At 36.5% G+C, this 72,089-nt stretch overlaps 4 protein-coding genes and 2 long non-coding RNA genes across 12 annotated transcripts; 1 reads left to right on the top strand and 5 right to left on the bottom strand.

Moving 5' to 3' along the window:
• Positions 1-576: 576 nt before the first annotated feature.
• Positions 577-3,837, bottom strand: LOC144959716 (uncharacterized). Its single transcript, XR_013642670.1, has 2 exons — positions 3,797-3,837; positions 577-2,469 (listed from the first exon to the last, which is right to left on the bottom strand). It is a non-coding gene; the product is annotated as an uncharacterized LOC144959716 (long non-coding RNA).
• On the bottom strand, positions 3,834-15,501 carry LOC144959717 (uncharacterized). Its single transcript, XR_013642671.1, has 3 exons — positions 12,903-15,501; positions 4,400-4,512; positions 3,834-3,872 (listed from the first exon to the last, which is right to left on the bottom strand). It is a non-coding gene; the product is annotated as an uncharacterized LOC144959717 (long non-coding RNA).
• LOC144959714 (uncharacterized) lies at positions 6,028-10,235 on the bottom strand. The gene is made up of 2 exons (XM_078892394.1): positions 9,780-10,235; positions 6,028-9,176 (listed from the first exon to the last, which is right to left on the bottom strand). Exon 2 carries the CDS (start codon positions 9,156-9,158, stop codon positions 7,044-7,046), a length of 2,115 nt encoding a protein of 704 aa, XP_078748520.1. The 5' UTR covers positions 9,159-9,176; positions 9,780-10,235; the 3' UTR covers positions 6,028-7,043.
• A 2,613-nt stretch (positions 15,502-18,114) lies between the features above and the next one.
• On the bottom strand, positions 18,115-30,880 carry LOC144959975 (uncharacterized). Of its 6 annotated transcripts, none has more exons than XM_078892856.1 (5): positions 27,752-30,880; positions 22,374-27,150; positions 21,371-21,846; positions 20,120-20,310; positions 18,115-19,789 (listed from the first exon to the last, which is right to left on the bottom strand). In XM_078892856.1, the coding sequence occupies exon 2, from the start codon at positions 27,130-27,132 to the stop codon at positions 25,018-25,020; it is 2,115 nt and encodes a 704-aa protein (XP_078748982.1). In that variant the 5' UTR covers positions 27,133-27,150; positions 27,752-30,880; the 3' UTR covers positions 18,115-19,789; positions 20,120-20,310; positions 21,371-21,846; positions 22,374-25,017. The 6 variants fall into 6 exon arrangements, with proteins under 6 accessions (XP_078748982.1, XP_078748987.1, XP_078748986.1 ...); XM_078892861.1 differs by lacking the exon at positions 27,752-30,880 and having other exon boundaries at positions 18,115-18,782; positions 19,722-19,784; positions 22,374-27,576; XM_078892860.1 differs by lacking the exon at positions 27,752-30,880 and having other exon boundaries at positions 18,115-18,782; positions 19,722-19,789; positions 22,374-27,576.
• Positions 30,881-35,784: 4,904 nt separating this feature from the next.
• Positions 35,785-53,271, bottom strand: LOC144960170 (cystathionine beta-synthase-like). 2 transcript variants are annotated; one of them, XM_078893187.1, is made up of 9 exons: positions 52,913-53,271; positions 49,038-49,167; positions 45,377-48,712; positions 43,833-44,060; positions 42,558-42,664; positions 41,223-41,357; positions 40,207-40,286; positions 37,459-37,632; positions 35,785-37,123 (listed from the first exon to the last, which is right to left on the bottom strand). In XM_078893187.1, the coding sequence occupies exons 4-8, from the start codon at positions 44,006-44,008 to the stop codon at positions 37,624-37,626; spliced, it is 507 nt and encodes a 168-aa protein (XP_078749313.1). In that variant the 5' UTR covers positions 44,009-44,060; positions 45,377-48,712; positions 49,038-49,167; positions 52,913-53,271; the 3' UTR covers positions 35,785-37,123; positions 37,459-37,623. The 2 variants fall into 2 exon arrangements, with proteins under 2 accessions (XP_078749313.1, XP_078749312.1); XM_078893186.1 differs by having other exon boundaries at positions 35,785-37,128.
• A 12,242-nt stretch (positions 53,272-65,513) lies between these two features.
• Positions 65,514-66,050, top strand: LOC144959555 (uncharacterized). The gene has a single exon (XM_078892171.1). The coding sequence runs from the start codon at positions 65,514-65,516 to the stop codon at positions 66,048-66,050; it is 537 nt and encodes a 178-aa protein (XP_078748297.1).
• The last annotated feature ends 6,039 nt before the right edge of the window (positions 66,051-72,089 follow it).

Here is a 72,089-nt window from a genome sequence, read left to right on the forward strand (position 1 = left end):
TGGGAAACAGATGTAGATTCCAAGAGCACACCATCAAAGTACTTAGTTTAAGATCACCTAAAAGTCTCATCCAGACACAAGCACAGGTCCCGACTAAGAGGAATACACTCAAATGTTAACAAATCAAATATAATATGTAAATAAAACATAATACAGTACATAACAGAGAGATGATTTACAATGAAAAAAATATCATCTCCCAAAACTAACTATACATTCGACTGCTTCCCTCTCAGCCAGGGGATCCGGCCAGGACCAGGACAAAACCAAGTAATCTCATTCCAAGACAAAGACAGAAAGCATGTTGGAAAACAGATATAAGGGGATAGAAGACACAGTATGAACCCCCCTGCCCACATTGGGAGGTCAGGAACCCCGCCCAGGTGGTAGGGACTGGGTGAGTAATAGCGCTGGTGGTAGGGACTCAGTGAGTAAAAGCGCTGGTAGGAATTCAGTGGTGTCACTGATTTTATGACATTAGAATATAAAGAAATTTACAACTACAATCAGACTAATGATTTTACAAAAGGTCCCCACAAAAAACTATATCTTTAAATTATTAAACAAGTCTGTTGATTAAATTAAATTATAATTTTATTTTAAAAGATCAAGAAAATGTCAAAATAAAAATGAAAGTTTTGACAACCAACATGTACCTATTCCGTAACATATAAAGACACACAAACAAATCTTGTCTTCTTGCTCCTCTGTAATCTTGACACAGCATTGCTCTGATATTTCGTGAAGATGTGTAGCATGAACACTACTTCACTCTATACCGATCACGACCCAACAAGTATTGAGAACAACCATGCTTCTCAAATTTGTTTTACATACAGGACTTTGCACTATCCTTTTGAATCTGGATAGAGACTTGACCGACTCAATTGTTAACGGGCACCTTTTTACTGTCACACTCTTTTATTGGGATGTGATATTACGACTTATAATGTCCCTTTTTATTTCGTCACTGACCGACCACCTTTGAAATTTTGATATTCTACAACACAGTGTTTGGTCTCCTGTGTTATATTTGTTTTATTCTGTACCGACCTGTATAACACAGTTTCTGCCTTCTCTGTGTTATATTTTTATTGGGACATATAGTAACAGATTTGCCTTCTCTGTACTATGAATTGGTCACCCGTTCACGGACTGACACAGTACAGTAGCCTGCACTATGCCTTGCTATCTTCCGGCCCCAAACGTACTTCACACAATCAACCCTGCATTATGTGAAGGATAGCTAGTGACGTTTGGCGACTGAGAGACGTTGTCATCACAAGATAGCATAGCAACAGGTTTGAAAAATACCAACTTGTGGTTGCCTAAAGCTAATATCCCATTGAGACTTAAGCTCGTTCTACAGTAACGTGACAGCCCCCACCCACGTTAAAAATTTACTTTTTTGGTGGTTTATTACATGAAAATAAATTTTACAAATGGACAATGAGTAAAGGTATTAAGGGAATTCTGTATGAAATTTCCTGTGTAGAGTCACATTTGAAAAATTTCGCAGTCTAACTGTCTCTGTCGTGTCAAGGGCATCTTTATGGTCGCATGTCTCTGTTATCTGGAGTCCCTGTCTGGTCAGTCTGTGTGTCCATAACGTCTTTGGTCTCTCTGTCTGGTCAGTTTGTGTGTCCATAACGTCTGTGGTCTCTGTCTGGTCAGTCGGTGTGTCCATAACTTCTGTGGTCTCTGTCTGGGCAGAGTGTGTATTTATAATGTCTGTGGTCTCTGGTCAGTACGTGCATTTACAATGTCTGGTGTCTCTGAAAAGTCAGAAAGAGGGTTAGAATGGGGATTTGTCTGTATTAAGTCAGTCATGTCAACAATGTCAAAGTCTTTATCTTCAGAGACAAGAGTCAAAAATTGTTCCAACTGGGAGATTCTTTGCAGAAACTGATGTTCTACCATAACTTGAAATAAGCTATTGATCATGTTTGTCACTGAAGATACAATTCGATACAGTCCTTCCTGTGTATTTGTCACACGTCATACTGGTACAATGTCAGTTTCAGGTTGGTCATGGATTTCCAGTCTTTCGCCCGCCATGACCCTCATCATCTATGCACATAATATTCACAAGTGGATACAAATATCGATTTACTTTGTATGTTGCATCGATAACAAACACATCACAAAAACACTCAAATCACGCTTCATTCTTCCCGTTACTTAAAACAAATACTCAAAACCACCATCCTCATTCACACTGAACTTTGTTACACCTCCTTCCTCCTCTATCTCTCTCAGTAATTCCTGTACCGTCTCACCGTCCGTCCTGTCAATATCAGTCTTGAACAATCTCCGCTGCAAATCTTCGACATCTTTAGGCAATACATTTTATCCTTGGCTTGATTGAATGTATTGCCTAAGTTGGGTTGTGGACACCTTTGTTTTAGCCATAGCCTTCACTGTCTCATTCACGAGGGGCAGGCGATTCTCCGGATAAAGTGAGGATGGCTAAATGTAAAAAGAAAAAAGATTAAAAGTACAAAATTGTATGCAATAGCATTCAATTCAGACCTGCCAGCTAACAAAACAATAAAAAGCATTTTATTTTTTATTGACAATTTAAAGACAAAAATCTGCATATAAACCCATAATGCACGAGTTGTGTTTGTCACTCTAAAATACTTGAATGAACTAAAATGCAACAGGCGCTCATCAAATTCAAGGGTTAAATGAATGACTGCAGAATTCCCAACAAACGTCGCTTCATTGTCTTTCTAACATTTTCATGGCATACAAAAACGCAATAGAGTGGTCACCATTTATAATTAGTCCTCAGAAATCAAGCACTTATAACTGCATCGTACTCATAGTCAAAGTCAAATTTTATTTTGAAAAGTCTATGGACAACCATCAAATCTTAAAATTCCTTATCTGGAACAAAAAAAAAAAACAAAGACAAAAAAAAAAAAAGACCCAAAAAAATACCACCACCTAGATCTGCTTATATTGTCTTACAGGACTTAATAGCGCTTACAACACTATAAAAAGGATGATGATATGGTGACTGATTCAATAAATAGGGAACAGTAGATTTCACGAGCACCTCAAAGATGTACCAATTTTGACATTACCTCAAAGTCTCACCGAGACACAAGCAAAGGATCCTGCTAAAACATTTACATAATGCAATAATATTCAAAACCTATAACAGTACATAACAGAGAGATGATTTACAGTATAAAAAATCATCTCAAGAAGAAAGGTACTGTATTTGACTGTCTGCCTCCCAACTAAAGACCCCCGCAAGGACCAGGAAAAAAATGAGCAATCTTAATCCATAACAAAGACAGGGAGCAACATGGAAAGGGAAAACAAATATAAGGGATAGAAAAATGTGAACTCTCTGCCAGAACCCTTCCAAGAAATTTTTTTTTTAATAAAAAAAAATACAAATTCTGGAACAGTCAATTTTGTCACAAGCTGGTCATCATCTCTCCATCTCAGTGCGCCACCTTGAATGTATCGTAATAAAATATGAGTTGGAATGGCTGTTGTTCTTTAAACATTTGGTCCTGGTGTCAACAGTGCATTTACCTAACTAATCTATTACTATATATTACACTCAATAGTGGGAGGGGGGAGGGACAATTAAGGTACTGAAAATATAAAGTAACAAGAAAAGAAAAAATAATACATATTTATAAAAAAAATTGAGTCTAATTGCGACTAAAATAGAATTTGCAATTAATTGCTGTCAAGTGTAAAATTTTCGGCAGCGAAAAACTGCAGGGACAAAATGTCGATGGAAAATAAGTATAAAATGAATGAGTCTTACCAATTTATCGCATGGGTGATTTTCATGGTTGTGATTAGCCCTGTAACCCTCAGAAGCCAGTATTAATTTCAGAGTCCTGCATGGGAAGAAAAACTTTTTATTACAAAATAATAAAATTATCCACAACATAGTATGATAAAATATTAATAGCGTTGTCACTTGCATACCTCAATTGTGAAGGATTTCAACATGCAGATTATAGAGCAATTGAAAATAAATCTTAATAAGACATTCAATAATAATACTAATCCAGCGCAATCAGATTTTTTGAACAAATCAAGTCTTTCACTTTTTAAAACTGTTCTGGTAATAGTTGAACTATTGTCTTGCTGTATTACATCGTGCAGCCCGCCCACTGAAGACTGTAAATGAGCTGCAGATAGGCACACATTGCCTCTTCCTCTGGATGTTTTAAAATTCAGAATCAGTTTGATTGCTTTATTAAAATTGTCTTGGCAATCAAGATAGAAAAGCTGATGGTGATAATTTACTTCCGAGTTATGCTGAAATATTATAACCTTGTGCATATAATATTTTCATTTTTTTTTAAATATGTAAAAGTAAAAAAACACCTCCTGCCCCCGTCCAAAAACAACCTCCTACCTCTGGTTAGGGCGAACTCCTTTGCTTGAAGTCAATTGCTTTTTGCCCTGCTTGCATTCATAGACACAAAAGTCATAAATTAGCCAACTTTCCTCAGGGTGATATGATGGAAGCTGAAAAACACGGAATAATATAAAAGATCATAACATAAACACCTAAATATTAAGTTAAAAATTGCAATATTTTCTCCAACTGAGACAAAGGTGTTACAGTTCAGTACGTTAGAAGAATAAGAAAGTAAGTCGAGAGTTTTCTCGAAGAACTTAAATTTGTGACGTGGTACTCAAATCAGGGACTAGGTCAAAAGCTGAATGGCACAAATGGAAAGCCAAAGGCATGTTGTTTTCAATATTTAAAGTCAATAAAAATTCAAATTCTGTGCATTCTAATATTAGGCAAACAACTACAGACCACACTAAATTGAATTGTATTAAGTAAAAGGATCTTGTCACATTCAATCAAGCTGTCATTTGAGAAAAATTACTTCATTATAAATTGAAGTTCAGATCGCATGTTTGAAGCCGTATTAGGAAAATTCATGTATCTGTGTATAAGCCAAGTTTCATCAAAATCACAGTGGCAACGAGTGTCTAATATTTGCCACCAGATACACTCGTAAAATTTGAGTGTAGGCCTATTTAGCAAAATCATATATTAGGAATGGTTTATACTACATCATAAAGTAGCGCATGCCCGTCATCATCCTGCATCTTTTTTATATATATAAATATTAAAAAAAGAATTGAGCTTTCATAAGCCGCAATATCCACCAAACATGCTCAAAGCACTTTACAAAGGATCCATGACTAGCAGCAACACGTAACAAGTAGAACGTTAGGCGATGTTTTTCTTCTGACAGACAACGCTCTTAGCGGATAAGAAATCATACACATGAGTACAGTGAGAGAATGTGAGTCCTTGATGAGGCTCGACCCCAGGACCTTCCAATCCGGAAGTGAGTGCCACACAGCCGCATATATCTTGGCTGTTCTTGAGAATTTGCCAAACACCTACAAACTAATTAGTAAAAAGAGGGGAGATGGGCAGAAATAGACAGACAGATACACACTCAGAGAGAGAGAGAGAATAATATCAGTTGCCTGTGGTGTCAGTCCGTTTAGGAGTGAGGTGGCGGAAGAAGTAGTCTAGCATTAGTACTTGGGTAGTAGTAGTAAGTAGTAAATAGGGGAGGTCTTCTGCACGTTCCTTGAGCTAAGGAAAGTATTCCTTCAACTAACCTTAAAATAAAAAATAAAACATTGTACATTTCCAACACTTGGACCTGCACTATGACCTATAACTAAAACTAACAGACAAAAAAAAAAACCCGCTAAGACTCCTCTCCAGTACCTTTCAATATTTCAAATTGAATTATAATGGCTGCGGAAAACTAAAACAATGGTCATATAAGGAAATTTACAAATCAATCAAGTTGTTCTACAGGTTTTAAAATGAAAATATGAAGTAACAAGATATCACTCTAATATAGTGACACCTAACTAACACTAGACATCACACCAGCAGCAATGCTGAGCGGAGTAATTTTACTTTTGGGCCATTCCATGGTAACTGATGGGACATTCAGAGCATATTTTCAATGAAATAAGATACCACAGAACTAAGGGAAACAGATTTATTCACACTTTTATTGCTTAAATGTATTGAATGGCAATGAAAGATTGTAACAAAAGTGGTAAATAAAAAAAAAATTAATTATGGCTCATTTTATGATCTCTTAACCCTTCGGTAACTGATGGGACAGAAAAAATACCACCATTTTTATACGTATATTACAACTTAAAAATTCTCTGAAACTAATTTACTCCAATTGTTGTTTTTGCTTTGTATGTATTTTAAAATAGTGTCTTAACATACAGTACAAGAATAAGAAGTATGAAGCAGCAACTTTTACGTTTATAGCCGATAATAAGTGACACTTTGAGTAACTGATGGGACACTATGTTGGTAACTGATGGGACACGAAAGTGACCAAGATAGAAATAAAAATAAATCACAATCTTATTTTCAAGCAAAGAATGTTTGTACTCTCAAGCCTCATTAAACAAATTAAAAAGATCATTTCAGGCCAATTAACAGCATAATTGGTTTGTAAATTTAATGCCTTATAGCAAAAATAAAGTGAACAAAGATATCCATCTGGCGACGCAAAGTAGTAGTAAACTTGTGGGAAACTAAAATGAAATTTAAGTGTCCACTAACAATCCAAGTAACACCATGATCAATTCAGTTGATTATTAAAAGTAAAAGAAAAATGATAATAATCATCTTCTACAAATTAAACTTGACATTGCAACAGGTGGGAAAACAATTGTTACTATTAAATTTAAAATCAAAAGACGTACTGACTACACTGGCACTTGTTTCATTCATTCAGTGTCATGTTCTGTGACTGACTAGATTATCATGAGCTTTGCCCATTTGTAAATGAATTATTTAATAATATTAAAAAGGATACGTAATTAAATGATGAAAACTGACGGCTTAGAAAATTTGAAAGATAGTGCTTTTTAACACCCATGAAACCAGAACAAGAAAATAAAATTCATCCACTGAATAAAACAATTCTTTGTCACATGATGACAACTTTCAACAGAACAGCTAAATAAAAAAAAGGGAATCAGATTTATAAATCTTTTCGGGAAGCAAAGGCTGCACTGATGGTGTTGAGGTCTGGAATTGTAAATTGCAAGCAGCCTTCTAAGTTCACAGGTCCATAGAAAATCGCTTGTCTGTGGACTGCATCTGTATCATCTCTTTCAGGCCATGAAAAGTAGCTGATGCCACCAACCGTTGTTTTGTGCAGGAACTTCATGTTCCAAATGTCTGGCTTGTTGGAATTTAAAACTCTTCCTATGTAGAATCTGTCGACATAGTCAACAGCATAGTACTGTTCAGCACTGATGATAACATCAGAAGTTGTGTGGTTGCACAGTGTTCCCTGAGAGGAAGATGGGTCTGCAGTTGGGGTACTTAGAGTGGTTGACTTAGCAGATGTTGGTCTGAATATTTGAAATGATTTTTGATCAACGCAGAGATTGGTAAACGGACTGATGGATGCAGCAGAGATTGTTGTTTTTGATGTTGGTTTGAAGAAGTGGAAAGATCTTGTTTCCGGTATAGTTTTGGGCTGGTTGAACCGCCAAAATGTCTCGAGTTCCGTTTGCGTTTCGGCAACCTGATTCTTTGATACGTATATCACATTGATATTGGTACAAGTCGTCTTTGCCTCGTCCGCAAACTGCTCTGCTGAGTTGATTACTGCTGTTCCTCTTAATATCCGTCTCCATACGGCTCGCTTCACAGTGCCCCCAATCCCATCGATTGGTCCTTTCCCGTGGGATGTTGCAAAAAAGCTCCAGTCCATGGTTTTCAATTTTGGGTGCAGCATAGTCGGTTGTGTCATTAATGACAAATTCGCACAATTTTTAAATTGACCACCACATCCATCTGAAAAGACATGTAATTCTTCAACAGTTCTTCCAGCATTTTCCAGTTCTTTCAAGATAATTCTGTTATATGTGGCCACTGCAAACTTGTCATGCTCCAAACAATCACTTACTAGGGCAAATGAAGCATAGTCCTGCTTGCTAAAGTAAACGATAGCAGTGAAGATAGTGACGCCTGCTGAATTCCAGTGAGCAGTCATTATTTCATTTTGTTGTTTCAATGAAAAATTTTCTGCGAAGTCTTCTTGTAGAATAGCAGTGGTCGTTGAAGTCAAGCAGTTCTTTAAAGTTTTCATTTGATGAAGTTGGCACTTTGCTAGAAAGCTATGTATGCGCATTGTCTGTAGCTGTCTACGAAGCTCTTGTTCGAGGTCATCCAAAGCCATCTCAATCAGTTCTTTCTTCGAGTTTTTTCCCCACTGGTAGAATGCAAAATTTGGATGTGTTAGCGGAAACAAGAGCATGATTTTTTCTCTGATGATAGCAGTCACATCATGGCACTTGTCACACGTTCCTAGTGAACAGGAAGTTGTTGGGTCCTGGCAAAGAGAGGAACTTATCAGTTCTTCAGGTTTTGGAACTTCATTGTTGTAGCTTCTCAATCCGTTTAGAAGTAGCTCAAGATTCTCATGATATATACAGCAGCATACATGGTGGTCTTTCTCGGTTATAGTTACGACATGTTGTGGTCTCAATTGTGCAAATTTACTTTTACCCACTTTGATGTCTGGTCTTTCCTTTTTGAACTGCTGGAACGCTTCCATAATGTTCATAAGCATAACACGTTTCTGGATCTGCTGTTTATTTCCTTCACTATCTTTAACTGTAACAAAATCCTTTTTGCCTGGACTTTGGCGGGAAATTTCATCATTTTCATAAAAGCTCGTGATCATCTTTGTTAAGTTCTCAGACTCAAACAAGTTTCTCCTGGATGTTTTTGATTTCTCCACAAGAATACCATGTTGTACTGCCAATTTTTTTAATACTGCAATTTTACGCCTAGGACTTTGAGGTAGAGAATTCACTACTTTTCTTATAGCTTTTCCCTCTGACTGGACACTAGAAAAAAGAGGATTGTGCTTAGGGGAAACACTAGAAACTTTGGCTTTTCTTCGTGCCTCTCTCTTTCTACGCGTGTTACTGAGTCTCTCTGCTTTGCGCTTCTCCTCACTCATGCTTGCCCGATATTTCTTCGCTTGCTCTTTATTTTTCTCCTTCACTTCTTTTTTCTTCTCTTCCCCCATTCTTTCTCTGTACTCTCTCATTTTTGTGCGGGGTGACTTTGGAGGCATTTTGTCTTTGATACAGATCTGGGCAAGAGATAAAGATAGAAAAAAAATGTCAGAATAAGCTTCAACAGGATGATAGGAACTTTCTCAGCACCTCCCCACAAAAGTCTTTCTCAGACACCTCCCCACAAAAGTCATTTCTCTCTCCTTGGGATTTTAATTGAGTTAAATTCATTTTGAGTCTTCAAAATCATTACACAAGGATTGAACAAAGCTATTATGCAATTCAAACATTAATATTTAAAGTCTATGTAAAAAAAAAAGTAATGCTTTACTCCTCTCTGAGCCAGTAACTGATGGGACAGAAGACTGACACAGCTCTGTCCCATCAGTTACTGTCCGTCAGTTACCATTGTAACGCGAAAAAATGATAAATATGGAAATTAACTTTATGGTCATTCTAACATGCCCTATGCATTGACAGAAAATCTAAAGGCTCAAGCCATTTAAAAAAAAAATTATGGCAGCTAAGAAAACTTTATGTCCTAAATGGTAACTGATGGGACACGAAAATTGAGTCCTCATGAGTGACGATTTCTAGTGTAATATGACAATTTTAAAATATTAAACAATAGTTTCAAGTAGTAAAACATGTTTTTAAATATAAGAAACAAATTCAAGTACCTGTGATGCCAAACGGTGCAGTATTGGGCTTCAGAAGATTACCACTTTTAGCAAATATCTGGCTTGTAAACATGTGCTGTTTTTCAAGATGGCCGCCGAGTCACATGACCAAAAAGGGAGGTTACTTTTATAACAAAAATAAAGTTTAATTAGTCCTCTAAAGTTTACACCAACTTTTATTTGAGTTATACCCCTTTGAAAAATTAGTTCCCAGGTAACATTTTACATGGAATGGCCCTCTTTTCACTAGCAACCAAGTTGCCACATTGGATTTTCTTTCTTTACTTTTTTTTTTAGTGTTCTGCTAATGTGCAATCTACATTTAAAATAAAAAGTGGCATCTTTCATTTCTTCTAATTCTTAACAGACACGATTATGTCCACTTCACATCTCAACAACAGGGACAATTTTTTTCACTTCTTGAGGCAGTTTTTTTCTTACTTCTTTTAAATTTCATTTTTTTAAAGCTTCTTTATTATTTGATTTATTTATTTTCTTTATATAATTTCATTGTCAATATCATTTTCATCCGTCATCAGCATACTTTTACAGTACTTTTACCATGTTATTCTTACGCTCTTACAGTTACAGTACAGCAGAGCGATACCTAACACAGACCTTTAAAGTGCTACTAAATTTGAAAAATTAAAATAAAACGTTTGACAAAAGATCCACAGTTCAAAAGCTAAAACAATTATAAAGTGAAACTACCTCGAGGCTCGAGGAACATCGGGGGTAAGGTCTCCCGCCCATACTGGGCACTGGGGGACTGGAAGTCTAGAGAGCTGCGCCGGTGGAACCCGTAATTTAGTTTCTTAAACGGTTCCGATCATTCAGGAGAGGAGTAGTACCTATCTAGTTGTAGTTATTAGTAGAAGAAGAAGAAGAAGAAGGAGCATGTTCAGGTTCAAGTTCAACCCTCTTCTTTAACTTCTTAGTAGGCACTTGCAAGAATTTTTCAAAATAGTGGCTATGGGTATTAATTTAGCGTAGAAAAATAAAGGGGAGTGAAACATTAACTAGAGTGAAAAATTATCGCTCTGTCTCAACTGGTTAAAAAGTTATGACCGTTTATGTGGTGGAAAATCTCTAATTAATAGGAAAAAATGTGACAAAAGCACAGCATCCCAATGGATAATCACGTATAATTCAGAAACAGCTTCAGATACAACTTTCAAATTTTTACATGTGGTAAATCAACATCTCTGTAATACATTGCAAACAGAAAATGAATTATTTTGAGAAAGAAAAGTATAGTTTAGAGCTGAGACAGCTGAAATCAAGGAAAAATTAGGCAGTTTAGTGAGCAGCAGCAGTGGCAGTCAAATTTTGACCCAACTCGCCCATAGGAAAGTTGTGACTGGAAATTGCCGTTCGCGTTTTAGGGGGTTCAATTAAAGATGCATAACTTCGTTATAAAGAGGAATATCGCAGATATTTTGGTATCATTATTTTCGTCTTTCAATTTCCTTTTAAATGGTGCCAATTAAGGAAAAATCCCATTAATATTTCCAGAAGTTATATGAAGTTAAAATTTGGCAATTTTCAAATGCATTTATTTTTTTATTTACCGCGTGTGTTTTTAAAATTTAAACGCTTGTTTTTAGAATAACATCTAAACTTTATTCATGCCAAATTTCAGGGCTCTATATCGATGCGCAGACACCTTTTAACTCTGCGCCGAAATGCCTTGTTTACATTATCTTCTCATCATGGCTGCCGGGCGATATCGATATCCATATCGATATTTTAAATTTAGTTATGTATTATGTTAAATTTAGTCCATAATATTTTCAGTACTATTATTTCCTATGTTTTTATTTTGAATACATACTTTCCAACTTTATTTATAGGCATTTTAAAGTTTTTGTTTTAAAAGTTTGTATATTTCTTCTCTTTGTGAAATTCGATATTAATAATATCGATATTTTAAAAATACCAATTGCTTTAATTTAATTTTATTTTACTCTGCCATCAAGTCATCAAGTTTCTTTCCCATATGTTTAGATATGTTTATCATGTGTATCCATATTTTAAAGGCCTTAGCCTTAATAATTATTATGGTAAGAAGTTCTGTCAGTTTTGACACCCCCATACATTGAGAGAGAAGGGGGGAGGGGGATAAAATTATATTAATTGTCAGTTCAAATGATGTAATAGCAATAAACCCAAAGTGGTTCAGCAGAATTTTTTAAAGTATTAAAAGCCAGAACTTTCCTTCTAATTATAATAGGGAATCTGTTTCAATTTATTTGAACTTTTTCAATCTACCATTTTATTTGATTTATATGCAATTAAATTGCCATAGATACACAACATGTTTATATCTTTTCATTTAAATACTCTCAAACCCTTTTTTATTCTCTAAAAGGGTAATTATTTGCAATTGTTTCAGTGAGATATTGGGATAAATCCAAAAGTGATAGAGCAAATTCTTTCTTACGTCTAGCCGAGTTTTTGATTATGTAACATTTGCGTCATATTATGTAATAATGTGTTAATTTGAAATGTTTATCTTCCTCTTTATTAATGTAAATGCATTGTCCTCGATAAGACGAACATTTTGGTATACAATATATGATAAGAACTCCATATTGACTGTTTTAACCATTTTTTATTAACATCACGCGTTTTCGGTCACAAGTTTGCAATGGTAATTTTGGGGTAAAAATCGGTCTGAAATTTCAGACTTTGAACTGCCGTAACTACATTTCTAATCAAGATAGAAACAAAATTCAAACTGTTTTGTAATCTGTGTTGCCAGCTCTTTCATATGACATTGGTTTCAAGTGTGTGAGGTACATTTAGAATTTCTATTAAACTCCCTAGAAAAATAAATCACGACATGCAAATGAATGGCCGATTGGAATTTTGGAAAAGTCAATAATAAAATATTTATTCACATGAAGATAGACCAAATACACCACTGAATCGGCGTCATTTAGTTGTTTACTTTGAACTTTTCAAAATGAAAATAGACGTCATGCAAGCAAAGATATGAACTGACAAATGTTTGAGGTGGTGTACTCTTCTTAGTTGATAGAGTTAGAGTTAGAGTGAGAATGACGAGAAATGAGTTGCCACTTAATTAAGGAAAAAAATTGTCGTATCTAGTTTACTTACCTTCTTTGTTGACTTTTTAATAAAAAGTACATTATTCTCATTTTCGAATGTTTTCAAATTGGAGAAAAGATGAGAATGTCTCGTTTACCGAGAGGGCCATTTTTTTTTTTGCTTCACACTTCTCAAAGACAGACCGCGAAAAGTGGAGGCTGGGGTCGGCTGGTCCTTGAAAGCTCACAAATGCAACTTAAAACGCATAAGAGTGCTGGGAGTAGCTACAAATAGGTAAAGGAGCGGTGGTTTGCAACTTTAAACACATAAGAGTTCTGGGAGTACAAATAGTGAAAAGCGGTAGTTTTCGCTATTTGTAGTGGTAGTACAAATAACCACTTCGTTTTTATAAATATGTATTATTTTTTCTTTTCTTGTTACTTTATATTTTCAGTACCTTAATTGTCCCTCCCCCCTCCCACTATTGAGTGTAATATATAGTAATAGATTAGTTAGGTAAATGCACTGTTGACACCAGGACCAAATGTTTAAAGAACAACAGCCATTCCAACTCATATTTTATTACGATACATTCAAGGTGGCGCACTGAGATGGAGAGATGATGACCAGCTTGTGACAAAATTGACTGTTCCAGAATTTGTATTTTTTTTTATTAAAAAAAAAATTTCTTGGAAGGGTTCTGGGCAGAGAGTTCACATTTTTCTATCCCTTATATTTGTTTTCCCTTTCCATGTTGCTCCCTGTCTTTGTTATGGATTAAGATTGCTCATTTTTTTCCTGGTCCTTGCGGGGGTCTTTAGTTGGGAGGCAGACAGTCAAATACAGTACCTTTCTTCTTGAGATGATTTTTTATACTGTAAATCATCTCTCTGTTATGTACTGTTATAGGTTTTGAATATTATTGCATTATGTAAATGTTTTAGCAGGATCCTTTGCTTGTGTCTCGGTGAGACTTTGAGGTAATGTCAAAATTGGTACATCTTTGAGGTGCTCGTGAAATCTACTGTTCCCTATTTATTGAATCAGTCACCATATCATCATCCTTTTTATAGTGTTGTAAGCGCTATTAAGTCCTGTAAGACAATATAAGCAGATCTAGGTGGTGGTATTTTTTTGGGTCTTTTTTTTTTTTTGTCTTTGTTTTTTTTTTTTGTTCCAGATAAGGAATTTTAAGATTTGATGGTTGTCCATAGACTTTTCAAAATAAAATTTGACTTTGACTATGAGTACGATGCAGTTATAAGTGCTTGATTTCTGAGGACTAATTATAAATGGTGACCACTCTATTGCGTTTTTGTATGCCATGAAAATGTTAGAAAGACAATGAAGCGACGTTTGTTGGGAATTCTGCAGTCATTCATTTAACCCTTGAATTTGATGAGCGCCTGTTGCATTTTAGTTCATTCAAGTATTTTAGAGTGACAAACACAACTCGTGCATTATGGGTTTATATGCAGATTTTTGTCTTTAAATTGTCAATAAAAAATAAAATGCTTTTTATTGTTTTGTTAGCTGGCAGGTCTGAATTGAATGCTATTGCATACAATTTTGTACTTTTAATCTTTTTTCTTTTTACATTTAGCCATCCTCACTTTATCCGGAGAATCGCCTGCCCCTCGTGAATGAGACAGTGAAGGCTATGGCTAAAACAAAGGTGTCCACAACCCAACTTAGGCAATACATTCAATCAAGCCAAGGATAAAATGTATTGCCTAAAGATGTCGAAGATTTGCAGCGGAGATTGTTCAAGACTGATATTGACAGGACGGACGGTGAGACGGTACAGGAATTACTGAGAGAGATAGAGGAGGAAGGAGGTGTAACAAAGTTCAGTGTGAATGAGGATGGTGGTTTTGAGTATTTGTTTTAAGTAACGGGAAGAATGAAGCGTGATTTGAGTGTTTTTTGTGATGTGTTTGTTATCGATGCAACATACAAAGTAAATCGATATTTGTATCCACTTGTGAATATTATGTGCATAGATGATGAGGGTCATGGCGGGCGAAAGACTGGAAATCCATGACCAACCTGAAACTGACATTGTACCAGTATGACGTGTGACAAATACACAGGAAGGACTGTATCGAATTGTATCTTCAGTGACAAACATGATCAATAGCTTATTTCAAGTTATGGTAGAACATCAGTTTCTGCAAAGAATCTCCCAGTTGGAACAATTTTTGACTCTTGTCTCTGAAGATAAAGACTTTGACATTGTTGACATGACTGACTTAATACAGACAAATCCCCATTCTAACCCTCTTTCTGACTTTTCAGAGACACCAGACATTGTAAATGCACGTACTGACCAGAGACCACAGACATTATAAATACACACTCTGCCCAGACAGAGACCACAGAAGTTATGGACACACCGACTGACCAGACAGAGACCACAGACGTTATGGACACACAAACTGACCAGACAGAGAGACCAAAGACGTTATGGACACACAGACTGACCAGACAGGGACTCCAGATAACAGAGACATGCGACCATAAAGATGCCCTTGACACGACAGAGACAGTTAGACTGCGAAATTTTTCAAATGTGACTCTACACAGGAAATTTCATACAGAATTCCCTTAATACCTTTACTCATTGTCCATTTGTAAAATTTATTTTCATGTAATAAACCACCAAAAAAGTAAATTTTTAACGTGGGTGGGGCTGTCACGTTACTGTAGAACGAGCTTAAGTCTCAATGGGATATTAGCTTTAGGCAACCACAAGTTGGTATTTTTCAAACCTGTTGCTATGCTATCTTGTGATGACAACGTCTCTCAGTCGCCAAACGTCACTAGCTATCCTTCACATAATGCAGGGTTGATTGTGTGAAGTACGTTTGGGGCCGGAAGATAGCAAGGCATAGTGCAGGCTACTGTACTGTGTCAGTCCGTGAACGGGTGACCAATTCATAGTACAGAGAAGGCAAATCTGTTACTATATGTCCCAATAAAAATATAACACAGAGAAGGCAGAAACTGTGTTATACAGGTCGGTACAGAATAAAACAAATATAACACAGGAGACCAAACACTGTGTTGTAGAATATCAAAATTTCAAAGGTGGTCGGTCAGTGACGAAATAAAAAGGGACATTATAAGTCGTAATATCACATCCCAATAAAAGAGTGTGACAGTAAAAAGGTGCCCGTTAACAATTGAGTCGGTCAAGTCTCTATCCAGATTCAAAAGGATAGTGCAAAGTCCTGTATGTAAAACAAATTTGAGAAGCATGGTTGTTCTCAATACTTGTTGGGTCGTGATCGGTATAGAGTGAAGTAGTGTTCATGCTACACATCTTCACGAAATATCAGAGCAATGCTGTGTCAAGATTACAGAGGAGCAAGAAGACAAGATTTGTTTGTGTGTCTTTATATGTTACGGAATAGGTACATGTTGGTTGTCAAAACTTTCATTTTTATTTTGACATTTTCTTGATCTTTTAAAATAAAATTATAATTTAATTTAATCAACAGACTTGTTTAATAATTTAAAGATATAGTTTTTTGTGGGGACCTTTTGTAAAATCATTAGTCTGATTGTAGTTGTAAATTTCTTTATATTCTAATGTCATAAAATCAGTGACACCACTGAATTCCTACCAGCGCTTTTACTCACTGAGTCCCTACCACCAGCGCTATTACTCACCCAGTCCCTACCACCTGGGCGGGGTTCCTGACCTCCCAATGTGGGCAGGGGGTTCATACTGTGTCTTCTATCCCCTTATATCTTTTTCCAACATGCTTTCTGTCTTTGTCTTGGAATGAGATTACTTGGTTTTGTCCTGGTCCTGGCCGGATCCCCTGGCTGAGAGGGAAGCAGTCGAATGTATAGTTAGTTTTGGGAGATGATATTTTTTTCATTGTAAATCATCTCTCTGTTATGTACTGTATTATGTTTTATTTACATATTATATTTGATTTGTTAACATTTGAGTGTATTCCTCTTAGTCGGGACCTGTGCTTGTGTCTGGATGAGACTTTTAGGTGATCTTAAACTAAGTACTTTGATGGTGTGCTCTTGGAATCTACATCTGTTTCCCATTTGAACAAATTCCCCTTTGTCTTACCTTTTCTTGGGTGCTTTAATTGAATTCTCTAACTTTTTACTATCCCATTTCTTCCTTTTTACTGGCGCTGATATGACCTTAATGTGTTGCAAGCGCCGTAAAACCCTCAAAAACAAATAAACACACAAACAGTCCCTACCAGCAGCGCTTTTACTCATTGAGTCATAGAGCTTTTACTCACCGAGTCCCTACCACCAGTGCAATTACTCACCGAGTCCCTTCCACCAGCGCTTTTACTCACTGAGTCATAGAGCTTTTACTCACCGAGTCCCTACCACCAGTGCTATAACTCACGAAGTCCCTACCACCAGCGCTTTTACTCACTGACACTGTCCCTACCACCAGTGCTATTACCGAGTTATAGAGCTTTTACTCACTGAGTCCCTACCACCAGTGCTTTTACTCTTCGAGTCCCTACCACCAGTGCTATTACCGAGTCATAGAGCTTTTACTCACTGAGTCCCTACCACCAGCGCTTCTACTCACTGAGTCATAGAGCTTTTACTCACTGAGTCCCTACGACCAGCGCTTTTACTCACTGAGCCCCTACCACCAGCGCTTTTACTCACCGAGTCCCTACCACCAGCGCTATTACTCAGCGAGTCATAGAGCTTTTACTCATCGAGTCCCAACGACCAGCGCTTTTACTCACTGAGTCCCTACGACCAGCGCTATTACTCACTGAGTCCCTACCACCAGGGCTTTTACTCGTTGAATCCCTATCACCAGCACTTTTACTCGCCGAGTTCCTACGACATGGCTATTACTGAGTCCCTAACACCAGCGCTAATACTATTAGCCACCAAATCCCTACCACCAGGGGGGACAATATAAGCTCAGATTAGACCCCAAAAATTCTTACAGTGATGCAGAAAAAAACAACGAACAGATCTCTTTCAAATTTACACAAAATGTTTCTTACAACAAGATGGATAGGTTTAGCAATAGTCTTGAAAATAAATTTTTCAGAATTTTTTTTTCGATTTCTTAGTGAAAATTTGGTGTGACATGACAGGAAAAAAAATTGATTTAAAAATTCATAAAACTGCTAAATTTTTGTTTAGCCCAAAACCCAACCATCATGATGCAAAACACATCATAAGAAAAATTCTGACCAAATTTGAAGACAATCTGATGGGAAACAATCCAGATGTGAATGTTAGAAAATCAGAGAATGACGCACAATGAAATTTTGAGAAAATGAAAAATTTGTCTTTAATTTGATAATAAAGCTAATTATGCAGACAAAGGCCAACATTCATCAAGTATAACCAATATGGAACAAGAAAACAGTAATATTTTATAAATTGATCAAATTCTGAAAAAAATTATAAACGATTCGCTAACCCATACCTCTAAGAAAAAAAATTGCGAAATAATTTAATATCTGCTGTTATTCACCAAAAAATTACTTTAGTGGTCAAATATGCTTTATAGTTCTAAAATTCTTTAATTATATCTCATGAACTAATAATGTAATGTATAATTTGATGCTAAACACCAAAAATAACAATTAAAAAAAAAACTTTTTTAAGGGGCAACATAAGCTAAAATTAGACGTAAAACCCTAAAATTTCTAACATAGATGCACCAAAAACTAGCATAAAAATTTCTTTCAAATTTAAACACAATGTTTCTTTCATAAATAGCTATATCATGAAAACTCTTGGAATAATTTTTTTAGAATTTTTATTTGATTTCAACTGAAAATTTAGCGCGGAACAAATGAATTTTAAAATTTATAAAATTGCTAAATTTTAATTTACCCCCAAACACTTACATCATGATGTTTTTTTTTGTTTGTTTGTTGCTTTAGGTCTCTTCCAACACAATTGAGGTTATATGAGAGACCGCTGAAACAAAAAAACAAGCAATCTAACAAAAATAGTACAAATGTCAATCAAAATCATAACCTAAAGATATCATAAGCTAAATTATAAATAACCAAGAACAAACAGGCAGAGGATTTACAGGAAAAAAATATCCCCTGTCAAAAATACAATCACAAACCAAAGAAGCAGGATAGGCTAGTAAAGAGAAGAAGAAACGACATCACTATCGGATCGTACACCCATGCGAACATCATAGGTATATGATTCAAGGGTGATGCTCCCATCCAACCACCCGCACATCATGATGTAAAACACATCATAGAAAAGATTCTGAATAAATTTGAAGATAATTTAAAGGAAAATGATTGAGGTAGGATTGCTAGAAAATCAGACAAATGCCATAAAACAGACATTTGAGAAAGCGCAAGCTTTTTCTATAATTTGACATAAAGTTAAAAGGCTGATTTTGCAGACAACTAAAAGAAATGATCCATCAAACTTTCAAAATATGACCGTAATAGGACAAGAAAACGAAAATTTTGTAGATTGATCTAAGTCTAAAAAAAATTATAATCAGTTCACTAACCCATACCCCTTAGATAAAAAAAAAATGCTGTAAAATTGATTTTTTTTACGCCCAGAGATAAAATAATTTTGTGGTCAAATATGATGTCATACCTTATGAATTCATCATTATAATCACAAAACCTAATTATTTACTGTATACAATAGGTTATACAGATGATTTCTAGATATATTAAATGATTTTTCAAAATATGATATGGCACGCTATCCTCATTTTTCATTTTTTTATTCTACTTGAGAGACAAGTCGTATAAAATTAGATATCTAGTCAAGTTGAACTGCAAAATCAATTCTATTTTAGACAATAAAACTTTAAATAGTGCACTAATTCTGAATAAAAAGCAATTTGCTTTCCCAAACCCTTGAAAATCTTACAGAAAAAGTCAACACTACTTGTTTGCCACCACTTTTTTTGTAGTTCCACAAAGAGGGTTGATCCTGCTCTGGATGGAAAAATTGAAATAAAAAAGAGACACATTTCATTAGCAATTTTTGGAAATGGCATTATTGTCATAAAATGCATTTGTCAAAGACATAGCAATTTTTAAAAAATGATCATTATTCACACCAACACACTTGAAATTTCATTGGTTTTACATCCCTAGAACAAAACTCTTGGCAACAAACTATAGTCTGTCGTTAAGTTAATACATTCAGTAGTAATTCAATTCAAATGATGCTTTGCCATTTTCATTTAGAAAAATGAGCATTTATTTTATTGATCACCAATAAAAAATGTAAAGGCGCTATGGAGATTTGAAAACATTACTAACCATTGTCAAAAAGTGCATGCAGACACTCTGGTCTGCTGGCCCAGATGATGGTTTGCTGATTGATGAGTTTTGCCACAGGCAAAGGTTTGCCACAGGTTTGCCTCAACACACCTTGCCAGAATAGCCCTTGAGCCAGCATCTTTATGGATTGTCAGGACACCAGTAACGCCAACAGTGTTCTTTCATGTTAGCTGTCGATGAAAACAAAAAATTAAATTAAATTCACTACAGCGAAATAGGCACATACATGCCAATGCTAAAGTTTATAACAGCAACACTTCGCATGTTGAACGGGACATACCGTCTGTTAGGCGATATTACAATTTCTTCGGACAGAGACAACGCAGTTAACGGCCAAGTACACATTTTACAACTGAGTCCGGTGAGAGAAAGTGAGCAAAGTGCCTTTTCCAAGAGTTCAACTATGCGCCGAGCGAGGCTCGAGCCCAGGACCTTCCGGTCCAAAAGCGAGTGTCATACCACTACGACATAGCCGTACGTAATTTTTTAAAATATAATAAAAATAATCACACTAATATAATTATCTCACATTGTCATCATCATAGGCATTTCAAAACTACTAATAATACTACCACTACAGATATCTTATCATTATAAAATATTACTCTCTCTCTCCTCTCTCTCTCCTCTCTCTCTCTCTCTCTCTCTCTCTCTCTCTCTCTCTCTCTCTCTCTCTCTCTCCATGAACATAACATACAAAACCCAATTTTCCGATATAAAAAAACAGCCCCCCCCCCCCCCCCCCCCCCCCCAAAAAAAAAAAAACAGTTTTGAAAAAGTATGGACGATGTGTCGGCCATAATAAAGATAATAACAATAACTGAATGAAAAGTATTTTTTTAAAGGACCCTGAGCCTGGAATGTCGTGAGTACTCGAAACCTCTTGATCGTGATAAAATTAGCAACCTTTTGACTGGGGATCAGGGCCTTCTAAAAATATCTAGTATCTTTTGGTCGCCTCGCTGGGGATCGAACATTGAAACACCTGGTTTTAATCGCCTGACATGGAAGGATGATTTAAATTATTTGGGGGGGGGGGGGAATTAGTATTTTAATTTTTTTAAAGCCCTGTTATTGTTATTTTTCACAAAATAAAGTAATAAAGTTAAGTAATTCGCGGTAGCGACAAATGTGTCGTCAGCTGATGCACAATCAACAAACACACAACCCCAAAGCATGTTTAGTTATAAAAATAAGAAATGAATTAAAATGTGCATTTCGTATGCTTACCTTGTAAACTGAGTATTCTGTGACTTGAAAAGAGTGAAGAATTACCAAAGTCCGTCAAAATCAACTTGTAATAATAGTTATAATGTGATTGTGATGAGATGAAGTGGTCACTTTTTGACTTCCATTCCAGATAATTCATTGTATATTGCAGTTCTATCCGTATAAAATGTCATATTTTTAGTAATTACGCAAATTCTATTTTTAGTAAGAGTACAAATAAGCTCTGGCGTTATTTGCAGTGGTAGTACAAATAAGCGTAGCCTTATAAAAAAAATTGAGTCTAATTGCGACTAAAATAGAATTTGCAATTAATTGCTGTCAAGTGTAAAATTTTCGGCAGCGAAAAACTGCAGGGACAAAATGTCGATGGAAAATAAGTATAAAATGAATGAGTCTTACCAATTTATCGCATGGGTGATTTTCATGGTTGTGATTAGCCCCTGTAACCCTCAGAAGCCAGTATTAATTTCAGAGTCCTGCATGGGAAGAAAAACTTTTTATTACAAAATAATAAAATTATCCACAACATAGTATGATAAAATATTAATAGCGTTGTCACTTGCATACCTCAATTGTGAAGGATTTCAACATGCAGATTATAGAGCAATTGAAAATAAATCTTAATAAGACATTCAATAATAATACTAATCCAGCGCAATCAGATTTTTTGAACAAATCAAGTCTTTCACTTTTTAAAACTGTTCTGGTAATAGTTGAACTATTGTCTTGCTGTATTACATCGTGCAGCCCGCCCACTGAAGACTGTAAATGAGCTGCAGATAGGCACACATTGCCTCTTCCTCTGGATGTTTTAAAATTCAGAATCAGTTTGATTGCTTTATTAAAATTGTCTTGGCAATCAAGATAGAAAAGCTGATGGTGATAATTTACTTCCGAGTTATGCTGAAATATTATAACCTTGTGCATATAATATTTTCATTTTTTTTTAAATATGTAAAAGTAAAAAAACACCTCCTGCCCCCGTCCAAAAACAACCTCCTACCTCTGGTTAGGGCGAACTCCTTTGCTTGAAGTCAATTGCTTTTTGCCCTGCTTGCATTCATAGACACAAAAGTCATAAATTAGCCAACTTTCCTCAGGGTGATATGATGGAAGCTGAAAAACACGGAATAATATAAAAGATCATAACATAAACACCTAAATATTAAGTTAAAAATTGCAATATTTTCTCCAACTGAGACAAAGGTGTTACAGTTCAGTACGTTAGAAGAATAAGAAAGTAAGTCGAGAGTTTTCTCGAAGAACTTAAATTTGTGACGTGGTACTCAAATCAGGGACTAGGTCAAAAGCTGAATGGCACAAATGGAAAGCCAAAGGCATGTTGTTTTCAATATTTAAAGTCAATAAAAATTCAAATTCTGTGCATTCTAATATTAGGCAAACAACTACAGACCACACTAAATTGAATTGTATTAAGTAAAAGGATCTTGTCACATTCAATCAAGCTGTCATTTGAGAAAAATTACTTCATTATAAATTGAAGTTCAGATCGCATGTTTGAAGCCGTATTAGGAAAATTCATGTATCTGTGTATAAGCCAAGTTTCATCAAAATCACAGTGGCAACGAGTGTCTAATATTTGCCACCAGATACACTCGTAAAATTTGAGTGTAGGCCTATTTAGCAAAATCATATATTAGGAATGGTTTATACTACATCATAAAGTAGCGCATGCCCGTCATCATCCTGCATCTTTTTTATATATATAAATATTAAAAAAAGAATTGAGCTTTCATAAGCCGCAATATCCACCAAACATGCTCAAAGCACTTTACAAAGGATCCATGACTAGCAGCAACACGTAACAAGTAGAACGTTAGGCGATGTTTTTCTTCTGACAGACAACGCTCTTAGCGGATAAGAAATCATACACATGAGTACAGTGAGAGAATGTGAGTCCTTGATGAGGCTCGACCCCAGGACCTTCCAATCCGGAAGTGAGTGCCACACAGCCGCATATATCTTGGCTGTTCTTGAGAATTTGCCAAACACCTACAAACTAATTAGTAAAAAGAGGGGAGATGGGCAGAAATAGACAGACAGATACACACTCAGAGAGAGAGAGAGAATAATATCAGTTGCCTGTGGTGTCAGTCCGTTTAGGAGTGAGGTGGCGGAAGAAGTAGTCTAGCATTAGTACTTGGGTAGTAGTAGTAAGTAGTAAATAGGGGAGGTCTTCTGCACGTTCCTTGAGCTAAGGAAAGTATTCCTTCAACTAACCTTAAAATAAAAAATAAAACATTGTACATTTCCAACACTTGGACCTGCACTATGACCTATAACTAAAACTAACAGACAAAAAAAAAAACCCGCTAAGACTCCTCTCCAGTACCTTTCAATATTTCAAATTGAATTATAATGGCTGCGGAAAACTAAAACAATGGTCATATAAGGAAATTTACAAATCAATCAAGTTGTTCTACAGGTTTTAAAATGAAAATATGAAGTAACAAGATATCACTCTAATATAGTGACACCTAACTAACACTAGACATCACACCAGCAGCAATGCTGAGCGGAGTAATTTTACTTTTGGGCCATTCCATGGTAACTGATGGGACATTCAGAGCATATTTTCAATGAAATAAGATACCACAGAACTAAGGGAAACAGATTTATTCACACTTTTATTGCTTAAATGTATTGAATGGCAATGAAAGATTGTAACAAAAGTGGTAAATAAAAAAAAAATTAATTATGGCTCATTTTATGATCTCTTAACCCTTCGGTAACTGATGGGACAGAAAAAATACCACCATTTTTATACGTATATTACAACTTAAAAATTCTCTGAAACTAATTTACTCCAATTGTTGTTTTTGCTTTGTATGTATTTTAAAATAGTGTCTTAACATACAGTACAAGAATAAGAAGTATGAAGCAGCAACTTTTACGTTTATAGCCGATAATAAGTGACACTTTGAGTAACTGATGGGACACTATGTTGGTAACTGATGGGACACGAAAGTGACCAAGATAGAAATAAAAATAAATCACAATCTTATTTTCAAGCAAAGAATGTTTGTACTCTCAAGCCTCATTAAACAAATTAAAAAGATCATTTCAGGCCAATTAACAGCATAATTGGTTTGTAAATTTAATGCCTTATAGCAAAAATAAAGTGAACAAAGATATCCATCTGGCGACGCAAAGTAGTAGTAAACTTGTGGGAAACTAAAATGAAATTTAAGTGTCCACTAACAATCCAAGTAACACCATGATCAATTCAGTTGATTATTAAAAGTAAAAGAAAAATGATAATAATCATCTTCTACAAATTAAACTTGACATTGCAACAGGTGGGAAAACAATTGTTACTATTAAATTTAAAATCAAAAGACGTACTGACTACACTGGCACTTGTTTCATTCATTCAGTGTCATGTTCTGTGACTGACTAGATTATCATGAGCTTTGCCCATTTGTAAATGAATTATTTAATAATATTAAAAAGGATACGTAATTAAATGATGAAAACTGACGGCTTAGAAAATTTGAAAGATAGTGCTTTTTAACACCCATGAAACCAGAACAAGAAAATAAAATTCATCCACTGAATAAAACAATTCTTTGTCACATGATGACAACTTTCAACAGAACAGCTAAATAAAAAAAAGGGAATCAGATTTATAAATCTTTTCGGGAAGCAAAGGCTGCACTGATGGTGTTGAGGTCTGGAATTGTAAATTGCAAGCAGCCTTCTAAGTTCACAGGTCCATAGAAAATCGCTTGTCTGTGGACTGCATCTGTATCATCTCTTTCAGGCCATGAAAAGTAGCTGATGCCACCAACCGTTGTTTTGTGCAGGAACTTCATGTTCCAAATGTCTGGCTTGTTGGAATTTAAAACTCTTCCTATGTAGAATCTGTCGACATAGTCAACAGCATAGTACTGTTCAGCACTGATGATAACATCAGAAGTTGTGTGGTTGCACAGTGTTCCCTGAGAGGAAGATGGGTCTGCAGTTGGGGTACTTAGAGTGGTTGACTTAGCAGATGTTGGTCTGAATATTTGAAATGATTTTTGATCAACGCAGAGATTGGTAAACGGACTGATGGATGCAGCAGAGATTGTTGTTTTTGATGTTGGTTTGAAGAAGTGGAAAGATCTTGTTTCCGGTATAGTTTTGGGCTGGTTGAACCGCCAAAATGTCTCGAGTTCCGTTTGCGTTTCGGCAACCTGATTCTTTGATACGTATATCACATTGATATTGGTACAAGTCGTCTTTGCCTCGTCCGCAAACTGCTCTGCTGAGTTGATTACTGCTGTTCCTCTTAATATCCGTCTCCATACGGCTCGCTTCACAGTGCCCCCAATCCCATCGATTGGTCCTTTCCCGTGGGATGTTGCAAAAAAGCTCCAGTCCATGGTTTTCAATTTTGGGTGCAGCATAGTCGGTTGTGTCATTAATGACAAATTCGCACAATTTTTAAATTGACCACCACATCCATCTGAAAAGACATGTAATTCTTCAACAGTTCTTCCAGCATTTTCCAGTTCTTTCAAGATAATTCTGTTATATGTGGCCACTGCAAACTTGTCATGCTCCAAACAATCACTTACTAGGGCAAATGAAGCATAGTCCTGCTTGCTAAAGTAAACGATAGCAGTGAAGATAGTGACGCCTGCTGAATTCCAGTGAGCAGTCATTATTTCATTTTGTTGTTTCAATGAAAAATTTTCTGCGAAGTCTTCTTGTAGAATAGCAGTGGTCGTTGAAGTCAAGCAGTTCTTTAAAGTTTTCATTTGATGAAGTTGGCACTTTGCTAGAAAGCTATGTATGCGCATTGTCTGTAGCTGTCTACGAAGCTCTTGTTCGAGGTCATCCAAAGCCATCTCAATCAGTTCTTTCTTCGAGTTTTTTCCCCACTGGTAGAATGCAAAATTTGGATGTGTTAGCGGAAACAAGAGCATGATTTTTTCTCTGATGATAGCAGTCACATCATGGCACTTGTCACACGTTCCTAGTGAACAGGAAGTTGTTGGGTCCTGGCAAAGAGAGGAACTTATCAGTTCTTCAGGTTTTGGAACTTCATTGTTGTAGCTTCTCAATCCGTTTAGAAGTAGCTCAAGATTCTCATGATATATACAGCAGCATACATGGTGGTCTTTCTCGGTTATAGTTACGACATGTTGTGGTCTCAATTGTGCAAATTTACTTTTACCCACTTTGATGTCTGGTCTTTCCTTTTTGAACTGCTGGAACGCTTCCATAATGTTCATAAGCATAACACGTTTCTGGATCTGCTGTTTATTTCCTTCACTATCTTTAACTGTAACAAAATCCTTTTTGCCTGGACTTTGGCGGGAAATTTCATCATTTTCATAAAAGCTCGTGATCATCTTTGTTAAGTTCTCAGACTCAAACAAGTTTCTCCTGGATGTTTTTGATTTCTCCACAAGAATACCATGTTGTACTGCCAATTTTTTTAATACTGCAATTTTACGCCTAGGACTTTGAGGTAGAGAATTCACTACTTTTCTTATAGCTTTTCCCTCTGACTGGACACTAGAAAAAAGAGGATTGTGCTTAGGGGAAACACTAGAAACTTTGGCTTTTCTTCGTGCCTCTCTCTTTCTACGCGTGTTACTGAGTCTCTCTGCTTTGCGCTTCTCCTCACTCATGCTTGCCCGATATTTCTTCGCTTGCTCTTTATTTTTCTCCTTCACTTCTTTTTTCTTCTCTTCCCCCATTCTTTCTCTGTACTCTCTCATTTTTGTGCGGGGTGACTTTGGAGGCATTTTGTCTTTGATACAGATCTGGGCAAGAGATAAAGATAGAAAAAAATGTCAGAATAAGCTTCAACAGGATGATAGGAACTTTCTCAGCACCTCCCCACAAAAGTCTTTCTCAGACACCTCCCCACAAAAGTCATTTCTCTCTCCTTGGGATTTTAATTGAGTTAAATTCATTTTGAGTCTTCAAAATCATTACACAAGGATTGAACAAAGCTATTATGCAATTCAAACATTAATATTTAAAGTCTATGTAAAAAAAAAAGTAATGCTTTACTCCTCTCTGAGCCAGTAACTGATGGGACAGAAGACTGACACAGCTCTGTCCCATCAGTTACTGTCCGTCAGTTACCATTGTAACGCGAAAAAATGATAAATATGGAAATTAACTTTATGGTCATTCTAACATGCCCTATGCATTGACAGAAAATCTAAAGGCTCAAGCCATTTAAAAAAAAATTATGGCAGCTAAGAAAACTTTATGTCCTAAATGGTAACTGATGGGACACGAAAATTGAGTCCTCATGAGTGACGATTTCTAGTGTAATATGACAATTTTAAAATATTAAACAATAGTTTCAAGTAGTAAAACATGTTTTTAAATATAAGAAACAAATTCAAGTACCTGTGATGCCAAACGGTGCAGTATTGGGCTTCAGAAGATTACCACTTTTAGCAAATATCTGGCTTGTAAACATGTGCTGTTTTTCAAGATGGCCGCCGAGTCACATGACCAAAAAGGGAGGTTACTTTTATAACAAAAATAAAGTTTAATTAGTCCTCTAAAGTTTACACCAACTTTTATTTGAGTTATACCCCTTTGAAAAATTAGTTCCCAGGTAACATTTTACATGGAATGGCCCTCTTTTCACTAGCAACCAAGTTGCCACATTGGATTTTCTTTCTTTACTTTTTTTTTTAGTGTTCTGCTAATGTGCAATCTACATTTAAAATAAAAAGTGGCATCTTTCATTTCTTCTAATTCTTAACAGACACGATTATGTCCACTTCACATCTCAACAACAGGGACAATTTTTTTCACTTCTTGAGGCAGTTTTTTCTTACTTCTTTTAAATTTCATTTTTTTAAAGCTTCTTTATTGATTTGATTATAAGTTCTATTGTTCTTCTTTTATTATAATTTCATTGTCAATATCATTTTCATCCGTCATCAGCATACTTTTACAGTACTTTTACCATGTTATTCTTACGCTCTTACAGTTACAGTACAGCAGAGCGATACCTAACACAGACCTTTAAAGTGCTACTAAATTTGAAAAATTAAAATAAAACGTTTGACAAAAGATCCACAGTTCAAAAGCTAAAACAATTATAAAGTGAAACTACCTCGAGGCTCGAGGAACATCGGGGGTAAGGTCTCCCGCCCATACTGGGCACTGGGGGACTGGAAGTCTAGAGAGCTGCGCCGGTGGAACCCGTAATTTAGTTTCTTAAACGGTTCCGATCATTCAGGAGAGGAGTAGTACCTATCTAGTTGTAGTTATTAGTAGAAGAAGAAGAAGAAGAAGGAGCATGTTCAGGTTCAAGTTCAACCCTCTTCTTTAACTTCTTAGTAGGCACTTGCAAGAATTTTTCAAAATAGTGGCTATGGGTATTAATTTAGCGTAGAAAAATAAAGGGGAGTGAAACATTAACTAGAGTGAAAAATTATCGCTCTGTCTCAACTGGTTAAAAAGTTATGACCGTTTATGTGGTGGAAAATCTCTAATTAATAGGAAAAAATGTGACAAAAGCACAGCATCCCAATGGATAATCACGTATAATTCAGAAACAGCTTCAGATACAACTTTCAAATTTTTACATGTGGTAAATCAACATCTCTGTAATACATTGCAAACAGAAAATGAATTATTTTGAGAAAGAAAAGTATAGTTTAGAGCTGAGACAGCTGAAATCAAGGAAAAATTAGGCAGTTTAGTGAGCAGCAGCAGTGGCAGTCAAATTTTGACCCAACTCGCCCATAGGAAAGTTGTGACTGGAAATTGCCGTTCGCGTTTTAGGGGGTTCAATTAAAGATGCATAACTTCGTTATAAAGAGGAATATCGCAGATATTTTGGTATCATTATTTTCGTCTTTCAATTTCCTTTTAAATGGTGCCAATTAAGGAAAAATCCCATTAATATTTCCAGAAGTTATATGAAGTTAAAATTTGGCAATTTTCAAATGCATTTATTTTTTTATTTACCGCGTGTGTTTTTAAAATTTAAACGCTTGTTTTTAGAATAACATCTAAACTTTATTCATGCCAAATTTCAGGGCTCTATATCGATGCGCAGACACCTTTTAACTCTGCGCCGAAATGCCTTGTTTACATTATCTTCTCATCATGGCTGCCGGGCGATATCGATATCCATATCGATATTTTAAATTTAGTTATGTATTATGTTAAATTTAGTCCATAATATTTTCAGTACTATTATTTCCTATGTTTTTATTTTGAATACATACTTTCCAACTTTATTTATAGGCATTTTAAAGTTTTTGTTTTAAAAGTTTGTATATTTCTTCTCTTTGTGAAATTCGATATTAATAATATCGATATTTTAAAAATACCAATTGCTTTAATTTAATTTTATTTTACTCTGCCATCAAGTCATCAAGTTTCTTTCCCATATGTTTAGATATGTTTATCATGTGTATCCATATTTTAAAGGCCTTAGCCTTAATAATTATTATGGTAAGAAGTTCTGTCAGTTTTGACACCCCCATACATTGAGAGAGAAGGGGGGGAGGGGGATAAAATTATATTAATTGTCAGTTCAAATGATGTAATAGCAATAAACCCAAAGTGGTTCAGCAGAATTTTTTAAAGTATTAAAAGCCAGAACTTTCCTTCTAATTATAATAGGGAATCTGTTTCAATTTATTTGAACTTTTTCAATCTACCATTTTATTTGATTTATATGCAATTAAATTGCCATAGATACACAACATGTTTATATCTTTTCATTTAAATACTCTCAAACCCTTTTTTATTCTCTAAAAGGGTAATTATTTGCAATTGTTTCAGTGAGATATTGGGGATAAATCCAAAAGTGATAGAGCAAATTCTTTCTTACGTCTAGCCGAGTTTTTGATTATGTAACATTTGCGTCATATTATGTAATAATGTGTTAATTTGAAATGTTTATCTTCCTCTTTATTAATGTAAATGCATTGTCCTCGATAAGACGAACATTTTGGTATACAATATATGATAAGAACTCCATATTGACTGTTTTAACCATTTTTTATTAACATCACGCGTTTTCGGTCACAAGTTTGCAATGGTAATTTTGGGGTAAAAATCGGTCTGAAATTTCAGACTTTGAACTGCCGTAACTACATTTCTAATCAAGATAGAAACAAAATTCAAACTGTTTTGTAATCTGTGTTGCCAGCTCTTTCATATGACATTGGTTTCAAGTGTGTGAGGTACATTTAGAATTTCTATTAAACTCCCTAGAAAAATAAATCACGACATGCAAATGAATGGCCGATTGGAATTTTGGAAAAGTCAATAATAAAATATTTATTCACATGAAGATAGACCAAATACACCACTGAATCGGCGTCATTTAGTTGTTTACTTTGAACTTTTCAAAATGAAAATAGACGTCATGCAAGCAAAGATATGAACTGACAAATGTTTGAGGTGGTGTACTCTTCTTAGTTGATAGAGTTAGAGTTAGAGTGAGAATGACGAGAAATGAGTTGCCACTTAATTAAGGAAAAAAATTGTCGTATCTAGTTTACTTACCTTCTTTGTTGACTTTTTAATAAAAAGTACATTATTCTCATTTTCGAATGTTTTCAAATTGGAGAAAAGATGAGAATGTCTCGTTTACCGAGAGGGCCATTTTTTTTTTGCTTCACACTTCTCAAAGACAGACCGCGAAAAGTGGAGGCTGGGGTCGGCTGGTCCTTGAAAGCTCACAAATGCAACTTAAAACGCATAAGAGTGCTGGGAGTAGCTACAAATAGGTAAAGGAGCGGTGGTTTGCAACTTTAAACACATAAGAGTTCTGGGAGTACAAATAGTGAAAAGCGGTAGTTTTCGCTATTTGTAGTGGTAGTACAAATAACCACTTCGATTTGTTTTATGTAACGGGAAGAATGAGGCGTGATTTGAGTGTTTTTTGTGATGTGTTTGTTATGGATGCAACATACAAAGTAAATCGATATTTGTATCCACTTGTGAATGTTATGTGCATAGATAATGAGGGTCATGGTTATTCCAGGGTGGCCAACTTTTCAGAAACTGAATTAGAGAAAATTTTTGGTTACCGCACAATAATGTTAAGAGCAGGGTGGCCAACTTTTCAGAAACTGAATTATGGAAAATTTTTGGTTACCACACAATAATGTTAAGAGTGAAGTAATACACAGCCTAATACTAATTTAATACTTTACAAAGAATGAAAATGAAAACAGACATTAAGTTGAAATCAGAGCAATGCTGTGTCAAGATTACAGAGGAGCAAGAAGACAAGATTTGTTTGTGTGTCTTTATATGTTACGGAATAGGTACATTTTCGTTGTCAAAACTTTCATTTTTATTTTGACATTTTCTTGATCTTTTAAAATAAAATTATAAATTAATTTAAACAACAGACTTGTTTAATAATTTAAAGATATACTTTTGTGGGGACCTTTTGTAAAATCATTAGTCCGATTGTAGTTGTAAATTTCTTTATATTCTAATGTCGTAAAATCAGTGACACCACTGAATTCCTACCAGCGCTTTTACTCACTGAGTCCCTACCACCATCGCTTTTACTGGGTTCCTACCACCAGCGCTATTACTCACCGAGTCCTTACCACCAGCGCTTTTACTCACTGAGTCATAGAGGTTTTACTCACCGAGTCCCTACCACCAGCGCTTTTACTCTTCGAGTCCCTACCACCAGTGCTATTACCGTCATAGAGCTTTTACTCACTGAGTCCCTACCACCAGCGCTTCTACTCACTGAGTCATAGACCTTTTACTCACTGACACTGAGTCCCTACCACCAGTGCTTTTACTCTTCGAGTCCCTACCACCAGTGCTATTACCGTCATAGAGCTTTTACTCACTGAGTCCCTACCACCAGCGCTTCTACTCACTGAGTCATAGACCTTTTACTCACTGACACTGAGTCCCTACCACCAGTGCTATTACCGAGTTATAGAGCTTTTACTCACTGAGTCCCTACCACCAGTGCTTCTACTCACGAGTCCCTACCACCAGCGCTATTACTCACCGAGTCCCTACCACCAGCGCTTTTACTGAGTCCCTACCACCAGCGCTTTTACTCACCGAGTCCCTACCAACAGCGCTTTTATTCTTCGAGACCCTACCACCAGTGCTATTACCGTCATAGAGCTTTTACTCACTGAGTCCCTACCACCAGCGCTTCTACTCACTGAGTCATAGACCTTTTACTCACTGACACTGAGTCCCTACCAACAGTGCTATTACTATTACTGAGTTATAGAGCTTTTACTCACTGAGTCCCTACCACCAGTGCTTTTACTCACTGAGTCATAGACCTTTTACTCACTGACACTGAGTCCCTACCACCAGTGCTATTACCGAGTTATAGAGCTTTTACTCACTGAGTCCCTACCACCAGTGCTTTTACTCACTGAGTCATAGACCTTTTACTCACTGACACTGAGTCCCTACCACCAGTTCTATTACCGAGTTATAGAGCTTTTACTCATTGAGTCCCTACCACCAATGCTTTTACTCACTGAGTCATAGACCTTTTACTCACCGAGTCCCTACCACCAGTGCTATTACTCACCGAGTCATAGAACTTTTACTCACTGAGTCCCTACCACCAGCGCTTCTACTCACTGAGTCATAAACCTTTTACTCACTGACACCGAGTCCCTACCACCAGTGCTATTACTCACTGAGTCATAGAACTTTTACTCACTGAGTCCCTACCACCAGCGCTTCTACTCACTGAGTCATAAACCTTTTACTCACTGACACCGAGTCCCTACCACCAGTGCTATTACTCACTGAGTCATAGAACTTTTACTCACTGAGTCCCTACCACCAGCGCTTCTACTCACTGAGTCATAAACCTTTTACTCACTGACACTGAGTCCCTACCAACAGTGCTATTACTATTACCGAGTTATAGAGCTTTTACTCACTGAGTCCCTACCACCAATGCTTTTACTCACTGAGTCATAGACCTTTTACTCACTGACACTGAGTCCCTACCACCAGTGCTATTACCGAGTTATAGAGCTTTTACTCACTGAGTCCCTACCACCAGTGCTTTTACTCACTGAGTCATAGACCTTTTACTCACTGACACTGAGTCCCTACCACCAGTGCTATTACCGAGTTATAGAGCTTTTACTCACTGAGTCCCTACCACCAGTGCTTCTACTCACGAGTCCCTACCACCAGCGCTATTACTCACCGAGTCCCTACCACCAGCGCTTTTGCTCACCGAGTCCCTACCACCAGCACTTTTATTCACCGAGTCCCTACCACCAGCACTATCACTGAGTCATAGAGCTTCTACTCACTGAGTCCCTACCACCAGTGCTATTACTCACTGAGTCATAGAACTTTTACTCACTGAGTCCCTACCACCAGCGCTTCTACTCACTGAGTCATAAACCTTTTACTCACTGACACCGAGTCCCTACCACCAGTGCTATTACTCACTGAGTCATAGAACTTTTACTCACTGAGTCCCTACCACCAGCGCTTCTACTCACTGAGTCATAAACCTTTTACTCACTGACACTGAGTCCCTACCAACAGTGCTATTACTATTACCGAGTTATAGAGCTTTTACTCACTGAGTCCCTACCACCAATGCTTTTACTCACTGAGTCATAGACCTTTTACTCACTGACACTGAGTCCCTACCACCAGTGCTATTACCGAGTTATAGAGCTTTTACTCACTGAGTCCCTACCACCAGTGCTTTTACTCACTGAGTCATAGACCTTTTACTCACTGACACTGAGTCCCTACCACCAGTGCTATTACCGAGTTATAGAGCTTTTACTCACTGAGTCCCTACCACCAGTGCTTCTACTCACGAGTCCCTACCACCAGCGCTATTACTCACCGAGTCCCTACCACCAGCGCTTTTGCTCACCGAGTCCCTACCACCAGCACTTTTATTCACCGAGTCCCTACCACCAGCACTATCACTGAGTCATAGAGCTTCTACTCACTGAGTCCCTACCACCAGTGCTATTACTCACTGAGTCCCTACCACCAGTGCTATTACTCACTGAGTCCCTACCACCAGTGCTTCTACTCACGAGTCCCTACCACCAGCGCTTTTACTCACTGAGTCCCTACCACCAGTGCTTCTACTCACGAGTCCCTACCACCAGCGCTATTACTCACCGAGTCCCTACCACCAGCGCTTTTATTCACCGAGTCCCTACCACCAGCGCTATCACTGAGTCATAGAGCTTCTACTCACCGAGTCCCTACCACCAGCACTTTTATTCACCGAGTCCCTACCACCAGCGCTATCACTGAGTCATAGAGCTTCTACTCACCGAGTCCCTACAACCAGCGTTTTTACTCACTGAGTCATTGAGCTTTTACTCACCGAGTCCCTACCACCAGTGCTATTACTCACTGAGTCCCTACCACCAGCGCTATCACTGAGTCATAGAGCTTCTACTCACCGAGTCCCTACCACCAGCGCTATCACTGAGTCATAGAGCTTCTACTCACCGAGTCCCTACCACCAGCGTTTTTACTCACTGAGTCATAGAGCTTTTACTCACCGAGTCCCTACCACCAGCGCTATTACTCACTGAGTCCCTACCACCAGCGCTTTTACTCACTGAGTCCCTACCACCAGCGCTTCTACTCACTGAGCACCTACGACCAGCGTTATTACTATTACTCACTGAGTCCCTACCACCAGTGCTATTACCGAGTCATAGAGCTTTTACTCACTGAGTCCCTACGACCAGCGCTATTACTCAATGAGCCCCTACAACCAGCGCTTTACTCACCGAGTCCCTACCACCAGCGCTATTACCGAGTCATAGAGCTTTTACACACTGAGCACGTATGACCAGCGTTATTACTCACCGAGTCCCTACCACCAGCGCTATTACTCAGCGAGTCACAGAGCTTTTACTCCCCTACGACCAGCGCTATTACTCACTGAGTCCCTACCACCAGCGCTTTTACTCGTTGAATCCCTATCACCAGCACTTTTACTCGCCGAGTCCCTACCACATGGCTATTACTGAGTCCCTAACACCAGCGCTAATACTATTAGCCACCAAATCCCTACTACCAGGGGGGACAATATAAGCTCAAATTAGACCCCAAAAATTCTTACAGTGATGCAGAAAAAAACAACGAACAGATCTCTTTCAAATTTACACAAAATGTTTCTTACAACAAGATGGATAGGTTTAGCAATAGTCTTGTAAATAAATTTTTCAGAATTTTTATTCGATTTCTTAGTGAAAATTTGGTGTGACATGACAGGAAAAAAAATTGATTTAAAAATTCATAAAACTGCTAAATTTTTGTTTAGCCTAAAACCCAACCATCATGATGCAAAACACATCATAAGAAAAATTCTGACCAAATTTGAAGACAATCTGATGGAAAACAATCCAGATGTGAATGTTAGAAAATCAGAGAATGACGCACAATGAAATTTTGAGAAAATGAAAAATTTGTCTTTAATTTGATAATAAAGCTAATAATGCATACAAAGGCCAACATTCATCAAGTATAACCAATATGGAACAAGAAAACAGTAATATTTTATAAATTGATCAAATTCTGAAAAAAATTATAAACGATTCGCTAACCCATACCTCTAAGAAAAAAAATTGCGAAATAATTTAATATCTGCTGTTATTCACCAAAAAATTACTTTAGTGGTCAAATACGCTTTATAGTTCTAAAAATTTTAATTATAACTCATGAACTAATAATGTAATGTATAATTTGATGCTAAACACCAAAAATAACTGAATTTTAAAAAAAAACTTTTTTAAGGGGCAACATAAGCTAAAATTAGACGTAAAACCCTAAAATTTCTAACATAGATGCACCAAAAACTAGCATATAAATTTCTTTCAAATTTAAACACAATGTTTCTTTCATAAATAGCTATATCATGAAAACTCTTGGAATAATTTTTTAGAATTTTTATTTGATTTCAACTGAAAATTTAGCGCGGATCGACAGGAACAAATGAATTTTAAAATTTATAAAATTGCTAAATTTTAATTTACCCCCAAACACTTACATCATGATGTAAAACACATCATAGAAAAGATTCTGAATAAATTTGAAGATAATTTAAAGGAAAATGACTAAGGTAGGATTGCTAGAAAATCAGACAAATGACATAAAACAGACATTTGAGAAAGCGCAAGCTTTTTCTATAATTTGACATAAAAGGCTGATTTTGCAGACAACTAAAAGAAATGATCCATCAAACTTTCAAAATATGACCGTAATAGGACAAGAAAACGAAAATTTTTTAGACTGATCTAAGTCTAAAAAAAATTATAATCGGTTCACTAACCCATACCCCTTAGATAAAAAAAATGCTGTAAAATTGATTTTTTTACGCCCAGAGATAAAATAATTTTGTGGTCAAATATGTTGTCATACCTTATGAATTCATCATTATAATCACAAAACCTAATTATTTACTGTATACAATAGGTTATACAGATGATTTCTAGATATATTAAATGATTTTTCAAAATATGATATGGCACGCTATCCTCATTTTTCATTTTTTTATTCTACTTGAGAGACAAGTCGTATAAAATTAGATATCTAGTCAAGTTGAACTGCAAAATCAATTCTATTTTAGACAATAAAACAGTTAAATAGTGCACTAGCTCTGAATAAAAAGCAATTTGCTTTCCCAAACCCTTGGAATAAAAATCTCTTTCACCTCAATACAGAAAAAGTCAACACTACTTGTTTGCCACCACTTTTTTTGTAGTTCCACAAAGAGGGTTGATCCTGCTCTGGATGGAAAAATTGAAATAAAAAAGAGACACATTTCATTAGCAATTTTTGGAAATGGCATTATTGTCATAAAATGCATTTGTCAAAGACATAGCAATTTTTAAAAAATGATCATTATTCACACCAACACACTTGAAATTTCATTGGTTTTACATCCCTAGAACAAAACTCTTGGCAACAAACTATAGTCTGTCGTTAAGTTACTACAATCAGTAGTAATTCAATTCAAATGATGCTTTGCCATTTTCATTTAGAAAAATGAGCATTTATTTTATTGATCACCAATAAAAAATGTAAAGGCGCTATGGAGATTTGACAACATTACTAACCATTGTCAAAAAGTGCATTCAGACACTCTGGTCTGCTGGCCCAGATGATGGTTTGCTGATTGATGAGTTTTGCCACAGGTTTGCCTCAACACACCTTGCCAGAATAGCCCTTGAGCCAGCATCTTTATGGATTGTCAGGACACCAGTAACGCCAACAGTGTTCTTTCATGTTAGCTGTCGATGAAAACAAAAAATTAAATTAAATTCACTACAGCGAAATAGGCACATACATGCCAATGCTAAAGTTTATAACAGCAACACTTCGGATGTTGAACGGGACATACCGTCTGTTAGGCGATATTACAATTTCTTCGGACAGAGACAACGCAGTTAACGGCCAAGTACACATTTTACAACTGAGTCCGGTGAGAGAAAGTGAGCAAAGTGCCTTTTCCAAGAGTTCAACTATGCGCCGAGCGAGGCTCGAGCCCAGGACCTTCCGGTCCAAAAGCGAGTGTCATACCACTACGACATAGCCGTACGTAATTTTTAAAAATATAATAAAAATAATCACACTAATATAATTATCTCACATTGTCATCATCATAGGCATTTCAAAACTACTAATAATACTACCACTACAGATATCTTATCATTATAAAATATTTCTCTCTCTCTCTCCATGAACATAACATACAAAACCCAATTTTCCGATATAAAAAAACAGCCGCCCCCCCCCCCCCCCCCAAAAAAAAAAGTTTTGAAAAAGTATGGACGATGCATGCTGTGTCGGCCATAATAAAGATAATAACAATAACTGAATGAAAAGTATTTTTTTAAAGGACCCTGAGCCTGGAATGTCGTGAGTACTCGAAACCTCTTGATCGTGATAAAATTAGCAACCTTTTGACTGGGGATCAGGGCCTTCTAAAAATATCTAGTATCTTTTGGTCGCCTCGCTGGGGATCGAACATTGAAACACCTGGTTTTAATCGCCTGACATGGAAGGATGATTTAAATTATTTGGGGGGGGGGGGGAATTAGTATTTTAATTTTTTAAAGCCCTGTTATTGTTATTTTTCACAAAATAAAGTAATAAAGTTAAGTAATTCGCGTAGCGACAAATGTGTCGTCAGCTGATGCACAATCAACAAACACACAACCCCAAAGCATGTTTAGTTATAAAAATAAGAAATGAATTAAAATGTGCATTTCGTATGCTTATCTTGTAAACTGAGTATTCTGTGACTTGAAAAGAGTGAAGAATTACCAAAGTCCGTCAAAATCAACATAATAATGTGATTGTGATGAGATGAAGTGTTCACTTTTTGACTTCCAGATAATTCATTGTATATTGCAGTTCTATCCGTATAAAATGTTATATTTTTAGTAATTACGCAAATTCTATTTTTAGTAAGAGTACAAATAAGCTCTGGCGTTATTTGCAGTGGTAGTACAAATAAGCGTAGCCAACCGACAATATCTGACTTACGTTGATTACTTTTCCAATTTCATCGAAGTCGAATACATGTCCTCGTCAACAACATCTCATACGAACTCCAAACTGAAACAACAATTCGCCAGATATGGAATTCCCAAAACTCTAATTTCAGACTGTGGCCCACAATTCACTGCGGACAATTTTCGTGAATTCATGAAAAATTGGAAAATCATTCATCTAAAATCCTCGCCAGGACACCACCAAAGCAATGGCAAAGCAGAGGCAGCTGTGAAAACAATCAAACGTCTCATGAAAAAATCTGTACACGCCGAATCTGATCCGCACTTAGGACTTTTGGAAATTCGTAACACCCCACGACAAGACATCGGGGTGAGTCCAACACAACTTGTTTTCGGACGCAACACCAGATCTCTCGTTCCAACTTACAATAACAACAAAAACGAACTCAAACACAAATACAATGATCCTCAACTCAAACTCAGACGTCAAAAACGTAGACAATCAGTCAAAACACACTATGATAAAAACAAAACCGAACTAGTACCACTAACAAGAGGTCAATCTGTATACTACAGACCTCTACAAGAAAAAGTGTGGAAGAAAGGAAATGTGACTCAAACACGCGATTTTAGGTCATATGACGTGATTGGTGAAAACGGAACAAATGGAATCTAACACCAACACCCCCCAACATGAAGCATCTGCAACTGCATCTGCAACAGCATCTACTTGGCCTGATCGTGAAACATCTACAACCACTACCGCACCGAGGCCTACTCGTGAAAAAAAGCAACCTGCTTGGTTCAACGATTATATGACAAAATAATCTTGAAAAAAGGAACATTTTCACAAGGAACAGGAGAGTTATAAACCCATACACTCAACAACAGATGTTTCGGAATCTAACACCAACACCCCCCAACATGAAGCATCTGCAACTGCATCTGCAACAGCATCTACTTGGCCTGATCGTGAAACATCTACAACCACTACTGCACCGAGGCCTACTCGTGAAAAAAAGCAACCTGCTTGGTTCAACGATTATATGACAAAATAATCTTGAAAAAAGAAAGGATGTTGATGTAGTTAGTATGAATGTGAGCATGAATGCAATTACCGACTATGTCAGTATGAAAGGTAATCGATACTACAGCTATCTCTCTCTCTTACTCGATAACTCCATGGTGAGCATCTATCCTATCTTCAGTCCAATAAACTTCTTATCAAACGAACTACACTGACGTCTATATCCTTATTTAACAATGCAAATCCAAAATGTTCACCGTCCGACTGATTATGTCAGGCACTGACACATTTATCTATGATAATGGATAAAACAAGCTCACCTTTTCCCCACTCATCTTCTCAGGCATGACGATAATACATCTGTACCCCTTGACAGCCGCTGTTAAAGCAAGCCCGATACCTAAAAGGCAGAAGACAAATGGAAATGATAAATGGTGCCATGCCATTGCCCAATTGGCCATGGCATCAGTGACAATAAAAACAAAAGCAGTTTGTTCCAAAAACAAGTTAATCATCTTGGCCTTCCATGAAATTGCTATATCGGAGAAACAATTTTCATTAGTTTCCTTAATAAAACCGAATTTTTTTCACTTGCAATTGTAGATAATATGCCATAAACAATAAATTCAAAATTTAATGCAAACTACATAAGTGGTAAGTTTATAACAGTCTAAGCGAATTGTTTTTATTCGCAAACAATCATGACGTGACCTCATAATCACTAGCCAGAAATACTGTGTCAGCACGATATTTTTTTGGAAATACAATGAATTCATCTCATACTTTGTGGTGCGTAACCTGTTTACATATTTAACAGTGTAAAATATCTAATTTTATGACAGCGGTTTTGGAGTAGTTTTTTTTTTTTATAGGTCTTGAAGGAGAAAATTTTTTGACACGGTCCAAAATCTATAATTAGTTCAGACAAAATGAGCCAGAGGTTGACACGAATTTTATCAACTCTTGATAGCTGAGATAAAATAGAAAAACATGCCACATTGATAATAAATCGGACTATAGGTCGTATTAGGAATGGCAGTAAAACAAGAACTAAAAAAGTATAAAACTAAAAAATAAACAAATAAATAATCATATATAATATAGATTATTAAATAGTGTAATATATAACTAATTAAAAAAAGAAAATTAATTAATTTATCATTCAAATTAAAAAGTGACGAGTCAGCAGATGAATAAATGAAGGAATGAATGAATAAATGAAGAAATGAATGAATAAATGAAGAAATGAATGAATAAATGAAGAAATGAATGAATAACTGTAAAAAAATTATTGAATATCATGTGGGGGGGGGGGGGGGAGAGTTGATTCCTTTACCGGCATTGCCAGACGTCGGCTCCACCAAGACATCCCCAGGTTTGATCAGACCCCTTAACTCTGCATCTTCCACCATCCTGAGTCCCACACGATCCTTGACACTTCCTCCAGCGCTGAAAAACTCACATTTGGCCACTGGGTGAAACAAAAATAAAATAAAACTCAAGACAAGGGTGAAATAAATTTTTTTCTTTTTAAATTGAGCTCTTATATTGCGCAATATCCACTAAACTTGCTCAAAGCGCTTTACAAGGGTCCCTGTCCAACAGCAACACGTAATATGTAAAACGAGACATGACGCCTGTTAGGCAATATTATAATTTTTTCGGACAGAGACAACGCTGTTATCGGCCAGGTACTCACTTTACACCTGTGAATAGTGAGAGAATGTGAGCAAAGAGCCTTTTCAAAGGACTCAACTATGCGCACTTATGGAATAAGTGAATTATAATCCAGAAATATAAATAAATAATAGTTTAATTAATTCACGGAGCTCCCAAACACTGAACTGATCTCTTGAAAGACACGCACTAAAAGTGATCACTAACGGAGCTCCCAAACACTGAACTGATCACATGAAAGACACACGCTAAAAGTGATCACTCACGGAGCTCCCAAACAATGAGCTGATCTCTTGAAAGACACGCGTTAAAAGTGATCATGTGAGCGCATTGCGTCCTCCTAATGCCTCAATTTGGCATTAAAGTAGACGGAATAAAAACAAGTTTTAAAAAATGAGCTTTTATTCAGTGATGATACTCACAAAAAGTCAAAAAGGAGGACAAGTCTCGGAAAAACGGAAAACTCACCTAGAACATTCTTGCACCACAGGAAAGTAGGCAGGATGACTTCTTTTGAGTATAATTTTAAAACGCCCGGAGTCCAGTAAAAGGAGGAAATTTTATATATATATTTTTTTTTTTTTAAAAAGGAGGTATTTTTTAAAGATTTATTATATAAAAAAAAAGTAAAAGGAGGAAATGAAGGAAATATCCGCGGATCGAGGATCTGAGGGGAAAACCGAGGAAAGGAAAGAAAACCGCGGATCCGCGGAAAAGTATCATCACTGTTTTATATAGCGCAATATCCACTAAATGTGCTCAAAGTGCTTCACAAGGGGTCCCTGGCCAACAGCAACATTTAACATTTAGGACAGGACAACGCTGTTATCGGCCAAGTACTTATTTTACAACTGAGTACCATGAGAGAATGTGAGTAAAGATGAGCCTTCTCCAAGGACTCAACTATGCGCCATGTGAGGCTCGAACCCAGGACCTTCCAATCCGAAAGCGAGTGTCATACTACTAGACCAAAAAGCCGCACAAAAGTACTCACAGAATTCACATTCGATTCCTTCCTTGGCAGCAATGTTGGTAAGCCTGATCATGGGTGTGTTACCAATGTTTTGGAGGACATTAGGAAGGATCTTGGGAAGGGGTTCTCTATGGGGTACAAGAAAAGATTATTTTTTTAAATTTTCAAATTAAAAAGAGAAAGAATTTCATCACATCTATATTATCATAATTGAGAAAAAAAAAAACAAAAAAAAAAAAAACTAGTAATATAACAGTTCAGAGCAAGAATTTTATCATTGTGTGAGTGAGAGTGAGAGAGAGAGAGAGAGAGAGAGAGAGAGAGAGAGAGAGAGAGAGAGAGAGAGAGAGAGAGAGAGAGAGGGGGGGGGAAGAAATCAACAGGCCATGGTTGTAAATTGCATTGCAAACAATCATTGTGCATCAAACAGCATGTTTAAATTCGTTGATGACAAATTCTGATTTGGTGACGACAGCTGTCTGTCATCAACTAAAATGGTCGTTACCACAGGCATGCATAAAGGATGCCTTTCCCCTTGTTTCCTAATTGTAATCAAACTAAACGAGAAAAAAAAAATAAAAATTCAATAAATAAATAAATAGATATAGAGAAAGAGAGAGAGAGAGAGAGAGAGAGAGAGAGAGAGAGAGAGAGAGAGAGAGAGAGAGAGAGAGAGAGAGAGAGAGATAGAGAGAGAGAGAGAGACAGAGACAATGAGAGAGAGAGAAAGAGTAAGAGAGACAAAGAGAGAGAGAGAGAGAGAGAGAGAGAGAGAGAAAGAGTAAGAGAGACAAAGAGAGAGAGAGAGAGAGAGAGAGAGAGAGAGAAATCACACAAGACACACACACACACACACACACACACACACACTGTAACAAAAAGTTAAAGTAAGTGCTGTGTAATTCCTCTATTACAATCCACCAAACAGGTGTGTCAATTGACCAATAGTGCTTGGTGTTTGTGTTCACTTATCAAATGTTTATTATAAAGAAATAAGAAGAAAATAAAAAATCAACAACAAAAACTTTCCACAATTTTAGGTTTCAACATTTCCAAAAAAAATCTGATGAATTCAAAAGTGTTGAAGAAGAGTGATTGACATAGACCATGTCTGATTCCTCTACAAGCCAAATGGCTTAGAACCCCATGTAAATCACTTTGAACACATTGTGTGGATACTATCCTCCTATATAAAAACAGCTCATTGTTCCCAAAATCCTCTAAATAAAGATGTGAATTAGTTTTTTCTTAATGATGATGATGATGATGATGATGATGATGATATTGATGCCCTACCTCTTGACATGTCTGTGTGGAGACTGTTCCATGGGCGTCCCAAGGGTGAAGGTGCAGATACTCGGGGTGTCAGGAGACACCCATTTTCTGAATGGACTGTTTTCTAGACGCTTCTTTTCACTCTCATCCATCATACCATTGGCATAGGGACACGTTCCATCATGCGTCTTGGACATGATGACTCCTAACTCAATGCAGTTTGGTTTGGAAACACAGGAATCACAGAAACTGGTGAATAAAATAATAGAAATAGTCCTATGATAATAATAATCATAATAACAAAAATGTGAATAATAATAATAATGATGATGATGATGACGATTAGAAGAAGAAGAAGAAGAAGAAGAAGAAGAAGAAGAAGAAGAAGAAGAAGAAGAAGAAGAAGAAGAAGAAGAAGAAGAAGAAGAAGAAGAAGAAGAAGAAGAAGAAGAAGAAGAAGAAGAAGAAGAAGAAGATTAATAATATCGCAGGCGCAAGTTCAGTTGCATAATGTAAGAGGATGTGTGATTTGGGATGTTGTCTGTTCGATTTGCTTCTTGCATGTATTTTTTTTTAACTCACTCAATCCTAGACATGTTTGCTGCGTTTCAAAATTGGAAAAAAAAATGTATTAAAAACGAGCGTGTACATAGATAGTGTTATTCATCAGTGATGATACTCACAAAAGGTCAAAAAGGAGGAAAAGTCTCGGAAAAACGGAAAACTCACCTAGAACATTCTTGCACCACAGGAAAGTAGGCAGGATGACTTCTTTTGAGTACAATTTTAAAACGCCCGTAGTCCAGTAAAAGGAGGGAATTTTATATATATATAATATATATATATATATATATATATATATATATATATATATATATATATATATATATATATATATATATATATATATTTTTTTTTTTTTTTTTTTTTTTTTTTTAAAAGGAGGTATTTTTTAAAGATTTATTATATTAAAAAAAAAAGTAAAAGGAGGAAATGAAGGAAATATCCGCGGATCGAGGATCTGAGGAAAACCGAGGAAAGGAAAGAAAACCGCGGATTTCCGCGGATCCGCGGAAAAGTATCATCACTGATTCATTTTGATCCTACACCTATAATTTGTCTCATAAAAATGTAATAAATAGGCTTGGGGTAAAAGTAACCACTACAGATGAATGAGATAATGTGGTTGTGGCATTATTAAGATCTTAACAACGCCACTACCACATTACCTCATACATCTGTAGTGTTTCATTCATCCTGTTTTGTTGATAAAGGGGAACCAGAAACGTTCATTTGATCTGTTTTTGTAATCAAATTGAAGCTTACATTCAATTTCAAATTGTTATTTATTTCTTCGAGCTTCGAGCAGCAACATTTACACGTCCTGTGTAGTTCTTTGTGGCAAATTGTGCAGTTATTGCATTGAATATTTTTTATGCCCTTTTGTAGGAGTTTATAATATTCTATGATCAAAATTAAAGATTTCTGTTTTTCTTGATGAAGGTGCAGCGTGGCTCAGTGGTACGGTCTTTGCTTCCTACCCAATAGGCACCCAGTTCACTCACCTGCGGCTGCGTTGTGTGGCCTTGAGCAATTCAACTCGCCCTAGCTCACTTTGCGGCTAATGCCTGGGTTATTCCAGTCTTCCCTTGGAATAGACCCTAGAGACAAATTTCCCCTTGGGGATGAATAAAGGGAATTTTATCTATTTATTTTATTAGGATTGGGTGAAAATGGAGAACTTTTCAGGAAGAATGTCAAGTTACGGATTCCTTAAGTCTTGTTACGCTTGTAACACCACTTAGTTAGTGCGGCTATGTACCTAGTATGACACTTGCTTTCGGATCGGAAGGTCCTGGGTTCGAGCCTCGCTCGGCGCATAGTTGAGTCCTTGTAAAAAGCTCTTTACTTTCATTCTCTCACCGTACTCAGGTCCTGGGTTCGAGCCTCGTTCACGCATAGTTGAGTCCTTGGTAAAGGCTCTTTACTCACATTCTCTTATCGTACTCAGGTGTAAAAGTAAAATGAGTACCTGGCCATTAACAGTGTTGTCTGTCCGAAAAAAAATTGCAAGATCGTCCTCATGTCCCGTTCTACATGTTACGTGTTGCTGTTGGTCAGGGACCCCTTGTAAAACGCTTTGAACATGTTTAGTGGATATTGCGCTCTATAAAAGTTGCTCAAGTTGTTTTTAAAAAGCTCAACTTACTCACTTAAGACTTAGAATCAACTCACTTGACTCCATCATATGCTTCAAATTATTTTACAAAGAAAAATAATGATCTCCTCTCAAAACATAATAATAATAATAAGAAGAAGAAGCGGGCATTGACTGAGAGAAAACATGACAATAATAAGGAGTAAATTTAAATTGCTAAAAATAAATAAATGCATAGAATTTTTTGTGATGTTTGGGAGGCCTTCCGAAAGCTCCTACATCCCCAGTATTCTTTTTTTATATATATATATAGTCTATATAATGTTCTAGGGGAGGGGTTTGGATGGGGGAAACTTTTTTTATTAAGTCTCCCCCCTCCTAGAACATTATAAAAAAAAGTGTCCCCCCTCCCAAACCCCCTACTAGAACATTATTATTTTTTTTAAAAAGAATACTGGGGGTGTAGGAGCTTTCGGAAGGCCTCCCAAATGTTTCACATAAGTATAAAAAAACACAGAACTGTTCCAATCAAGACCATATCTCATCATTCTTCACTGGACCATGTCCCGAAAAATCGACGTTCATGCATGGCTAGGCTCAACCACGCTTTCCGCACCAGAAGAATGATAGAATTAGCCTTACTTCTTAGATTTAGACTTAGATATAATTCTACTCAACTTGGCTTGGGTACTGTTTGTTCGGCCTGTTATTGTTAGATCAATAACGGACACGTTGAAGTTGTCAACAAATTCTCTTGAAAATAATATAATTATAATGGACTGTCTCTGAAATATGAATAATACTGGCCTCTCTGGAATGCAGACACAAGAATAGTTAAGGGGGGACCTGTAGTCAAAAATCCATTTTTGATTGTAATGCTAATATTGCTATTCCCTTGTTATTTTCAGGTGGTAGGAGGTCTAATTTGATGATTAACACCGAAAAAAGCCAAAAAAAAAATTTTTTTTAGACATAGTGAGAAAAAATAGGCTTAAAATAGACCAAAAATCCCAAAATTTCTTACAGTAATGCAGCCAAAACCAACGAATAGATCTCTTCCAAATTTACACACAATGTTTCTTACAACAAGAGCTACACCATGACGTAACGGTTTAGCAATAGTCCTGAAAATAAATTTTTAAGAATTTTTTTTCGATTTCGGCTGAAGATTTGGCGCGGAATTACAGTAAAAATTCGATTTAAAAATTCATAAAACTGCTCAATTTTAGTTTACCCCAAAACCCCTACGTCATGGTGCAAAACACATTATAAGAAAGATTCTGACCAAATTTGAAGACAATCTGATGGAAAATAATCCAGATATGAATGTTAGAAAATCAGAAAATGACGCAAAATGGAATTTTGAGAAAACGCAAAATTTGTCTTTAATTTGATAATAAAGTTAATTTGCAGACAAGCAAAGGCAAACATCCATCAAAATTTCAAAGTATATTCAATATGGAACAAGAAAACAGTAAAATTTTGTACATTTATCAAATTCTGAAAAAATTATGATCGATTCGCTAACCCATACCCCTAAGAAAAAATTTGCGGAAAAATTGAATGATATCAGTTTTTTACAAAAAAATTAATTTAGCGATCATATATGCTTTATATTTATAAAATTCATCAATTAAATCGCATAAACTAATAATGTGATGTATAATTTGATGTTAAACACCTAAAAAAAACTCAGAATTTTTTAAATAAAATTTTTAAGGGGCATTATAGGCTAAAATTAGACGTAAAACCCTAAAATTTCTAACATAGATGCACCAAAAACTACCATATAAATTTCTTTCAAATTTAAACACAATGTTTCTCACATAAATAGCTATATCGTGATGGAAGAAGTTATCAATAGTCTGGAAAATAAAATTTTTAGATTTTTTATTTGATTTTGACTGAAAATTTGGCGCGTATCGACAGAAAAAAATGAATTTAAAATTTTATAAAATTGCTAAATATTAATTTACCCCCAAAAACTTCCATCATGATGTAAAACACATCATAGAAAAGATTCTGAATAAATTTGAAGATGATCTAAAGGAAAATGACTAAGATAGGATTGCCAGAAAATCAGAAAATGACATAAATCGGAAATTTGAGAAAGCGCAAACTTTTTTAATAATTTGACATTGAGACTGATTTTGCAGGCAAGTAAAAGAAATGATCCATCAAACTTTCAAAATATGACCATTATAGGGCAAGAAAACAAGAAAACTTTATAATTTAATCTAAGTCTAAAAAATTTATAATCGATTAGCTAACGCATACCCCTAAAAAAAAAATACTATAAAATTCAATTTTTTCCGTATTCAGAGATAAAATAATTTTGAGGTCAAATATGATTTATATCTTATGAATTCATTATTGTAATCACAAAAACTAATTATTTACTGTATACAATAGATTATAAAGAGATTTCTAGATATATTAAAAAGTCTCGAAATATGATTTCGTAAAATATGATATGGCGCGCTACCCTCATTTTTCAATGCTGCTTGAGAGACAAGTCATATAAAATTAGATATCTAGTCAATTTTAACTGCAAAATCAATTCTATTTTAGACAATAAAACAGCTAAATGATGCAAATAGATATAGCTCAGAATAAAAAGCAATTTGCTTTCCCAAACCCCTTGGATATAAATTCCTTTCGCCTCAATGCAGGAAAAATCAACACCACTTGTTTGCCACCGCTTTTTTAGTACCGTAGTTCCACAAAGAGGGTTGATCTTGCTCTGGTTGGTAAAAAAAAAAGAGATATTTCATTAGCAATTTTTGGAAATACATTATAAGTCATTGACATAAAATGCATCTGTCAAAGAAAGACCAATAAATAAAATGGTCATCATTCACACCAACACAGTTGAAATTTCATTGTTTTTACATCCACAGAACAGAACTCTTGGCGACAAACAATTTTCTGTTATTAAGTTAATATATTCAGTAGTAATTCATTTCAAATGATGTTTTATCATTTTCATTTAGAAAAATGAGTATTTACTTTATTGATCATTAATCAAAAATGTAAAGGCGCTATAAAGATTTGGAAACATTACTAACCAGTGTCAAAAAGTACATGCAGACACTCTGCTGTGCTGGCCCAGATGATGGTTTGCTGGTTGATCAGTTTGCCAGAGGAGGGTCTCAACACACCTTTCCAGAATCGCTGTGATTATCCCCAGACAGGTGTCTGGGGATAATAAAAATTTGTTATCCCCAGACAGGTGTCTGGGATAACCAATTTTTGTTATCCCCAGACACCTGTCTGGGGATACTATCCCCAGACGCATGTAGCAAGTGGGCAGAAAGATTTTATGCAAAATGCCAAACTAGGCGTGAAAAATACCAAATATTCTGGAAAAAATACTAGTGGTTGTGTCCCAAAACAGTTAATATATCAAGTGATATTTAACACAAGATGAAAGTAAATAGTGATCAAATGTCAAATCCAGCTCTTTTTAAAAAAATATTTTAAAGCAAATGGATCAATGAAATTTCTTTTGTTACTTTGATCTGAAAACGTCAAACTGGCAATTCGACTTTTTATTTTCAACCAGGAAGAAAGTTGTTAATCATCAAATCAGTTCATAGTCCACCAACCATTTAAATTTTCATTACCTACCTACCTGTTAACTTTATTGATCATCTCTTGTTTCTATAATTTGCTCATTCTGGCCACAATTTTGGGGACGACCGGGAATAATTTTTATGTCGCGGACGAATTCCTAGGCCATGGTGTTGTTCGCCCCAAAGCCCAAAACCCACACCTGTTATTTTCCTGACTGCCTCGCACAAGACAATACAATTTAGTATCACACGTCCACAAAACTAGATCCAACAACATATTTTTATTCGAATCAGAGATAAAAATAACTACCAAAACAAGGATGCAAAAATGGTGGAAATATGTTTAGCTCATGTATGAATTTAAAACATTCCGATAGCAGTGTGGATAGGCAGCTCAGTGGGTTAGGCCACCTTTCATTTTACTCCTTTTAGCTGCACAGATTCGACCCAGACGCGACCGCCCCGCCCCCCCCCCCCCCCCCCCCCCCCCACACACACACACACACACATTTTTTTTTTTTTTTTACTTTTTCTTTCTTTCTTCCCAATTGAATTTCATTGTTTTCACTTTTGTTCCGAGTTCCGAGCAAGAGTTTTTTTTTAATCAGTTGAATTTTTTATTTCTCCGATAATATTATTTCATTATTTAATTTGCTCTAGATTTATTATTGTTTTTGTTTGTTTTTTTTTGGTCAAATGATAATAATAATAATAATAATAATAATAATAATAATAATAATAATAATAATAATTGTAATATTTGTTATTATTATTACTATTACCATCATAATCATTATTATATTATTATCAATAATAATATTATTTTTATTATTAATACTCTTATTATCATACTATTACTATTATTATTATTATTATTATTATTATTATTATTATTATTATTATTATTATTATTATTATTGTTAACACTATTCCCTGCTCCGAGGGAAATCTCTCTTTTTCTTTTTTTTTTATATTTTGACCTAAACCTTAGAGGTTTTTTTTTTTTTTTTGCTAAACCTTTATGTAAATGTTCCGTTTCTGAGCATGAATTTCTTAATTTTTTTTTATTTTTTAAAACAATTATTGTTTTTATTTTTAAAACAATTATTGTTTTTTTTTCTCCTCTATCTGACCATTTGGTCGCTCTCTGAATATTTCTGTTTGTTTGCTTTTTAATTATTTATTCTTTTTAGACACTATTTGAGATAAGGGTGGGGACGAATATATTTGCTAGAAACTAGAAAAAAACAAGAGAGAGAGAGAGAGAGAGAGAGAGAGAGAGAGAGAGAGAGAGAGAGAGAGAGAGAGAGAGAGTTTAATAATAAAAAAAGAGGTGGGGGGAGGATGGATGGGACATTTATTCCTTTCAACGTTCTGTAAAAAGAAGACGGAATTTTAAAAAAATAAATAAAAGTGACGTTACCAGGATTCGAACCCACAACGTCGATTATGGTCAAACTTCCAGGCAGACGACTAAACCATTCGGCCATGACACCCACTTCGAAGTCGACGCATATTGTGTATATGTAGTAACAACTGATTTTAATGTTGATAATTTTATGTTTTTATAGATATTTTATTAACTTTCCTTATTTCTATGTGCATCTGGAAACATTCCATGTTCTGGAATGTGGATAATTGTTTAAAAGAGCGGCGTTTCAAATATGCGTCTGGGGATAGTGAAAATTTGTTATCCCCAGACAGGTGTCTGGGGATAACAAATTTTTATTATCCCCAGACAGGTGTCTGGGGATATTACGGAGTTATAGTTAGACACCGAAGCTCGCCTAACGAACGACTTGCCCAACACGTGACCATTTTTTTTCTCGCGTCCTCTCGTCTAATCTCGTCACTCCGGAATAGAAAGAGGAGGCGGAGCTCATATGATATAACGCAATGAAAGTTCTGTCCGATGACGGGTGGGGGATATCACCTCTCCAAAACTTACCTTATTATATGAGATCTTGAGATTCTTATCCAATCATCGATTGCTCGTTTGACAGTTCGCTTGTGAACAGTTAGGAGACCATCTCTTGATTTATGGGCAGGCGGCTTTGCGTAAAGGCGGTGAGTGTTGTATACATCAAGTACCGCTGACCGATGGGTAAATAGTGGTTGTGTAACCCAAAAGCCCTGCCGTCTCGACTGCAAGGTCTTGTATGTAATAGTTGCGTCACCATCTCAAGGCTCAGGAATTAATTAGTGAGCTGATTCAAACAATGTGGGTTTCAAATTTATCGTATACGTAATCATTTGGAAGCTACAGAGAAAGGTGTTTTTGTGTAATCCCTTTCACACACACACACGCGCGCGCGCACACACACACACACACACAAACATATACAAACAATACACATCCCTGGTCATCTATTGCCTATATTATTAATGTTAATATATACATCCCATGCTGATTGTCACTACTCCCCCCCCCCCCCCCCAACCATTTCCACCATCCAAGTACCAGCGGCCTTTTCTCTTTGATTTCGTATCATGGTCTACCCGAAGCCCAACACCTCGATCGTTTGTGGGTCAACCCCCCCCCCCCTCCCCCCACCTTCCCCCGTAATCAATTTATAATTTTCTCTCTGTATAGAGCGCCACATGCACAATTATATACTATTGAATGACACTGACCTTGCCCCTCCCCTAACACAAGCCAACAGCAACCCAAGCTATCCTCTATCACGTGACCTTAGATCCGATGCTGCATACCGCTTGAGAGTCTTCACTATCCAGATCTCGTTCATGGTCACGTGAGAAGGCTATATCCGTTCGGGTTCGGCGTTCGGGTTCGGCGTTCGACCCGATTTCGTTAAAATCATAATCACAGCGATCTCTCGAACATAACATATACCAAACCCAATTTTCCGATATAAATTCCCCCCCCCCCCCCCCCCCCCCCCCTCCAAAGAAAAAAAAATTTGAAAAGTGTGGACGATGTATGCAGTATCAGCCAAAATAAAAATATGTTATTACAATAACTGAATGAAAAGTATTTTTTTTAAAGGGTCCTGATCCTGAGACTGAGAATGTCTTTTCTTCTTGTGAGTCGCATGAACTTCACGGAGCCTCTTGATCTTGACAAAATTGGAAACATATTGACTGGGAATCGAACCTTGAAACATCTGATCAGGTCTAGGTTTTATCGCCTGACATGGAGGGCTGATTTTGTTTGGGGAGGGGGGGGGGGAGTAGTATTTTATTATTGTTTGGCCCTGTTATTTTTCATAAAATAAAGTTAACTTGCGATAACAACGAGTGAGAGTGTGTCAGCTGGATGCACAGTCGAACAACACACAATCTCACAAGGCATGTTTAGTTATAAAAATAAGCAATACATTAAAATGTGGTGTATTTCTTATGCTTACCTTGTAAACTGAGTATTCTGTGACTTGAATAGAGTGAAGAATTACCAAAGTTCATCAAAATCAACTTGTAATGCGATGAGTGAGGTCCGAAAGCGAATGAATTCATAATATTGTAAACAAAGGCAGGGACAGTCAGGGAGCGGCCATTGACGCTATCGTGGTGCATTGTGGGTCACTATTGCCACGTTCGAGGATAAATTTAGATCGGAATCATGTTTTGTTACTAAATTTAGACGCACCGTGACCTGACCTCTCAAATCAACCAATGAGAGCTCGTGACATTGTATAAATGGTATTCACTATTTGACCTTGTGATAATTCATGTTTATAATCATGATGTCGATGTTGCCAGATTGAAAAAGAGAAATGGCTAAGCTTTCCATCGATATGCGCCATGACAGGGTGGATAGACTTTGAATAGCTCTTGGAATAAAAATAGATGGAAGGAAGATGACGTCATAATACTGAAGCCAATCGTTGGCCGCTTCCGCCATATTGGGAAGACCAAAACATTCCTTCGTTACGGCCAAAGTTACGGTGATTCACTCATCGGTGGAAATCCGAATCGCGATGATCAGTGGATGTTAAGAACAAAGGGGGGTTGCGAATTCCTTCTAGTGGAGTTATTGATGTCTGTTTAATTTCTGAAAAGCATTTCAGAATATATGTTGCAACTGTAGGTCAAGATCATTTACATTTCAATCGATATGATTGCCATAAACGTTTGCTAAGCATCATGAACTTCATGATGAAGTCTTTCGTCAATAAACCCGTTTTTTCTACATTAGTTCATTCTCATATATTTGATCTTGAGGGGACTGAGAATCATTTTATTCTTCTACTAAAAGCAATAGCTGAGAAATATATTCAGGTCAGGTATTTCTATGCTGGTAAACTGTACAATGACCAATTGAAAAAGAAGCTAATGTGTAAAAGCCGTCAAGTTCTTAACAAATTCATTTTATTTACAGGGCAGTAACAATGTCATTATTAACTTGTGTGATTTTTTTAAAGAGGCAAAAATGTTTGTGTATAACCCTTTCCTGGCTAGGCTGGATTTCACGTCAAACATCATTCCATCCGCTACAACTTTCACCTCGAGCACTCGGGGCTAATTTCTGAACTGTAGAGGATTGAATGATGAATGACGTAAAATCCAGTCTCGCCATGACAGACTTCTGTAATAACTATTAATGATGAACTAGTAATGAAATTGCTGGGATTTTTGTTTTATTTTGAAATCTTAGTGAATTATGATCAAACAATGAACCTTTTTGTGTGACCATGATATTTTGTGTAATAATGTCTTTTTTTTTATCACTTTACACAAATAAATATAAAATGTAAATAGCATTTTGTGACTTAATTTTTGATGAATTATGGTAATTCATAGCTCTAGTAGCGGGGGTCCCGTTAGTTCAGTTGGTAGAGTATTGGACTGTCACGCCAAAGGTCTCGGGTTCGAGTCCCTTTGCAGCCAGAATTTTTATCCGGTTCCCCCTGTCCACCCAGCAGCAATTGGGTAGCTTACTCTACTACTGCTATAGCTGCAGTGGTACGTCCACATTTTAAGTTGTTAACATTAACCCTTTCATGGCTGGGTTTGAGTTGAACCGAACCAAAACTAAACGTACGTTTGTCTATACATTGACTAACTTATGCAGTTTCACCTAGAAATAGTCCATGTGATGCGACTCGAGCGCGCTTTAGACTAATCTGTGATGAAAACTGTACAGGATCGACTCATATTTGACGTGAAATCTAATCTAGCTGTGAAAGGATTAAGAATTGTGGTCGTGTAGTGGTGGCCTGGTTTTAAATGTGATTCCTACCCCGAAACTTTGTGCTGTAAGAGTCAGCTAAAAGTGGTGGGTGGTTGGGAGGGCCTCCTGCATTCTTGCAGGAGATGTATGCTTTCTTCTACTGTTATCCTCTTATCTTTTGTAACGTCTGCTTTCTGCACTTGTCCTTGATCGAAATAGCTCGGTTGTGGTTGGGTTCATGTGGGGTTTTCTGCTTTTGAGGAATATGACGCGGCCGGGAACCGAACCCCAGACCTCCTGGTTACGAAGCCAACGTTCTAGTTCTAACCAACTGAGCCACTGTGACCAGTAACAAGTAAAGATTGGTAGCGGATGACCGAATGGTCTACTTGCTGTTCTCTCTTCTTGGCCAAGCGAGATATGCCGTCTCGTGGCACGCAGGTTCGATTCCGACCGGATCCACTTCTTATTTTTCGATATCTTTAATTCGAGCTTGCACTTCCATTACTTTCTGTGCGGTTGCTTGATATTTTACAAGTGTTTACTCATACTCATACTCCTCCCTTTTTCCTTATATTCATGTCATAACCAACAAGCAAAGCAAATCGAACCGTGACTGTTTTAATCGGCAACACAAGATGATTTCCATCACTCAAGTCTATAGTTTCTATGATAAACAATCGTTTCCTGGGCTTTTCAAGATGGCGGCTAAGCTCCGCCCACCGGCATCAACTTTGCGACTGCGCGAACGAAGCCCGCTTACCTTTCATGTATTATTATTCCAAGGAATAGCTGTTGTCAAGACCCAAACATTTGACAATATAGACCTTTAGAAAATAAAACGTGGATACCTACGTTATAAAACTGCATCAAAAACACGTTTTTAATTGAAAATATGAAATTTTCTTTATATTTTAGGATTCTAGAATAATTAAACTACCTGAAAAATGGACTAGCCCAATTTGGCCGAAAAATTTTTTTTTAACCAAAAATGACTACAGGTCCCCCCTTAAATACAACTTTCTGTAACTCCGATAAGACAAGTCGTATTCTTTGATGTCAATGCGGCAACTTTATGATGAACGCCTGAATGCACACCTCTCGTCAACCCCAGACCCTAATATTCCAGATAATTTGGAGGAAAAATGCCATATGAGCCAACAAACCACACCAAATTCATCTTCTACATTTCTATAATAATTGATAATTATTTGTTGTATGTAGTAGAAGAACCAATAGAATTGTACAAACGGTCGGCTAACCTCTATGGTATATGATGCAATTTATGGTCGCATTTTCAACGAGACAAGGGTGTGAGGTCCGATTCCCAGTAACGAAATAATCTGATTTGGAGATGATTTTTATTTATATTTTGCGCTGTATCTAGAAAACTTCCCAGATGTAAAGTGATAAATAAATTACAAAATATTATTTTAAAGATTTGTATTTAAAATGCCAAGACGACAATCTGAATTTGACTCGTATTCATATTCAGAATTTCTCGAAGCTCCATTTGCGAAGAGACATTGTCGCTAAATTAGGGTAGGCTACCTATCTTGAGAACTTGTCGATCTGTGAAGGGTTAGTTATCATTAGGCTGTTACTTTATTATGACTTTATGTGATATCTTTGACAACCAAACTGCTTTGAAAAGTACTATCAACTATAAACATCCACAAACATTACAGAACATCTAAATCTACGTTCAATTCTGATCAAACTCAAACCCTTTTCCTGTGCACTCGCTTTTGGAACCGTTCGTTATTTTTCAAAAAGATCGTCTTTAGCTTGTGAAAAACCAAATGGGTAAACATGATCCGATATTGAGCGATGATTCCGACACACCCTCAGTAAGTTGCTTTTTGATTGGTTCCTTTACCTGACCTAGTTTTTGGATTGCCAGTTACACGTTTTTTATGCCAAATTCCAAAAAGCTAAGAAGTTCAGGCATCACCATATCCATCTTTAGCACTTTTTGGTACTTGTTTTTATTTTTTAAATTATATTTTTGCTTGATAACAAACAAACAAACAAACAAACAAACAAACAAACAAACAAACAAACAAACAAACAAACAAACAAACAAACAAACAAACAAACACTAAGTTCATATTATAATGTTCATATTAAACCACCGAGACAAGTTGAAGCTTTCAGTCGGGTCGGATTTGATTCAATGTGAAATGGTCCCTACATTAGGCCTCAATTTCATCATTCAATAAAACGGGTGGAGATAAGATAACTCAAGAGGAAATTATTCATTTCTAAATATGCACACAATAGATGAACATTCTGTATTAGTCCACTTATTTGAATTCTAAATAATATTTGGTTTGACGTTAATCTCATCTTTTTATGAGGTTATAATTAGATCGTTGTGTCTTCTCACTTGGTGAAATCAATTATCTAAGTCTGCCCTTCAAAGTGGACAAAAAATAATAAATTTTTTAAGGAGGGGGGGCGGGGGGGTAATTTTAAGTTTTCTTCCTTTGACGAAAAATCAATTTCATCCTTAAACTCGACTGTGCAAACATTATTTGGCAAATTATAACTAATCGATCTGGCACTATCCCCCCCTCTCTCTCTCTCTCTCTCTCTCTCTCTCTCTCTCTCTCTCTCTCTCTCTCTCTGTCTCTCTCTCTCTCTCTCTCTCTCTCTCTCTCTCTCTCTCTCTCTCTCTCTGTCTCTCTCTCTCTCTCTCTCTCGTTACCCAATCAAGTGCTGTTATCGTCAATCATAACGTTCCTAGTTTAAAGGCTAAATATAATTATACGACCGAAAGACACAATTCGACTCAAACCTGCAACTACTAGACTAATGTAGTTAGCGTGAAGCCAATGCTATGCGTGAAGCTGATGGACTCAATGAACCAGTTTACAGTTTACAGCCAAACTCTGGAAAAACGTGTATTTTAAAATTTGGACAGAAAAATGGATATATCCAAATATCGATCGATTTAGATAACCCTCATATGTCAAAACTCGCAAACTGGGGACCTTGCGTGGTCCCAGGTTTGCGAGTTTTTGCCAAGATGAAGGTCATTTAAATCCATCTATTTATTTTGAAGGACGAGTTTTGTGGCCAAATTTTAAAATACATGTTTTGTTGGGGTTTTTTTTTGTTTTTTTGTTTGTTTTTGTTTTTCCCAGAGGTTAAGGTAAGGATTAATTTATAAAATCTAAAATAAATTGCTTTCACCGAAGAGATTGAGTTTCCTTATGTTTCTTTTAATTTGAAACTCGGCCTACTTAAATTATTTCCTAATCATTCGATGATATTTTCGATGAAATTTTATTGACTCAAAATTCAGTCTTGTTCTTTTATTCTGTCCGAGTTAATGCCGTATTAATTGTCATCGTTTCACAATTTATTCAGTAACAGCACATGACCACACTGTATCACAAATTTTATAAATAAAGAGTGGCTGGGTATCTGGGTCTGTTAGATCTGACGGAAGGTACTTTGCGATAGACTAACGTCCTGTCTAATGAGTAGCAAGCAATTGCTATAGTCCGTTTCACGCATTAGAGTCGGGATCAACTCCGGCTCCATGAGCCCAATCTCTCTCTCTCTCTCTCTCTCTCTCTCTCTCTCTCTCTCTCTCTATATATATATATATATATATATTATATATATATATATATATATATATATATATATATATATCCTTTCTTTTAAAAATATAGCATTGTGGAGAACATTGTGCTTTTTTTGAGTCAATAAAAAAATTGATACGGCGCACAACTCTACTGAAAGATTTGAAAATTAGAAATGTATTTTTTACAGATAGATAAACAGATAACTTGATTTCCTTTTATAATTTAAAGTCAGTTTGAAAGTTCGTTGAGTCAAACAGATATCATAAAATATGTACCGACGACACTTGGCTCCCAAAATCAACTAATTTTGTCACTGTAAAAAGTTGTCAATTTGCGTCATCTATTTATGACATCAAGTATTATTATTACTTCCGTTGTGTTGTTGATCTAGCGGTGATCAGTTTTGTTATGATATGTTTGTGTGTGTGTGTGTGTGTGTGTGTGTGTGTGTGTGTGTGTGTGTGTTGTGTGTGGTGTATACATGTGTGTGTGTGTGTTGGCATTTTTCAGCAAATCGTGGCATTCATAGTGATATTATTCACTTGACCACATGAAGGTATTTCAGTCGCCATTTTGATTCTATTTTTACTATTAGGGTTAGCTCGAGAGGTTAGTCATAAGTGTTATTAAAGGTGCTAGGGTGTTTGTTTTTCCATAAGTTAAGTAAAGGGGAGACATTCCGAAAGCTCCTACATCCTCAGTATTCTTTAAATTTGTATTTTCACCGTTGATATTTTGTCAGCACGGTGGTAGAACAGCACATTCAACGTTCAAAATTCCAATTCCAATAACGGATAACAGCACCTGTAGCATCAGTCGCCATTCAGACACAGCTAAGTTACTGAAGAGTAGTTCTCTCATAATTTGAGATGAAGCACCTATGATGGACAGGCGTGTGTTTGAATGTGTGAGCAGGACATTTTGTGACATAACAGGCAGTTCAAAACCTCTTGGGGGCAAAGTGGTTGTACTTGGATGGGATTGTCGGCAAATTCTACCTGTTGTTAACAAAGGAAGTGAAGCCGATATATTAAGTGTCACACTTAACAAGTCGATTATTTGGAATTTTGTCACCATTTTTCACATGAACAAGAACATGAGGGTTACTGGTGACAATAACTGTTTTGCAAATTGGCTTCTTCGCATCGGAAATGGTACAGAGCCGGTTTTCAGCGAAATAGAAAAGTATTCTGTTAAATTACCTACAGCGCTTCCTGAAAATGACCCAGAATGCTTGATAATAAATGCTGTATACAATGATTTGAATCTGAACTTTGCGGATGAACGTTATCTATCAGAGAGAGCAATTTTGACTACAACCCATGAAAATGTTGACAAAATAAATGCACCCGTTCTGTCCAGGTTGACCTCATCAACTGAACAAATTTACCGCAGTGCTGATTCCATTCAAAGTGACTCTGACATCAACTTATACCCGATTGAATTCTTGAACGAACTTACACCTCACGGACTTCCTCCACATGCATTACATTTGAAAGCCAACACGTCAGTCATGCTGCTTAGAAATATAAATCCTAATTCAGGCCTCCTAAATGGCACCCGTTTGTTAATGATTAAATTAGGTTCAAAAGTATTAGAAGCCAAGATAATTACGGGTAGGAGAGCTGGCGACATAGTGTTTATCCATAGAATCAATCTGACGACAACAACTGATTCAGGCTTACCATTTATTATAAATAGAAGACAGTTTCCGGTAAAATTGTCATATGCAATGACAATTAACAAGTCTCAGGGGCAGACATAAAGCAAGGTGGGGATTTTCTTACCACAACCGGTATTCACACACGGACAAATGTATGTTGCTGTGTCACGGGTCAGAGGCTTCATGTTGGGCCACAAAGAAAAATCAACCGAAGATATACCAAATTACACAGACAACGTTGTTTACCAATCTGCCCTCATTAAATGATGGTGAGTACAATATCGAATGAAAATAGTTCTTTCCCCGCGAAATTGCGGGCTTTTTACTAGTCCTTTCTAAAAAAAATAGCATTGTGGAGAACATTGTGCTTATTTGAGTCAATAAAAAAATTGATACGACGCACAACTCTACTGAAAGATTTGAAAATTAGAAATGTATTTTTTACAGATAGATGAACAGATAACTTGATTTCCTTTTATAATTTAAAGTCAGTTTGAAAGTTCGTTGAGTCAAACAGATAATATCATAAAATATGTACCAACGACGACACTTGACTCCCAAAATCAACTAATTTTGACACTGTAAAAAGTTGTCAATTTGCGTCATCTATTTATGACATCAAGTATTATTATTACTTCCGTTGTGTTGTTGATTTAGCGGTGATCAGTGTTATGTATGTTCTAATTGCTTGTATGTTTGTGTGTGTGTGTGTGTGTGTGTGTGTGTGTGCGTGTGTGTGTTTGTGTTTGTGTGTGTTGTGTGTGGTGTATACATGTGTGTGTGGGTGTTGGCATTTTTCAGCAAATCGTGGCATTCATAGTGATATTATTCACTTGATCACATGAAGGTATTTCAGTCGCCATTTTGATTCTTTTTTTTACTATTAGGGTTAGCTCGAGATCGAGGATATTTCTTTTTCTATTAAGGTTAGTCATAAGTCTTAGTAAAGGTGCTAGGATGTTTGTTTTTCCATAAGTTAAGTAAAGGGGAGACATTCCGAAAGCTCCTACATCCCCAGTATTCTTTAAATTTGTATTTTCACCGTTGATATTTTGTCAGGCGTTTATTTATTCAATTTGTCATGATTTTTTCTATTAGGGTTAGCTCGAGATCGGATGATTTTTTTTTCCTATTAGGGTTATTCATAAGTATTATTAAAGTGCTAGGGTGTTTGTTTTTCCTATTGGGGTTAATTAAAGGTACTAGGTTTAATTTTTTCTTGGGGTTAGTTGAGGGAATATATTATTAAATATATTATTGGGCCACACAGAAAAATCAACCGAAGATATACCAAATTACACAGACAACGTTGTTTACCAATCTGCCCTCATTAAATGACGGTGAGTACAGTATCGAATGAAAATAATTCTTTCCCCGCGGAAATTGCGGGCTTTTTACTAGTATATATATATATATATATATATATATATATATATATATATATATATATATATATATATATATATATATATATATATATATATTATAATGAGTAATGGGGGGTAATGATGTAATTTTAATTCTTTTTTATTATGAAATAACCCTTTTTGGGGCAACAAAGAATAAATTGTTCAGATACGAGATTAAGTATAATGCGAATGACATCGACTTGTGACACAGTTTTTAAAAATATGTACGGCTCGTGTTTGTGCGGCTATGTGGTCTCGTGGTATGACACTCGTTTTCGAATCGGAAGGTCCTCGGTTCAAACTTCGCTCGGCGCATAGTTGAGTCCTTGGAAAAGGCTCTTTTCTCAGATTCTTTTACCATACTCAGGTGTAAAATGAGTACCTGGCCTTTTACATCGATGTCTCTGTCCGAAAAAAAATTATGTTATCCTCTGACAGGCGTCACGTCCTACATGTTACGTTGCTGTTGGCCAGGGACACCTTGTAAAGCGCGTTGAGCACGTTTAGTAGATATTGCGCTATATGATATTAAAAAGCTCAAAAAAAGTTGTTTTTTTTTTTAAAAAAGGGAGGTGATGTGACACAAATTGCTCGACATTGACCTCTCCATAACCTCTTATCCCGACGTGAAAAGGTCTGGAGGGCACGGCCGGCGACTGTCAGTGAACGGCCATCGTTGTTATCAGAGATACTCTGGAATTATTTATTTTTAGAACATGAAATGAAGTTGCTGATGACGATTCGGGTGGTGATTGTCTAGTTATGGGGGGGGGGGGGGGGGGGGGGGGAGGAGGCATTGCACTGTGATCCGGAAGGTCTCGGAGTTTGAGCCCCGCTTCAAGCCTTTTCGTCTTTTTGTTTTCTATGTGCAAGGTTATTAATCCCCCCCCCCCATTTTGCTCACTTTGGACAACATCGTTGATTCCTGCTGACACCAGACATCTTGTTTGATGGGTTATCTATATTCCTTCAAGAAATGCCAAGTCAGCTGGATCTAATGGTGCCGTTGGTCATTGCTCACAAGCCAAGCCACCTAAAACAGTATATCAATTTATATAACGTATAACAATATATATATATATATATATAAATTTAACTGCACACAAAATTTGGTTACTGAATTATAACTTGAGCTTTTATATTACGCATAATTCAATAAAGGATCCCTGACCAACAACAACGCGTAACATGTAGAATGAAACATGAAGCCTGTTAGGCGATATTACATTGTTATCGAGACAGAGACAACGTTTTAATGACCAGGTACTCATTTTACACATGAGTCCTTTTTCCAAGGACTCAACTATGCGCCTAGCGGGACTCGAATCCAGGAAAGCGGGTGTCATACCACAAGACCACATAGCCGCAGTAAATAATGACCTTAAAGTGAAACCAGGCACGATTGATAATGAACGCATAATTTGTGAAGCAACAATGGCAGACGACGTAGAAAACGTCGAAAATAGCGATTGTGGTGTATTGTCGTTTTTTAAAGACTTATAGGAAGAGGAGTTTGAGGTGATTATTAATCCCACTTTGGACATTTGGTGCTTGGGTTCATGAATTCATTCTTCACACAGTTGAAGGCTGCGGAAAACTCTTTCCTATTCTGTATCATTCCAATCGCAATTATTATTATTATTATTATTATTATTATTATTATTATTATTATTATTATTATTATTATTATTATTATTATTATTATTATTATTATTATTATTATTATTATTATTATTTATTATTATTAATATTATTATTATTATTATTATTATTATTATATTATTATTATTATTATTATTATTATTATTATTATTATTATTATTATTATTATTATTGTTGTTGTTGTTAAAAATAATCAAGATAACACCATCAGGGGAGACAACTGTGTAAATTTTATTGCTGTATAATTTGATGTGTGTTTTTTATTGTCTCCCTTGAACTTCTTAATTTGTCTCGGAACTAGAATGAAGCCGGCAGATGATGATGATATTTTGTTGTTGATTGTTGACAAGTTTGGATGGATTGGCGATTGGAATTTTGTTTGTCTTGTTCTTTTACTTTTATTTTGGTCGAAACAAAAAACTCATTTCAATAGCATACAAAGCACAGCTCGTTATTGACTATGTTTTTGTCCATGGTGCCGCAACCCCTGGGACTTGAGACTTTAGATTGTGAATATTAATTCACGAGAACGCCGCCCTTGACAGATTTTACGTGTGACGTGAACGTACACTTGTGACCTTTGTGAAAGTTTTATATGTGAGGCTTGAATTATTCTTCAGATATTCAAGTAATTTGTCACGTTTGTTGATTCAACTAGATACAATGGAGGAACTGGAACGTTCTAAAAGAACCAGATCAGCAGCTAAAACAAGACTGACTTTGGATGCAAACAAGGTGAAAAATTTAGATACAATTCAATTGTTAGTACACAAGAATTGTCTCAAATCATAACAAACATCGAACAAATATTAAATATGTTTGACTACAGTCAGAAAGCGGTGGAGGAATTAATTCCTACCGAGGATTTAGAATCGGAGATTGGTGCTAGTGAGGAGTACCGGGATGATATGGAAAAGGCTCTCGTAACAGCGAAATATTTGATTGACGAAACAATTAAGTCAAAGAGTTCGTCAGTTAACAATTACGATTCGTGTTCGCAGACAGCAACAACACCACAGTTAGCGAAGTTCCCAATGTACGACCTGCCAAACTTGAGTGGTGACCACAGCCAATGGCAATCGTTTTGGGATAAATTTACTGCCTTTTTTCATGATGCAAACATCCCAGACATCAGTAAATTTACATACCCGCATTCACTACTGAAGGGAGAAGCACTCTGCCATCAATGGACTGGCCCTGACAGATGCTAACGAAACAGCCGGATCCATCCTTCGGCAACGATTCGGTAGGAAAGAGCGTATCATTTTCGCTCACATTCAACAGTTGCTGAACGTGTCTTGTCCAGGCCATTCTACTGTCGAGTCATGGACACTCTACGATAAATTACAGACGCACATCAGAAGCCTGAAGGCCCTAGGTGTCAGTGGTGACATTTAAGGTGTTATCTTGACTCCTCTCGTTCTCCACAAAGTGCAGGAGAACATACGTTTAGAATGCTCTCGTGAAGGGGAGGGATAGGAAAGCAACCTGAAGGATCTCCTTTTATTTCTCCACTCCGAAATCCGCAGTCGAGAACGGTCACAAACATTCCGTGCAGAGTAATACAATCAAAAACCAGAGAGAAAGGATGCTCGATACACAACATCAACTCTTCACACCAATTCGAATCGAGTTTACCCAAACAACTGTAGCGGTGCGGCAAACACCACCCAACGGTGAAGTATCATTCATGGCAGCGACGAGACCGCAACGGCCGCAAAACGCAGTGTTATGAGAAATGTTTGTGTTTCCTGTGCATGGGTCCTCATCGGATTAAGGACTGCAGATCCAAGGCCAGATGTGATTCGTGTGGTGGAAGGCACCACCACTTCCTAAGTACCTCATCGAACAATCCAGTGCGAAACACTGTGAATAGTGATCCTGAGCTGGACCAGACTCATTCTCTACATGTGAAAGCCGTACCAGTGAAATCGTGTGTAACAGTTCTCCAGGCTGCTCATGTTGTTGCGGTGAATAGTGATAGTAATTACAACATGAACGTCAATATTATATTTGACAGCGGCTCAGACAGGAGTTACATTTCTTCTGAGTGCATTCAAAAATTAAATTTAGCAGTTGTTGAGAAGGAGAAGATTTCTGTGGCTGCCTTTGGACAATCAAAACCAAATCTGCCAGCGATAAGACAGAAATACAAATTATCACTTGTCTGTCATCATAATAATGGAACTGAAGAAAGGGCTGTCATTGAGTCACCCATGATCTGTGCCCCTATCCAAAAAAAAATTACCCCCTGAAATTATCAGAATAATACAAGGAGAAGGTTTGAAATAGGCTGAAGGATCATCTGGGAACAGTGACAGTCCTTTGAAAATTGATATTCTTGTTGGTTTCGATTATTTTTGGAAATTTGTGAAACCAAATGTATGTTTAATAACGGAATATCTGTCTGCACAAGAGACCAAGTTTGGGTGGATAATCTCAGGCTCTTGGGAAAAGGGTGTAAAAATAGGCAATCGTAATCACATTGGCCAACAACTCTTGTGTATGTCTGATATTCCGGATCAGCTTTGTCATAAGCTTTGGGATCTGGATGCCATTGGCATTTCGGATGATGTATATGGTGTATTTGATTCAGGTGCGAAAGTCGTTGATCATTTCAATAGGACGTGTCAATTTGATGGAGAACGTGAAGTTGTTCAATTGCCATGGTTAGATGGTCAACGTGGAAAGTTAAGGGATAATCTAATGATAATTAAGAAAAGGTCTGCCAACCTCACCATACGCTTGGATTCGAACACTTCGTTACGCACAGCTTACAATGGTGTTTTATCAGAGATGGAGACCTGTGGTATTATGCACGAGGTACCTCCACATGAAATAGAAACTCGCAATCCCACATTCTATTTGTCACATAGGGCAGTGGTCCGAGAAAGTAGCGTGACGACCAAAATACGACCAGTGTTTGATGGTTCCGTGAAAGGTCCCAATGGTTTATCTTTGAATGATTGCATGTCAAAAGGGACAGATTTCATCCCGAATTTGGTTGAGATAATGCTGCGATTTCGCAGATGCAAATTTTGACTAATTTCAGATATTACAAAGGCATTTTTACAACAAATCAAAGTGAGCAAATTTGATAAAAAGGTTCATAGAATCATGTGGGATGTCAATGGTAAGATGAAGGTAATGAGATTTGACCGTGTGGTCTTTTGGAATGCTAGTAGCCCATTTCTTTTGAATGCTACTATCAAATTACATGTGCAAAAATTTGAAGATTCTGTTGTTGCGAATGTTGAAAAACAATTTGTATGTTGATGATTGGCTCTCTGGTGCAGATTCTAAGGAGGAAATTGAGCAAATGGTCACTAGTTGATAAATAGCAACATTTTTGGAGCATTCCCGGGTAGTCCGGGGAAGTCTGGAGCAGTCCGGGGTAGTGCGGGGGGCACTTTGACCCCTCGCCCTGACCTAGTTTGATTGTCTACTTCAGTGTGTTGTTGATTCCCCCAGAATTCATTGAAATTGCCTAGTGGTTTCTAATTATATTCGCTATTTAGTTATTATCTATAATATATATTTTGTATATTTGATTTCTATTCAACTAACTCAGTGTCATTTCCCCCATGCACTTATATCATAGTGCCTATCATCATCAGGTTTTTATATATTTACCCTTTTTGTTGTCCCTCTTATAACGTTTTAGTCAGCATAACATTGGAAATTTATTTTCCATGTTCGAGAGTGTTGCCCATACTTTTGGTTGATATATGCGTTTCTGTTCCCTTCTCATTCGAAGTCAATTGACGGGCAGATCTAGAGATGTCTATCTCGTATGCTAGAAAGGCAGACTTTATGGGTTGTATGAAAGATCTCCTGAACTATACAGACAACAGTTCAGGGGTAAACGTAAACATGACTCACAATCATGTTACAGTTTGTTACAGACCAGGAAATTAATTTTGATAATCGGTGCAAAAGTACTTGAATATATGTCACAAGTTTTGTAGAACTCTATACAATACCGCCATTCCAGCGGTCGTTTTTATTTTATATTACTATAATTGTGTTATATCAGAAGAGAGACAATCAGGATGAATGGATAAGTAGAGTTGTGTCATTCCTATTTAATTTTTTGTAGATGTAACTTAGTTCTTGTTATAAATGTACCTTGTTCGTTAATCATGATTTTCTTTTTTTTTATCATTGTTACCGCTGTCTAGCCATGAAGCACGGCCTTCTCCTTCTTTTTCTTTCCACTGCTCAGGCGAGGCTCAGGACATTGGCCTGATCTGCCACCTCTATGGGACTTATCAACGAGATCCCTCTGTCTATATTTCTCATCGTTTCTTCATGTTGACTAATCCGGCTACCGTCCTCTGCCGATTCTTTGGGAGCGGCCCGCATCATTACAAAAGAAAAGACTGGAATTTGCCCAGGAGTTTGACACAGTGCAGCGTTTCAAACTACTCTAGGATGAAATGACATGCTCTAGGCCACAAAGTGCTGCGGGAAAATCGATATCGGTACCTTATGTAGAACGTTCTACTTGAAAATCTAAAGAGGGAGACGATTACGGGATACTGGTTGAAGTGTGTTCCAGGAGAGTCCTGTTCTGTTTCTAAACTGCGTTACACAATTCCTCGACGCCTCCCCTCTTTTCACTTGATTAATTTCGCACCTTTTCGAAATATATATTGTTCTATTTTAATTGGTGCTTCCTCAAAAAAGAGCATACTATTTACTGCCTATCTACGTTTTGTTTATTCATCTTAACAACGCCACTACCACGTCATCTCATTCATCTGTAGAGTTTCTTTCATCCTGTTGGTTGATAAATGGGAAACCCGAAACGTCCATCACATCAGTTTTTGTAATTAAATTGAAGCTTACATTCAATTTGACATTGTTATTTCTTTCTTCGAGCTTCCATCAGCAACATTTGCAAATGCAGAAAAGAACACGAAAGCACACATTTGATCACCGCCCTTGCCCTTCTTTACAAAACCAGGACACAATGTCCCGAGTCTGATCATTAATATAATTTTTAAAAAGAACAGGTGTTGTTATTCCAAAATAGATAAAGATCTAGAACGTCTCAAAGAAATCTATTTTAAAAAGAGAAAAACTAAGTGACGAAATATTCATGTGGTGTCAGCTACGCTATCGATGTAAGACTTAACCTTGGATACCCACAGTTGCAAATGTGTAACATATAATTATGCCCTAACCAACAAAAGGACAGTATCTGGGCTGAACCAGATCCAACCAGTTTTGCCGCAATCGACACATTTAGTTTTTTTCATTTATAACTCTTTAATTCTATTACATAGTGGAAGGCATCTAACATTAAATAATAGCCGATGATAAATTGCGTTTTTCTGTTAGTCGGCGATTTCATTGACGTAATATGTTGCGTAATATTTTGAGATACTGTTGTTTTTTGGTTAAAGCCATGCAAATAACTCTACCTGTAACCAACAAAAGGACAGTATCTTATAAGCCCGTTTCACATACTGTTCATCCATGGTTAACCACAATGCAAATGCCTCGTTCGTTTTCACCAAAAGAACAGTATCTAAGTTGTGAATATAGCAAAATACGAATAACACGATCGACAAACGTCTCACAGGAGTCAAGCTTCTCACGGCTCTCACCAGTCACAAACGCCGTCCAAGACGAAGACATGGCCGTCAGAGTATTACGTCATAATACTTATGCATAATACTTGACACCATTCTGAGTCAGTTTATTGTGTAGAAACTGAAAGTAATTAATATCATTGTGGGGAATATAAAAACCACACTGTTGAAATCAACTACGAAGAAGGAGAACATTAGTCTTTGAATCATAAAAATCGGTTGAGAAAAAAGTGTTTTAAGAGTAAATATTATTTTGAAAGTTGATTTTCTTCCCGTTTGTTTATTTTTGGTAACTTATTTATTTCTTGTCCGATTTTCTCGATTCCTGTATCATTGTTCATGTTTCTCTGAGACAAGATGGGCGATGTACTTTGTTTGTTTGAAATCTGACTAAAACATACATTGGCTTTTTTTCCTAACAAGACTTGGCTCACTAATAAGTTCAAAAGGGCACAAAGAAGGTGACGCAACTTTCAGACGGTCGTCGAGAAAAGCTCGAATCCGTAAGCGGTCACAGCAACCAATAGTGAAATGCTGTAAGTAATGGTGACAGGTCAAGAACCAGCATCATCTATCAAGTACCAATATTTTGCAATGAGAAAGTCTTGACATCACACGAGCAAAAAGTTTGAAACTGATGATGGACCTATGAAAAGTTTGTGGGCGGGATTTTGTCATGATTGACAATCGGACTCGAAAACGCAGCTATAGATATCAAAGTGTAGGATGAGATCATCTACAGATGTTACATGATTAACATGGCCATTTAGGGAACTCAGTATCTAGCAGAAACATAATTTTAGCACAATAGGGTAAACCTATCGGTGCAACATCAATCATCCTTCGATGATATAAGTGTGTCCCTCGGTGTCGTGCATATTGATATTTCATTTTCAACCTTTGTGTTTTTGATACCACCTACCGGTAATGTCATTGGTCAGAGAAAAAAAATGCGAATACCCCCCCCCCCTTCCCCCGCTCAAAAAAATATTTTCTTTGTTTTTAATTTCTTAATAGTAAATAAATTATAAAATTTGAAAATGTTATATCTTCCCACAATGCACTGATCGCATTACGCATTCCACTCGTATTACCTACGAATACACAATCCTTTCCCCCTCCCCCCACAGACTACTAGGAGCAGACCACACAACAGCCGCCATCGTATTTAACCCTCTCGTGTTCAGATTCTTTATAGGGGAGTACATAATGCGTTCCCTATATGGCCATGTCAATCATGTAGACATCCTTTGATGATATAAGCCTACCCTTTGATGTCTGCAGTCGCCTTTTCGTTTTCTACGGTCACTCATGGGTAAACTCCTCCCAGAAGCGATTTCATAGGTCCGTCCATCACCAAATTTCAAACTTTTGTTCTCGTGAGTTGTTAAATTTTTTGATCGAAGAACGATTGGCTATTGAGAATCTTGACCCTTCAACGATTGGTCGTTCTGACAGCTGACGTGTCAACAGCCGCCAACAATGAACTGAATTATCGTTGAAACACCGGCAGACCTTCATGGCATAGTTGCGTCACAATCACCACCTTGCTGAATATATTATCCAGGCACGGTTGATAGGTAAAAAAGCCAAACTATGTTGTAGTTACATTTGAAACAAACAAAGTATATCACTGATCTCGTCTCTTTGAGATGTAAAAAATGAGATAAAAATCAAGAAAATCGGCCGATAAATAAAAAAGTTGCTAAAAAAGCTAAAATAACAAAAGCAATTTTTTAAATCAAATTTATTCGTAAAACAGTTTTGTTTTCAACCGATTTTTCTGAAATAAGGACCAATGTTCTTCTTTTTTCGAGCTGATTTCAATAATGTCATTTCCAAATTCCTCAGAATTATATTTTTTACTGTTAGATTTTAGCTTATAGGCCTAATCAAAAAGGAGTTATATTCCTTATTTAATCACTAATTGTTTTCGATATATACTTATTAACAGGTCTGAAAACTTAATTCCTTTTGGGCCCATTATTGTAACGGCATTTTTTTAAAAATGACGCGAAATAATATACGATTCATTTTACATCTCCTAGTATTAATTAAACGAGTTATTTTTTTCGTGCCCAATAACACAACGAGCTTGCGAGTTTGTGTTATTGCATGATAAAAATATATCGAATTCAATAAATAGAAAGAAATGAAAGAATACCCCTCCAAGTAAGATTATGTTATATTTTGTGACCAAATCGCATGATATTAGTACTTCTATTAACCATAATTTTTATCTTTCTCCATGTGGTCTAGTGGTATGACACTCGCTTTCGGATCGGAAGGTCCTGGTTTCGAGCCTCGCGCTCGGCGCATAGTTGAGTCCTTGGAAAAGATTCTTTACTCACATTCTCTCACCGTACTCAGATGTAAAATGAGTACCTGACCGTTAACAGCGTTGTCTTTGTCCGAAAAATTGTAATATCGCCTAACAGGCGTCATGTCCCGTCCTACATGTTAAATCTTGCTGTTGACCAGGGACCCTTGTAAAGCGCTTTGAGCACATTTCAGTGGATTTGCGCTAAATAAAGCTCAATTAAATTTTAAAAATCTGCTTGAATGACAATTTGGCCCAAAACTAAAAACGTTGTTTTTTTTATTCATGCGCACCAACATATTATCTATAATTGCCAATCAGCTGTCTTTTACACTTAATTTTACATCAATAAAATGTGCGAAAATATTCTGCAATCGTTGAATACAAAATATATTGAACGGGTTTGAATGCAAGTTTTATTCAACGGGTTCAAAGCATTACTCAAGGATTGCGTAATAAATAAGAAATGATAAGGTTTCCCAATGAGAGGGGAGGAATAATATCCATTTCAACGATGTAAATCTAAGCCCATAAGTGGTTTCGGATGTCAAACCTGCATATATGAACACGTTGATTGTAAGAGGTGTACAGTCGTTTCTGTCTTGAATATTTTTCTATTAGCAGAATTGGACTGGTGATATTTTTAACCCCCACGCTTACTATCGCTTACGTTCGGCTATGAGGTATTACAATCGCTCTCGGATCGGAAGGTCATGGGTTCGAGCCTTCCTCGGAGTAGAGTTAAGTTCATTTAAAATGCTCTTTGTTCACATTCTCTCACCGTACTCAGGTGTAAAATGAGTAGGTACATGTTCCACATAGTGAAAAGTCTTTACAGCTTTTGAAACATGTAACTTCACGGGTGGTCATTTTGTTCAGATTGACACATGAGTATGTTTACAATTGTCATAAACAATGCAAAGTGATTACATTTGTTAAGAAATGAATTTCTACAGCATCAAATCAGGTGATCGATGACTCGGCTGGACGAAAACATGAATATAGATGGTGTGCGATTGGCTCACAGCATTGCCACCAAGAATATAACGGACCAACACACAAAACTATGTGTAGCCCTGAACTTTTATAGACTAGTTAGTACAGTTTAGAGAGAATTATTACTCATAAACATGGATGGACAGAAAACCTCAAAGATCTGAG

The sequence above is a fragment of the Berghia stephanieae genome, chromosome 14 (assembly GCF_034508935.2).
Source record: "Berghia stephanieae isolate SIO BIC M18660-M18661 chromosome 14, UCSD_Bste_1.3, whole genome shotgun sequence".
In the NCBI taxonomy this organism is placed as follows: Eukaryota; Metazoa; Mollusca; class Gastropoda; order Nudibranchia; family Aeolidiidae; genus Berghia; species Berghia stephanieae.

Excerpts from the sequence above, each read along its gene's own strand:
- LOC144960170 (XM_078893187.1), bottom strand. The coding sequence starts at position 44,008 with ATGTCCAAGACGCATGATGGAACGTGTCCCTATGCCAATGGTATGATG. Across the intron at positions 42,665-43,832 it reads CCACACAGACATGTCAAGAG|AGAACCCCTTCCCAAGATCC; the intron begins GTAGGGCATCAA and ends TGTACCCCATAG. Across the intron at positions 40,287-41,222 it reads GCCGACGTCTGGCAATGCCG|GTATCGGGCTTGCTTTAACA; the intron begins GTAAAGGAATCA and ends TCTGCCTTTTAG.
- LOC144959714 (XM_078892394.1), bottom strand. The coding sequence starts at position 9,158 with ATGCCTCCAAAGTCACCCCGCACAAAAATGAGAGAGTACAGAGAAAGA.
- LOC144959555 (XM_078892171.1), top strand. The coding sequence starts at position 65,514 with ATGTCTGATATTCCGGATCAGCTTTGTCATAAGCTTTGGGATCTGGAT.
- LOC144959975 (XM_078892856.1), bottom strand. The coding sequence starts at position 27,132 with ATGCCTCCAAAGTCACCCCGCACAAAAATGAGAGAGTACAGAGAAAGA.